A 70,639-nucleotide genomic window follows, 5' to 3' on the forward strand; every position below is an offset into this window, starting at 1 on the left:
GGACGGAATGCACCGTTATCTCAGGTACGAGGCTAACGCCCAACAAGTCCTTCGCGAGGGTGCTGGCGTCATCAGTCCGCTTGGGGTTGGCACGCAGCAGGGAAACGACACCCGTCGTTGTCTCAGGTGGGAGGACAACACCCGACATGTCCCCCGTAGGGGTGCCGGTGTCGTTGACTCGCTCTGGTCCGACAGCCGATGAGGTGCCGCCTCCTGCCTGGCCACGGTTGCCCCGTCTCCTTCTCCTCCGGCGTTGAGGATGGCGGGGCAAACCCGGGTGTTCCTCTTCTGCCACGATGGGAAGTCGTCGTTGAGTTCGTCGCCGCCGGGCGAGCCGACGACCGTTATTGCTGTCGCGCTGCGAGGGAAGGAGTACCATGTCGTAGCTGCCGTCAAGGGACATGAACTCGAGACTCCCGAAGCGGATCACCGTCCCCGGCTAAAGAGGATGCTGGAGGCTACCCATCTGGAACTCAACGGAAAGTGTTCGTTAACACGCAGTGAGCCCCTACCTGGCGCGCCAACTGTCGGCGTTTCAGACCCGCGAGGACCGTCAACCGACCAGTAAATTTGTTGATGCGTGTCCCTGCCCAGATGGGTTGATGCAAGATTGAACACAAGAGGGAAATGAGGCTTATGTTATCTTGCACCGGGGTGCTCGTAGTAGGGGTTACAAGCGTCGCGAGAGAGCGAGGGCGAGAGCGAGAGAGAGAGTCTCTGTGTTCCCCCTATGTCCATGTCCTGTGTCAACGTGAATGTATCTCAGCGTGAACCTAAACGTGAACCCCCTCAACGTCGTGTCGCCTCGCGTGTCGTCGCGTGGCTTAGGAAGGCCCTGGACATCCCCTTTTATAGATACAAGGAGATGCCCAGCTGTACAATGGGGTGTAGCTATGTGCTAACGTGGCTGGCGGAGAAGCGCCTTGAGCCCTGTACATGAGTTAACGTGGCCGTCGGAGAAGTGCCTTGAGCCCTGTAGAAGCACAATTGTCGGTGCGGCATGGATCCTGCTGACGTTTCCTTGCTTCCGTAGGGGGTTGAGAGCAATCCGATGTCATGGGCGCACGCGGGGAACCATCATTACCTATTGCCGGAGTAACCTTACATGGGACACCGGTCTTGTTCCTTCGTAGTCTGAGGCAGCTAGCTAGGAGTAGGGTAATGATGTATCCCTTGTAGCGTAGTCGGTCCGAGGCCCAGGTCGGGCGAGGCGGAGACTTCTCCTAAGGCCGAGGCTGAGGTCGGGCGAGGTTGTGACTCCTCCCGAGGCCGAGGCTAGGGCCGAGGCCTGGGGTCGGGCGAGGCGGAGACCTTCTCCCGAGGCCGAGGCCTAAGGTCAGGCGAGGCGGAGCTCCCTGTTGCGCTCGAGGCCGAACTCGTGGGAGATCGTGACTCAGTTTTACCCTGGTGGTTGGCACAGTAGCCAGAGCGGGGCGAACAACGTTGTTTTCTTGTCAGATCGGTCAGTAAAGGGGCGAAGTGACTGCGGTCACTTCGACCTTGCCGACTGAGGCACGCGTGTCAGGATAAGGTGTTAGGCGATCCCCGTATTAAATGCGCATGCGATATGGTCGGCTGGTAAGGCGATTTGGCCAAGGTCGCTGCACGATAAAGGCTGCCCGAGCTGGGCTGCGGGCGAGCCGAGGGTGCGTCTGCTGACTGAGGGGACCCTCAGGCAAGGCGTGAATCCGTCCAGTACTACTGTTCCTGCCCGAGGCTGGGCTCGGATGAGGTCGCGTCCCTCGGTAGACGTGGCCTTGATTTGAACCGCGCTTTATCAGCCGTGTATGGTTTGTTCTGAAGATGTTTTCGAGCCGGATTAAGGAGCATTGGGGGTACCTCTAATTACGGTGCCCGACAGCTCCCTGTTCCCAAATCTAGTTTACTAGTACCTAAATCTAGTTTACTAGTACGACCACTTCATAACCTCATAGGTCAAGACACTGATAACATGTCAGAATAAAGACTATCTACAGTGGAGTGTGGAAAATAAAGAACGTGGAACTATAGATGATATTGTTCGACAGTGTTGCAGAAAGAAGTTCGAAATAAATGATGAAATAAAAGATGTGATAACGTACCTTCTCGATATAGCCTAAGCGACGTTGCCCTCCTGTTGGGACAGGCCTTGTCACCGAGCACTTGCTCGCTTCCTGAGCCACAGCCGCTAGAGTTGCTATCATTATTACATGTATTAAATATAGTCTAATTATAGAACTTGTTACGCTAGATAAATACGAAAAAACGAGACGAATCAATTAAATATAATTAAGATTATATTTAATACTCATAACTAATTCAAATATTTAATGTGACACGAACTAAACTTTAGTCATAATAACCAAACACTTCTGAACACAATTTCATGCCTTTCACATGGTCGTAGTTCACGCAAACATTAGTCACATTTCAGAGTCAGAGCTACGGTCGCTACGGACCGAAAATACAGTTAGGATCGCACTTACACAAAAATTTACAAGTAAACCGTAACGATGATCAACCATCGTTATTTGATAAAGAACAGATAGTTTTCACAAACTAGTAAAAGAACCGTTGAAGCTAACTTTATTCGGGAGGGTCAACGTCGGGACAGCGACGTCATTAGAATATCCTAATTCGGTCAACAAACTTAGAACATTTTTCTTAGTCGTTGGGCCAAATAATAAATACTACCTCCGTTTCTAAATACTTGACGCCCAACAATTCAGCTTTGAATTAGGAAACGTCATGTATAAAAAAACAGAGGGAGTAGTAACGTAGGCTTGGAAGAAAGGCTAGGATAAAAAAGAGATAGAGTGGATCACAATTCAATGTATTATGTGTATTGGTCATCTCAATTGATGAGTGTGGCCCTAAAACGAGAGTGGCCTTATCTTTCGAGAGGTTGAAACCCCTTTCTAAACACATCAGAATGCAAGTTAGATTTGGATTGGGCCTTACAAACCATCATGACAGGTTCTAGTACACCCCAAACCGGTCCGATAGGTTTTACTCAACGTCCAGAGCAAAAACCTTTTCAAGAATCATAAGTAATTTATCCAGACTCTATGCGAGATGATCTATATATGTTATTTCAAAAAAAAAAACATATGTGGTTGGCCTCTTGCTAGCAACCTCAAAACATGCACCAAATTGGCAAAGAGATAGAGTAGATTAATTTTTAATTTATTGTGTGCATTGACCTCCTCAATCAGTTATGGCCCTTATGCTTGAAAGCTGAGGGTGGCCTTATTTGTCAAGAGGGCAAAACCTCTCCCAAAAGGCGAGTTAGATCTAGACCAGAGATAGTAGAAAACCGGTCTAATTGGTTCCCAAACTAGTCTGTCTAGTTCTACTCTATCCAAATTGGCATAACCATTTTTAGGTTAAAAAATCTTTTGAAATTCATTCGGACTCTAAACGAGACAATATGTATATATTTTTCGATCAGTTCAGTATGTTTTGGAAGTGTCGTCACCAGTTTCGATTTGATCAGCCCCCGAAAAGTTTAATTCATCTAGGCTCTAAATAAGATGACCTAATACCCCCATTTGGATGTAAATATTGGTGCATGGAATCGAGAACTAGAATCAACTTTCGTAATAACGTTGTTTGGTTGCACATGGAATCGAGATTTAGAATCAGAGACCCAATTATTAGTATTGGACTATAACTGGAAGCTCTCTCCCAATAGAGAACACCGCCCTCTGTATCGTGTGGAATTATACCACACAATTTCAAACTCCAATTCAATAACATCCAAACGATAGAAATTAAATATGCATCTAATTTTAATAACATGGCCGATTTGGTATTGAACGCATGTGCTGTTTGGTTCACATAGGGCGCGTTTGGTTGCCTGGTTTTGGCCCAGCCTGGCCCATGGGATCCAATGTCCGGCTGTTTGGTTGCCTGCACTGCATCCAGACGCTGCATCCGCTCGTGCAAAACCCCCTCCCCAGCCTGGCTCCAGCGGCACGCCAGGAGTTCCCGTTTCTTCTCGGCCTGGCTGGCCGCGCACGCGAGCGGGCGAGCGCGCGCTCCGAAAGCTGTCTCCCGCCATGCAGCCGCCTTCGCGCGGGAAGCTACTAGGGTTACCGCCTCCCTTTCGCGCCAATCTCTGGTATTTCTAGCCCGCTGTGGCGTCGCAGCCCTCTGTCGTCCCTTCTTCTTCCTCTCCTCCTTTCTTTCTCCCGGTGAGAGCAGGTGATGTTTTGTGCTATTTCCTCCTTCGTGTTCTGGATTTGCAAGATCTGTGGTGGCTACTAACATTTTTTGTGTTTCCCCTTTCCCTCGATCTATTGGAATCTGGTTAGGGTTCGTGGTCATCTCGGTTAGGGTTCTTGACAAAAAAGCGCAGGTAACCTCGAAGGCGCCCTAGATCTTGTGATTCCCTGTGGATTAGGGTTGAAACTTTGCATATGATTCATGTCCCTTCCTGATGTTTCATTTTGTTATCTGAGCACATGTCCTAGTCATTGATGTTTCAATTTGTTATCTGAGCACATGTCTTAGTCATTGATGTTTCATTTTTTATGTGAGCACATGTTCTGAGCCATGCAATTTCCAATCTTGCTATGTATTAGATGGCACCCGTGGATCAGAGAACAATGCTTGTCAATCCAGCGACTGCTTTTGTTGCTGTTATTTATGCATACTTCATGAGTAGGTTTAGGGTAGCACAAGCCGCACGTCCTCAAATCACATATGGCCCGTTAAGTGCTATGGATGAGGAAAGGCAAGCAAATCTGAACAAAATTTACAAGACCCAGGTGCAATTAGTGCTTGCATGTTGTATTTTTCATAATTGGATTCTTGATCATGGACAAGATGAGGTGTTCCCTGAGGAATCTACATGGGAACCCAATTCTAATAACAGTTCACAACTTGATGGTACTGATGTGGTTGACAATGTAGCTTGGGGTAATAAGAGGGATGAAATGGCCAACCAGATGTGGATCAATAGGGGCACCTCCCATGTTTAGTTGAGTGGTGCCAATTGGGATGAAGACTTATGCATGATAAGTCTGGAGGATGAGCACTACAATGGACACATTAAGGTCTGTGTTTATTTTTTTTTCATAAATAAACCATTGTACTCAGGTGTACAACATTCCTTTTTCCTCTTGCATTGTATTCCTAACTTCTCCTGAACATTATACTTAGGCCCACCCTAAGGATGCTGAGTTCTTAAACAAGCCTATAGAGAACTATAAGGAGATGATGACTATATTTGGGACAGGATTAGCAACTGGGAAGTATGCTATGGGTTCAAATGAAGCTTTAGGATCTCCGTGTGAGGGTGCTACTAGCTCTGTTAAGACTGATTCACTTGATGAGGACAAGAGTGGTAAGTCAGTTGATGATGGTGCCAAAATGTGGGGTGAGGCAACAAAGGATATGAAAGAAGGTAGTAGTGGTGTAGGCAATAAGAGGAAGAGGAGTGTTCTCAGTGATGAGGACACTCTGATGTTGTCTAAAATGACAGATGCTGTCAAGGATGTGGCAGGTGCTATTCGTGAGACCAAAGTGGAGGTGATTAATCCTGACCTCTATGTTGCAGTGATGTATATGCCTGGTTTTAATGAGGAAGCTTTAATTAGTGCTTTCTCTCATCTGGTGGACAACAAGGCATAGGGGGATGCTTTTGTCCACATGACTGACTCCCATCGTGTCCTGTGGCTAAGGACATGGCTAGCCAAGAACTACTACCTGTAGATGCAAATTATGCTAACTGACTGATCATTCTTTTGGGTAGCGAAACATATACCATGAGAGTTTTTGCTTTTGCTGTGATACAACTTGCTTGTCTGTAAGGTCACTAATTTCTGGGGGTCTTTAGGTCTGAGGGTGATCCTTTGCTGGGTTGTTGGAGTACTGAGAGGTTGAAGGCATATGTGATCAGTCAGATTGTTTCCTTTGCCTACGATCAGTCAGATTGTTGCCTGTAATGTATGTGATTTTCATGCTTGATCTGAGATGGTTTCCATTGCCTATGTTGATTGGCAAATTTTGATACCTTGATCTGAGATGATTTCCATTGCCTATGATGATTACAAAATTTACAGCTATGGCTTGGTACGTAGTACATGTTGGCCGTCAAACTGGTGTCTACTCTTCCTGGGAAGCTTGCCATGCTCAAGTAAATGGTTTCAAAGGAGCTTGCTACAAAAGATACAATTCAAGAGAAGAAGCGATGACAGCTTTCAATGGTCACGACAATGAGGACAAACAACAGGAAGTTCCAGTACTTCTTAGGAACAAAGCTAGTGCTATTACAATTAAAGATGTAATAATATTTGCAGGAGGTGTTGTAATATTAGTGCAAGCTTTAATCATTACAATTTTAGTTTCCAAATTGATGTAATAATGGTTACATTAGCTGTTTGATCCCCTCTTGGTCTGTGGGGGTAACCTTACCGATGTATGCAAGAGGTGACTTTAACAACATGCATGCAGCCAACCAAACGTCCATGTGCTTGCATCTGCAATTTGAATCCGCATCTCATACAAGCAACCAAACATAGACTCTGTGCAGCCAGAATCGACTTGACCAAGTAACCAAACACTGGGCTGCTGGACGAACTCAACCAGGCCAGCTGTAACCTGGCTGGTTTGGTGCGAGCCAGGCAGGCTTGGGAAACGATCCAAACGCGCCAATATTGTGTACGTGATGGGTAATTGATAACGCTAAACCATGTTTGTTTAAATCCAATCATAATCAGATATGCATCTATTCAAACTTGTTACAACCAATACTCGAGTGTGAATCGTTAACGTTGTCATTTACGTTCCATTTCGTGAACCATACAACAGCAGCACGATTCAAATCCGCACTCTCTAATATCCGCATCTAAACGGAATAGTATATTTTAATCATCTTGGTGACGGAAACATGAGCGTTTGTTTTCGTGACGACATTGCGTTTAAAAGCATGAAGAAGACAAAAAAAAAAACCTGCCAAACCCCGCGCATCGTCCGGCCGTCCACAACAGAAAATGAGCACAAATGAACTGCACAAGGGAAAATCGCGAACGCTGGGATTCACCCCTTCCCCTCTCGATCCAAAACATGGCTACTACACTGCCTTTTGCTGGTACCGAAGGTCCAAAGCCATGAAAGCGCGTAGCCGTACTCGCACGCTCGTTCTACGGCCTCAAAGGATTCGCTCGGCGGTGCGGACTGCGGAGTAGGACAGACAGTATCGGTCGGGCACCAGAATCTCACAGGACATGGTGCGCGCGGTTCAGACGCCCGCCCCACATGCGTGGTATTGACTTCTACCACCAGTATAAAAAAGGAACCGCTGCCACGTAATATAGTACCGTGACACACTGTTAATCCGTTGACCGGAAGAGAAAGCAAAGATAACTAGCCAAGCACCAGCAGCCCAGGCCACAAAAAGCTCTGAGCTCCCCGCTCACTGCTCTCCGTGCGGCGTGTAGCCATGGACAAGGAGGTCAAGCCAGAGCCAGTGAAGTTGGCAGCTCCATCCGTTCCAGGCAAGGCAATGATGCCCATCCGATCCGTCCAACCACAGGATCCATGCCAGGGTCACATGATCTCCATCGTACTCTCCGCTCTCCGGCGCGCGGTCGAGATGGCGAAGCGTATCGGGGTGGCGCGATAAAGGATCACGGGTTGCTTTGGGTTTTGGGAAGACCTTTTTGTTCCGAGTCCACGACACGGCGGCAGGGTACAGCAGACGACCTTACCTTACCGGCTCTCTGATGATCGCCCTTTTATGCCCCAGGCCCAGCCGAGAAATCGGCGCCTGTTTACTACCACGTCCATTGATTCTCCGTCCTGCTTACGGTTGGTGTTGGCGTGCGTACCTGCTGTAGCCACGCAATCTCTGTTGATTGCCATGGATTTAGCATGAGCTAGCACTACTCTTCTTGCGAAAACAACGCGGCACAGCCTTGAGATGCACTGGTCGCATCCTCCGGCCGTCCACAACAAAAAAAATGAGCACAGATGAACTGCACAATGGAGTAGCATTTTATCTCTCGAGGGGTCTATAAGGAATCGTGCGTCGGGGCTCGGGGGCATTTGTGAACAAATTAAAAGGGTCCATCGACCATCATGGCCTATAATTTCTCTTGTTTTATCTGGGAAGGACAGAGACTTGCCCGGCTTTCCCGCCACATAGGTTTCTTCAGTTGCAAGACTGCCTTTTGTCGGTCCACTGTACCTAAATCAATAAATTATTTTCCTTTTTTTTGGTTTAGATAAGATATTTTTCTCTCAATGATTCTTAATAGTCCTACCGAACTTCTTGTAAACCTGAGATCAACTCCAACAACGCCTAATTTATCAGCTTCAATATATTTAGATTGGGAGCTCCATACCAACGTTTTAGATAAAAAAAGACCATTATCTAATGGCAACGACTGCTATGCAAGCAGTCCTTCTTTGCAAACGTGCAAGTAAATCATCTGGTCCATTAGATTACGATCCAACCACAGATACAACCATTGGTTGTTAGGGTTTTTTTTAATAAAGATTATTGGGTTGGTGGTGGAAGGGTTTAAGTGTTAAATATGACCTACGGTTGGATCACAATCTAATGGACCAGATGGTTTACTTGCACGCTTGCAAAGAAAGACTGCTTACATAACAGTCGTTGCCTTATCTAATAACCTCCTAAGGGCTAGTTTGAGAACCTCATTTTTCCAAGGGATTTCTATTTTCTCATGTGAGAATGGACTAATTTCCCTTTGTAAAATGGAAATTCCTTGGAAAATTTGGGTTCCCAAACTAGCCCTACATATATCAAAAAAATGTTAGAAATGCTCCACCGCGTCCAGCATGACTTGGCCTTCTCAGGAGAGCGCCAAGGAGAGGCTCCTCATCCGCATATGATTTACCATCTTCCTTTAGATCGCGTTTATGGCCATACTTCTCTCTGTATCTTGCCAGACCGCTCTTGCGGTTGCAGCTCTAGGATGAATGGCGCGTCGAGCTGTGGGAGCCAGTGCTGGCCCTGGATGAAGCTCTCCACGGTGTACTTCTGTACTTCTGTAGCGTGTGCTGGTAGGTGATGTTCTTGGCACCCCTCCAGTTGATGTGGTTGCTCATGTCAGCGATGGCCCCATTGTTGTCCACCTCGGCGTAGTAGCAGGTGTTGAAGTTGAAGTCGCCGAGCCATGACATCCACCCTTGCAGGTCGATAAAGTCGTTGATCTCCGACTGGATGTAGAGCATGTGTGAGTGCTCCTTCCACGGTCGGACCAGGAAGGTCCTGAGTCGACCAGTGCTTTTCTCGAACTCTGGGTGCGCCACGATGGTGCATTGTGGAACACCGTGCCACCCACCAACCGCCTCTCCTTGCGGTTAGCGGGAACCTTGTCCAGCATGACTAGGCGCACGAGGCCAGCGGGAGCCGCGCCATGGTGGTGGAACATGTCATCGAGTCGCGCCATGGTAGCCAATAACTTGGCATCCATGCGTGGGCCCCGTGCACCTAGGCCACTGAGGCGTCGTCTTTGCTGGGCTCGGGCTGTGGATTGGGAGGGGAAAGTTGCTGCGAAGATTTACACGTGAGAGGATGTTTTTCCGCATGCGGAACGATACAGAGCGTTGATAAGAATGTGTTGGAGGGTTGTTTTTTTTGTTTTCCCTAAATTAAGGTTTGGGATTGTGGTTATTGGGATATGTGTATACCTTCATTTTGTTCCCCTTAGCCATCAGGCACTTATGGCCTACTTTGGGAAAGAGGGAGGACTTGTTGATGACGAGGGTGACGATGCCTTCATTGTTAGAGTCGGAGGAGCTTGCATCCGAATCCCACTCCTTACCAATATGGGTTCCCCTTCTTCTTAAATAATTTCTTCTTCTTCCTTTCTTGTCATCTTCCTTATCATCATTATTATATGAACAATTTGCAATAAAATAACCAGTTTTACCATATTTGAAACATGTCCTCTTGTTGCGGGGCTTGTAGTCCTTGTCCATCCAGTTCCTTAGGATTTCCTAGAAGCTCTTGATGATTAGAGTCATTTCTTCATCATCAAGGATGAAAACGTCGATGGTTTATTCCTTTCTTGGGATCCCCTTCTTCTCATTTGTTGCTTTGAAGGCAACGACTTGTGATTCGGTGGAGGAGACGTTTCCTTGCGCCAAATCTTCAATGTACTTGGAGTCCCTCACCATTATCTCATGGCTTAGGAACTTACCAAGCAACTCCTCATGAGACATCTTATTATACCTAAGATTTTTATGAATTAAAGGTACAAGTGTAGCATTACGAAAAGAAAAGGACCTTAGCATGAACTTGACAACTTCATAGTTCGTCCACTTCTTGCTCCCATGGTTGCAGGCTTGATTCACCAATGCTTTGAGTCGACTGTACATAGACCTAATCATGGACGACCCGACCCGACCAATACGACCCAACCCGAAAAAACCCGACCCGACGTGTCCATACGGGAGACACAGGCCAACCCGACTCGATCCAACGTTTGAGTAGGTCTAGTTGTACGTGTCTTGTGTTCCTTCTCCCTTGAGCATGGTGAATCTCTCGAGCTCCCTTCTAGGAGCTCCATTTTTGTGATATTGTCACTTTCATGCGCCGTCTTGAGAGTATCCCATATGTTCTTGGTGCTCTCCAAGTTGTTCACCTTACTGTATTCTTCACTGTAGAGAGAAGCAAGTAATATCATGGTGGCTTGGGATTGCGATGCTGAAAGTCGCCTAGAGGAGGAGTGAATAGGCGAAACCGGAAATTTACAAACTTTAAACGTGCATTAAGGTCGGGGTTAGCGTTAGAATTAAATCAGAGTTCGAAAGATAGTTCTTCTTGCTTAGAGTTGCTCAATCAATGCGGATAACGTTTGGGAGCACACCGTTGGGGTTTGGAGCGGTCGGACATTAAAACCCTTTGTCCTGTAGCTGTACCGAATAGTCCGGTGCCTGGTGTGTTCTGGCTTTCTGCTCTGACTTCTGACTTGCACTGTTCACCTTTTATAGTCGACCGTTGGGCACAGGTTACTGTTGCTATGTTGGCTCACCGGACAGTCCAATAAATTATAGCGGAGCGCGTCTGAAAAAACCCGAGAGTGACTAGTTGGGATGGTGCTCGGCCTGGGGCACCAGGCTTTCTCAAGCTCTCAACAAGACAAATCACAAGTGGGGTAATTTGTTACGCTATGACGGTCCGAACCACTCAAAACATTCATGTGTGTTCTTATTAGTCCATCTCACCAGACAAACGCTAGTCTGCCTCCTTGTTTTTAGTATTAGGCGGGTGTATTCCTTCAGCCGACTAGAGTTTTCTATCCGACGGTATTTCCTATATTACAAAGCCGGTTGGAAACGACGTTGATTAAGGTATCCACGTCACCTCATTTGATATCAGCCGTATGATCTAGATCTACTGGACGCGAGCCATCCTGCCGTCAGCCGCCTCCACATAAATATTTTTTTCCTGAATCTCCATACTACCGGAGTCTTCCAGTGGCTTCCTCCTCCCCAAATTCCTCTCCTCGTGTCCTCCCTCGCTACCACGCTTGGGTGAAATGCCCTCGCCGCCTCTCCCTGTGCTCGCCCAAATCGTCGCCTCTCCCTCCCTGTCGCCCCTGCGCCACGGTGCTTCACGCCGTTGAAGTCACTTCACTCATCCCGCCGATGCAGTCGCCCACACCGCCTCCTCCCCTCCTCCGCTCAAGCCGCACCGCGACAGCTACACGCCGCGATGTCAGCTGCCAGCAGCGCCCCCCTCTTAACAACGTCGCGACGTCCTCGTGGGCTAAACCCCCTCCATCACTTCTTCCCGTCGAGATGCACAACACCGCGAGATCCATCCACCTTCTCCAGCACCCCCACCCCCGCTCAAATGGTGTCGCGATGTCCGCCACCAACAGCGCCCCTTCCCCCCTCTCAAACAACGTCGCGACGTCTGCGAGTTCTGTAAGGAATGATGAATAACTCCCAGTCGTGATTATTCTTCTTCAGCCTTCTATCCTTCCGAGTTCTTTTTGGTGCAGGTGCATGTGGGGTCATCTTGGCACGATGTGCGACCATCGATGAAGTAGCAGCTGCCTTCCCACAACGTCACTATCCGCCTCCTGTGTGTGCCAGTAACCCCACCCCTCCTCAAACATCATACTAATGGTCATGATCAGGCATGTCGTCTAAAAAATTTTAGCAGACATTTTAATCCAAAAATCATAATTCAAAACACAAAGAAATGAGAAATTTAGAATTATGTCATTATAGAAACTGGACTTCATCCAAATGTCGTCATGTGAGAATGGTTTTCGCTAATACACCATTCTCAAACGTGATCTTCCCTACAAAATAAAATTTAGTAGTTATTTAGTAGTCATAATTATTTTACCCCTGCACCAAATCCTCGGTACTTCCATTTGGTTGAGTGTGTTCTAAATTTCCTTAAATCTCACATGTGTGCACCTGCCTAGATTGTGGCAGTCGGGTGATTGAGCTTTAACCTTGAAGTCCTAGGATAATGGTGGCAAACCTTTCTTCAAGTGTATTAGAAATGAATGAAAAACATGTAAGTATTGCATCTGTCAGCCTTCATGTTATATTTTTCCCAATAAGTGTCATTTCTTTAGCCCTATTTAATAGTACTTTATCTACGCTGTTGTCTGTCATTTTACGTACCTTTACTCATTACTGTTCTGAATTAATTTGTGTACATTCATTCCAAATACGTATTTACATACATGGACATCTACATGGTGTTCAATAGAACATGAGTGAATCGCTACAATTAGCCAAAGAACATGAAAAACAAGATACATGTTTTATTTTTTTATTGAGAGAGGCATACCTTCTACAATAATTACTCTTGAAGTTATAATATATACTCTTACAAAATCCATTGTAGTGAAAAATTTATCACCTATTTACATTTGCAGATTGAGTCTTCAGTGTTTGGGTAAGCCTTTCATATTCTGGTCGTTAAATGCATTGTTACTTTCAATTGTATAATTCACAACCAGTTTCATGTTTTTTAGTTGATGTTAGATTTGTATGATTCACAATCAGTTTCATAATTTTGAGGCAATGTTAGAGTCGGTTTTCTATGCGTGCGGGGGGCGCAACCAAGTACAACAATAAATTGTAACTGACATTGTTGAACACATTACACATGGCTGGTGCCTGGTGCTGAACCGTTGATGCACGGTTGTTAGCGGTGGCAGACAAAAGGAATTTAGAAGCAACTAAAATCTTATTGCTACCTTGCTTCTAGAAAATCAGATAGATTCTATAAATTGCGACCGCAAAGTCGGATTGCTACCTTGCATGAATGATGCAGCCTGCCTTAATCTGTTAACTTAAACTTTAATGTTACCAAACTCTGGAGGCTTAGCGCTAACCGGCACAGACTAGGCACTTACAATGATGCATGTTCGGGAGGGGTGATCATAGATGGAGTTGATCTTCACAAACCTAAAAAAACTTTGCAGAGTACCGGCTGACAGCGGCTGCGGCGAAGCTATCTGAGCGGTAGCGGAGTACTAAGGGGTGGAGAGAGGGAGCACTGTCTCATGCATGAAATAAAGTCTCCAAAACAAAAGATTTGGTCCAGAGGTAAAAATGTCTGACCAAAGGCTGGCATTCAGATAAATCAGTTTTATGTTTCAAATAACTCATAAATGGCATTTAAATTCTAGCAGTGCAAAGAACAAAATCAAACAAGATAATAATCAGTTTTGTCATAAATTATTTTTTAGAATAAAAAAATGTTTAAGAACTGTATAAGCACACCTACAATTAGCAACCTCTGAAGATTTGTATGAACTAATATTTATGTGTAACCATGACAACATCACACGTTAGACCCTTGAAAGAAGCCATATCATGTTTCCAAATATTAGGCTAAATGTCTGAATAAAAGAAGAAAAAACACTAGGTACAGTTTTTTGCCAAGATAGTGTCGACGAGGAAACAACAGACACATTGTAAGTGATTCTTGCAGTACCAATATTCCCATGAACTTATTACTAAAGAAGATGTCTTTGTGATGGTACATTTGTCCATATTTCTTAATCATATATGGCACACTGTACATTTTCCCTCCTAGTGTTTTGGAATCCTTATTTATGGTACTAATAAGTAGCATTCTAATCTGCATATGGTTGTTTTGTTACAAAGTCATATTCTATCACCATAATTTATTAAAGAGAAAAATGTTTGGTTGCACAATTACAAGCTTGCTTTGTTTGATTCTACTTGCAGCGCGGCCACACGGGCCCAACAATAGCAACGTCACATGGTGGTTGCCATTGTCACGTCGAGCTCTCCCTCTCCACCAACTAACAGTTCCTGACGGTGGAGCAGAAATTCATTAAGAGCATATAGGGATTCACAAGTGGTACATGTATTTTGTCTTTCTTTCTTTCTTAGTATTATATAAACTACATACTGTATTTGGACATGCATTGTTTATTCTCTGCAATCGGTTAACCCTGGACTGCTTGCAACTATCCCCAGTTACAAAATAGTGCTTCTTTTCTGTCATAACTTTTCAGGCGTCCATAGTAAATGAAATTGGTGCATATATTTGAGTTGACTAACAATGCTATAACTAACCTGCAATTTGTTGATTTCCTTTTTACTGCTAGATTTTGAGCCCAACAATCTTGCTGCCATCGATACTCCTGGTTCGTATATTTGGTTACTCAAAACATGAGATGATCCTCTGAAGTAGAAAGGGAAACACCGAATATGCTCTTGCTGAAATATTCTATAGAAAGACACAATTCCATTTTGGCAGATGCAAGTGGAGGATTTGGTGACATGTTTTGCTGTGAAGTTTGCGAACCATGGTAAACCAACACCTATTGCTTTGATATAATCATCTCGATCACTGGTTGATGTATTTGAACAGGTATCCGAAAGCCTCTGTCACCTTGTCAAAAAATTGTCTCTTTAGTATCTTTGTTGACCGTCTTGCTTTTGTTGTTTATAGGACATGAATGATGGCAAAGTTGTATGCGTCGTTGGATTTGCCTTTCTGTTTGCAGTTGATGTAAGGAAATGCTATGCTGCAACTTTTGCCACTTTTGTGTTATCATGATAAGCAGTGCTTCCCGGCTGGGAAATGAAAGTCTTGGATTGTCTTTGGTGGTAGGTGACATCAAATCCTTGTGTTTCTTGTGAGATTAATTTCTTTCACACGAAAAAATGGCGGGCTACATAGATTATTAGTTATGCACCAGATAGGAAATGCACAGACTTTGTAGGTGTGACAAAGAGGCAAGATAATATATTTTGTGGATGTATCTTAGATTTTACAATGCTGATGAGGTGGCGCCTTGCATTTTGCGACATGGTTAGTGGGTCTTTCTACGTGGATTGCATTATGCAGGGACGGCTAGTTCCTTACCCAAATGTGGTTAAAGTTAGGAACAGTCTTCTCCCTGAAATTGATTTAGTGATTTCAAACAGACTTATATGTGTGTTGCAGGTATGGTTATTCTACTCATGGAAGATCTACAGGGAAGGTATCTTTTGTTCTTATATTTTGGTTGCTTAACAAATACCTTATGTAGAAACTATAATCTTCTCTCTAACCATATCTTAGTGGAAAGTTTATTCTTCCATTGAACATCCCACTGAGTGTAATGCATATGCAGAAATGCATATGCAGAAATTGAGGTAGCATATAACTGCCGCAAGGGAAAATATGGTGTAGCAGATGAGGATATAATCTTATATGGTCAATGTGTTTGAATTGGTCCAACCATTGATATTTCTTCGCGGTTGCTAGACTTGAGAGTCGCAGTTTTGCATAGTCCTATATTCTATCTGCACTAAGAGTAATATATACAGCCAAGCGGACGTTTGGTTTAACATTTACAAGGTATGTTTGGTCCTTTTGTTTTTTGGAATTAATGGTTGTCCGATGCTTGTCATTCATATGAGTTCTAATATCATGCCCCCTTAAAGTACTCATCATCAAAAGTTTCCATGTGAATGTTTTAAATGTAGATTTAAAGGGTTGAAAGACATCAAACAGTTATTCAAACATGATCTTAAGTGTCGTGAAAGACTACAAGTGAGGTTCAACTTGGCAAATTGTTTTTCTAGTAACTAAGGAGCAACAATGCTATGTATTTTAGCTTGACTTATATATCTAAGTACTTACATTTTTGGAATCGGGCAAACAGTGATAGTTTGAATCACATGTTTTGCCAAAAGGAATTATTAGAACTGTTCAAAAGTTAGGAAAAAATACATATTTATGCTTTCTTATGCACGGGTAAATTGCTCTGTTCATATATAAAAAAAATAATTGTAGTATTATTGCTTATATTGATTTTAAATGATGACCTTATTAGATGTGCCATCGAGACCACATATATTAGCATTTTGTAACTAAATACAATGCATGAATATATATAGATAGCCTTTACATCGTGCTACATGCTTCCTAGAAATAAGGAACCATTACAACATATATATTTTTGATGATGTACAACTTCGTCATCGGATATACCGTTCCTTCTTTTTTACATACATTTTGATAAGAATGTCAAAATGTTAAAAAAATAGCGCGCGCATGGCGCGCGTTAGACACTAGTAGATTTCAGAACTATCATGAAGCGCGTGCTCGCTGGTTGTTAGTTGTTACAGAGCAACAGCCCAGGGAGGCCAAGATGCTACTTAGCTACTAAAACCAACTGACAACAAGTGCACAGCCCAGTGGGCCGCTAAGCTGCAAGAAAACCCTCGCCCCTCGTTCTGGATTGAGATTCTCTGCAGAGGCTGCGATGTTGGGCCGTCCTGCCCTGCCCGGTGGGTATATGTAAGCTCAGACCGCCACCGGAACCTTCTCGAGCCCGCGGCCGCACACCTCCGCCCGAAGCCGCCAGTCGGACTACGAACGGCGGCGGCGCCTCGGCTCCCCTGATCTCCCTCACCGGAATGGACGGCCAGGCTCCGCCGCTTCTCGACGCCGTCGTGCTCGAGCCCCTTGCAGTTGGCGACGAGCTCCATCCGCGGCGTCCTGTCGAGGTGGAGGACGCTCCGGCCGCCGCTCCGCCCTCCGGTATGGACGGCCAGGTTCCACCTCTCTACAACGTCACGCGGGATCCTCTGACCGTATCCGACGAGCTGCAGCCCACGGGCGAGGTGGTGGATGACGCCCTACTCGTCGCGCCCGATATCGTCAAGGGCGAGGTGATGGAGGACGACATCCTACCCGTCGCAACCGACATCATCAACGACGCCGCCTCGGAGTGCCCCGAGGCTGGCAGTGATGGCGTCGTGCTCACCGACGAGCTCCGCAATCGCATCGTCAAGCAGGTACGCTCTCTGTGGACATCCCCTCTGCAACTTCTCTTCCCATATGAGCTGGTTCTGCTCAATATGTTGACTCCTAAATTTCTACACGTAAAGTGCTTAATCTGATATACTTGCCTTCTGAAACATGAAACACTTTTAACTTGCAGGTGGAGTACTATTTCAGCGATGAGAACCTTCCTACGGACGAGTTCCTGCTGAATTATGTGAAGAAGAACAATAAGGGCTTTGGTAAGTATCTGTCGCCTGAGGTTGTAAATTTTAGCGTAAACACTGATAATGCGGTGCTGACTACCTCAGATATTCTAGTTACTTAGCTGTGTAGGGTGTCACTACCAGGCTGTAGTTGTAACGTATTGTCTGAAATTCTTTTGGTAACTGTTTAGTGTTCAGGTTGTGCTTTATTTTGTTCTACATCACAATTATTTTCTGCTAAGATGCTTGGATTGATATATTCTGTTCTTCAGCATTGATCAATGTGCAACTCTTCTTCTCTTGTAGTGTTTTTCCCTATTTTTAAAACACCAGTGATTTAATTTTCCCCAGCACTCGTACATGTGAAATGGAGATGAAAATGATGAAATGTGACAGGTACTTATGACGAGGCCTTTGCATTGGTACTCCTGGTGCAGCTTTCTTTAAGTTGTGCTGAGAAGCTTGTCTAGATCTCTGTGAATACCAAATTTATTGATTTTCTGATTCACTCCATTCCACTAAGAACATTATGGACTGGAACCTTCTGATGAGCCATCGCATAGACATAGTGCTTGCTAAGTATTTGTAGCCCTTTGATACTTTTTCATATGTGTTACTGAGACATACTATCTTGGTTGTGGGACCATGAGGATATGCAAATCTGATCCTGTAGCAAATGTTGCCTGGTTTTCTGCCATGGTAGCTTTGCCTTTTTGACATCGCCAGGAAATGATATGTACCTTACTCATCTGAGTTGTCCCTTACCCCCATCATATTTGATCAAACTGAATGTTTACTACATTTGAGGTGCGTGGCATGTGTGTCTCACATATAAAGAATGTTTTATATTCTCCAGAAGAATTTCTATAATTTATCTGTGATCACATGTAGGATGTGAATTTTATGATTATTATAGTGGTGTCAGGGACAATGTATTTGGTGTTCCTGTTCTTAGTTTTTTTAGCCGAGACTCAAATTTTACACAAGGTCATAATGCAGTCTGAACTAAAAAATGTCTTATTCTATTATCTAAAGCTGAAATTCTAAATGAGGCCTAACTTACGTGTCCTGGTGAGGACTCAAGTGAATAGTTTGCACAGAACTGATGTTTTTGTTGGTATTTATAATAGTATTTTTTTGGTTTCAGTTCAAGTTTCATGTTAATACCTTTCTCTTTTTTTATAGCTTATGCTTTTATTGTGTGTGTTTCTGCATTAGATATTGGTGCATGTAAGCTGTATTTCGTTAAAAAAATCACATGTTGGTTCTCTTCCATTGCACATTTGTGGCTTTTGGCTGCTTATTAAAATCAGAAGCATTAGCTAAAGAACAAGACTACTTGAGTTAATCACTGTTTATTATTTTAGTGCTCTATGTTATATATTGAATGAATATACATCGATATTTTCTACCACTGGATTTGTGCGAGCGCTCTTCTAATGGTTGTTTTTAATAATAGTTCCTATTGAGATCATCGCATCATTTAGGAGAATGAAGAAACTCGTTCAAGACCTCTCAGTAATTGAAGCTGCACTCAGGACATCATCAAAGCTGGTAGTATTTTGCAATTTCAATCTGTGCGGACACTTTGAATTACTTACCGTCTGTTAGTAATGCACACTCGATTGCCATGTCAGGTTTTAAATTTTGGGACATAATTGTCTGCACCTTCTATTTTAGGTTGTAAGTTCAAATGGGAAACGGGTCAGGAGGTTACATCCATTGCCACACAAAGAATTGAAAGATTCAAAGGTAAATAACTGATTCCATCCTTATTGGACTGCATTATACCTAGGGTATCTGAATTGCAACAACTTAAAGAGAATACATTGTATTTGCAGAAAAGCACTGTTTTGGTCGAAAATCTACCTCCAGATTTCTCAATGGAGAGTATTCAGGAAAAATTCGCAACAGTGGGCAAGTATGTTTTCTGTTCATTCGTAGTTGTATGTGCTTCCTATTGACTCGTTTTATAATATATTCTGATACTGTAATGTACCTTTTCATATCTCAGAGTTGTGAACATAACAATTAATGATCCAGAATCAGTGAAAGAATTTTCAACTGCTAAGAAGCCTGACTTCAATTTAAGTTTTAAGGTATGATCTCAACATTATGTAGTATTTCCATTATTGCTGACATTTTAATTGGAAACTCTTTTAATTGTGTTTCCTGCTCCTAAGTACAACAAACAGTAACATATTTATGTCTAGATTTCAGGGGAAAACACTGTTATACTCCGTTTGGATGTAGATATTGGAGCACATAATTGAGAATTAGAATCAGTTTTCCTAAATTCTATTGTTTGGTTGCACTTGGAATTGAGATTTGAAAAGAGGCTCAAATTCCCTGGAATTGGACTATAACTAGAAACCCTCTCCCAATACAAAGCCTCACCCCTCGGTATTGTGTGGAATTCACACAATTCCAAACTCCAATTCAGTGATATCCAAACAATAGAATTGGAATTACATCTCATTTCAATACCATGCCTGATTTGGTTTTCAACCCAATTCAATTCCATCATCTCCAATATTGACATCCAAATGGAGCATTAGATTGTGTTAGTTATATTATTTGTCAATCAAGTTAATGAAGCAGATTTTCACAGGCTCATGTACTTGTTGAATATGAAGCAGTGGAGGCTGCTGAGAAGGCTGTGAGTTTCTCATCTCCTATCTAATAATAATAGATTTGGTTTGTATGCCTAGAATAATCAACTTCTTATTCGATTATCTGTTCTGGCCATATTAGGTTACTGCCCTAAGTGATGAGAGCAACTGGAGAACTGGGATGAAAGTCAGGCTTCTGTCTAAACAAAGTGTAATGGGACCAGGAAAGTATAAAAAACCTTCTAAAGAAAATCAAGATGCAGTTTCCAAAATGATTGATCAGAATCAACATTCAAAAGAAGACCAGCTTAAAACCTTGGAAAAGATCTCCGGTGCTGATGCAGTGGGGATTACCAAGGACAGAGATAATTTGAAACCTGTTTTTATCACTGAGGTATAATTTTTTTCATACTTCTAACTGCCTTTGTCTGTTACTGTGTTTAGTGTGCATCACTTGCTGTTTTCACTTTTTTGCTGATAGTTTGGACCTTTCTTCTTGAACTATTCATATGCTGGGAGCTTGAGACTGAATAGTCGATTTGCATTATTTCCTAGGAGCTTGAGACTGAATAGCCGATTTGCATTATTTCCTAGCAGAATTTTTTCTAATAGACAGATTATGACTATTTGCACCCCAAAATTGCACTATATGTATTTTTGCTTATAGCCTGTTGGTTATACATCTAGACTGAGCACCAAGATCAGAAGCCAAATGCTAGAGGACGAAAAGGATGGTACAAAGGTCAAGGTCAGATGCAGCAAAATGCAAACAAACAAGGTATTCATACAATTAAATGTACTGAATTCATGAACACGATTTTTCTTCGTAGCGATACAACAATGGTATTTTCTTTTACATGTCATGAAGTTTATTTTTAGACTGTGTCCAGCAGTTTACCCATATGGTTATCCGAAACACTGTTTTGCACTGCAATGTTCGTAGAGTGGAGTTTGAATATAGGTATGGGTATATGAGTAAATTGCTGGAGATAGCCTTATATCTACTATGCCTAGGTATGCAAGTTCTAATTATTTTTGGTTATTGGGTTGACTCAAACTTGCTCACATGAACTATAATGACACTTTATGTAATTTGGGTGAGGAGGAAATGAACTAGAATGACCTTTAACCGTAATTAGTTAACTGACCCAAAGAAACACCATGGGGTACCCCACTTGCATCGTTATCTATACCATGAAGACTTGATCCTTAGTTAATTCTCGTATTCTTTCTGCAGTGCAGTGAAATGGTTTATGTTGCCGTTATTATTTGTCGAAACTACAGCTTGTTCTGTTTTTTGTCCAGAGTACCTGGAATTTGATATGTTATTTTTTTACAATGTCTTGTAGATGAATTTTAAGCATGGTTATCCTAAGAACACTTCCTGCCATCTGCACAGATCTTTTATTCTCCTGTGATTTTGACAAACATGTAAAACAGCTAGCTGCTTGAAATTTCAATAATTCATACCCATCCTTAACTTTTCCGAAACCAATTCGTCACATATATGTTTTGTATTTCTGCTAGTGTGGGATTGATATAATTTGTTTTCTTATTATTTGCATATCAGGCAGTTGTGGTTCCGAGTCATTAAACAAGCCTATTTCTGGACCGAGGATGCCAGATGGAACAAGGGGCTTCACACTGGGACGTGGTAGATCTCTTCCACTACAGAAGTCTGAGAAGGCTGAAGAGTAGAGCTACCAAAAAAGGCCTGTTAAGAACCTTATCCAAAGAAGCTGGGTAAAATCTAACAGAAAACCTTTGCTTTTTTTTTTTTGAAACTTAAGATCATCGAAGCCGTTCTTTGCATGGAATGGGACACAGAAGAAAGGGAATCTTGGAATGGCTTTCTCTCTGCAAGAAATGGAACACAAAAGGGAATCTGGGAATGACTTGTACAGAAACACAATTGTCTGGGGGTAGTTCCGAGTTCACTCGTATGGAACACAGTAGAACCTTTGCATGTTTCCTGACTTGCATTGTGTCATATACTCGTATCATGCTGCATGCAGCATTGCAGCCCTGTTTGCAATTTCAGCAGCCGGGGGCTGGGGCCGTGAGCCCGTGACCCTGCACCATCCGGGTCTACCACGAGCCCCCCTGTTCTGCGAGGCGTTTGGCCCCTCATCCCTATGGATCTGTACTCTGTAGGCTCTCCTTATAACGCATGATTGGGATTGAAAAACACATTGAATAGAAAATAAATGTAGGAATACATATGCAAAACAGAGTTATGAAAAACACAGAAGTTTCCTATGTTTTGTCCTGCGTAGACTACAGAGTGGGGTTTGGGGTTTTTAATATGAGGTGAGATAGGGAGTTTGATGAAGATGGGCTGTTACATAGGATAGGAATGAGAATCCTACGTTTTTTCCTCTCAGGAATGAGATCCTACGTCGTTAAGCTGGGGTCACCGGCGCACTGAGATCAACGTCAAGCACAGTAACTGCATGGACCACAATAACTGCACAACATGGACATAGTCGGCATAATTTATCGTCTCGGTCATGGTTTAATACCATGTCGTATCTTGATCGGGCACGCATGGTGGTAAAACTAAAAGAACGTCCACGTCTGATCGTTTCAACCACGATTGCATCACCCTAGCGTGAGGCACCCGCAGCAACGCTGACAGTCGGACCCGGACCAGCCAGCAGCTACGTAACCTCCTACACCTGCGTGCATGGCCGTCGGCGCTGCAAGCCTGCACTGCTGCGGTTGTCGGCAACTATTATGGCTCTATTTGGCAGACGTTCCAAACCTGGTTATCTACCGTACAGTTTTGTAGAGAGAAATAATTCTCTACTAATTCTGTGAAGTGATTCTCTGAAATAAACAAAGAGGAAGGACGCTGAAAAAAGTAACTTCTTCTAATTCTATGGAAAAAAATTTTTCTCCATCGTGATTTTGAAAGTCGCTTCTCTCAGAATCAGCTTCTACATAGAAATCAGAATCAGATAGAACTCTATCAAATCGGCCCTACGATGTTTGGTGTGCTCGAGTTGCAGTTTTTCTTCCTGTTGTTTGGTAAAACTGGTGAATTGTTTCTTTTTAACATGGAAGAGATCAATCTCCATCGCTCAATAACTGGGGCCAAATCGTTGGCCAACAGTTCATATAAACACAACATGGAATAACAGGGACGACAACAGTACCCGGACTCAACTTATTTAGTCCCTTAACGCCGCTAAACCATGGGCCACCCTATTACATAAACGCGATTTGTGACATACTACCCATGAACTGAAGTTGCATCTCAACAGCTCCTTCATTTCCCAGATAGGGCTCTAGCTAGGAGCACCAGCATGGTAACAGTAGTGTTGAACTATTGATGCCAGCGGAAACATTGGACAGTCACTGTTCTCAGATCTACCGTGCTGGGTTCTGGCTGCCGTTTTCACCATCTCCCGACATCATTCCCATCCCTCCTGTTTAACTAACCCCAGTCAAACACTATTATACGAAGCAGTAGCAGCCGTCACCGGCACTGCTGGATCAATTATCACGACGATTCAACACGAAATGGATCGGAGCAGTAGTGCCATTGCGCAAATGGATAAGGACTGAACTGACGGCGTCCTGAGCGGCTGAACCCGTACCCACGCACCAACACCATGGGCCATGACAATTGGCAGGCAGGCACGCCGACCCTTGGACCTGCTAGGCGCGTACTTGGACGGTGCACTGGTCCAGAGATGAATCTCGTACAGACAGACCACAGAGACGCAAAGCTCATTCAACCAGCTCCATCATCGACAAATTAACAGAAGCTTGGTTTGAACGTCTCAACAGTTCCGTGCTCTCCTGATCCTTAATCCATGCTTGCTCCCAGCAAAAGCAATAATCTCTCATCAGACGGACCTATGGACAGATGGCGGGCGCGATCGGGAACCATGACCATGAGCGCTGTCGAGTGGTGTCCGGCCCACATGCCGCGTTGGTACGAGACCGCCCGGTCACCTGGCCCTCAACCCCTCATGGTCATGGCCGACGCAGCTCCGTCCTTAGCTGGCAAGTCCCACCCTCGGAGGCTATAAGACACGAGCTCCCCGCTGCCTCAATCACATGCCCTGCCATGCATGGTCAGTGATCTCCTCCTCCTCCTTTTCCTCTCTCTCTCTCTCTCTTTCTCTCACTCCCGCGCGTACCTGTTGGGAAAAAAAAGTACCTACTACAGCTTGGCTACAGTTTTGATAAACTACACACACATGGACAGCAGTCAGCAGCAGCAGAAACAAGACGACGTCGACGTCGACGTAATGGAGGTCCCGGAGGTCCACGGCGACCTCCTCATGGAGCTCCTGGACGCGTCCCTCGCCGCCGAGAACGCTGCCCACCACCACCACCACCACCACCACCACCAACAGCTTGGTCTAGCGCCCGACGGCGACGGCGACGGCGACTGTTGGATCGACGACAACCAAGAGAACTACGACAATATGCACGCGCACCAGGGCTGCGAGGACTGCCGCGGCCTCCTCGACGGCATACTGTCCGACTTCGACGACTACGACGGGGGCCCATCACGGCCGAGGTCCCCGCCGGCGCCGTACCGCGTCGTCTTCGGCCACGACGACGACACCCTGCTGGAGCTGGAGTGGGCGGAGGAGGCCGCCATGGACCCGTTCGCCACCAGCGAGTCCGCGGGGGGCTGGTACATGGACGGCCTGGTCATGGCCATGGCGTGGGACGAGCAGCAGGACGGCGGCGGCTTCCCGTTCGAGCCCTGCTACGGATACGAAGGGGAGGCGGGCGCCGCCGGGCAGCTCTATGATGCCAGCCCGCTGTGGGAGTGAGAGTGAAGTAGTGTACCCGGTTACGTCGTCGATCACACGTGTCCGCGTCGTCTGGGCCGTGCCGCGCTGCCGCGCCGGCCTAACTACTCCTCCGTACTTTACTTTTGCGCCGCTTTTGCAAATTTTTTTGAGGATATGAATTTGCTGAAGAGAACTGGACTTGTGTGCCTCTTGTGCTCATTAGTGTTGTGTGGCTCAGATTATCAGAAGCATTCTAGTTTTTGTTCTTTGTTTTATTTTTTTTGTTTGAAAGCTTTGTGCTAAATGAAGTGCATTGTCTACATTCAGGTTTGCTTTACTGCCTGCAGGATGCGTTCGGATGGTTTATGCTCTCGAATCAAAAACAGAGGTCGTGGAGAATGTACTGCATATACGGTATCGCCAGTCTTTTTTAGACATTTTAGTTGCGCCTTGGTACAGTTGTACATGTGCGTTGAGCTTCAAAATTCTGGTTTCCATTATTGCAGAGCACTGTTGTTCCGTGTTTCAGGCGGAGAACAGCTAAAAACCGGGCATACAGAGAGCCTGCAAGAATAACAGTGACCCTCTTGGCCTTGGAGCATGCGGAGAATAGCTTGACCCCGGTCACTGGAAACTGCGCCGTCTGCCCCCACCGCGCGAATCATTGTACGTCGTCGTCCTGATTCCGTCGACAGGAACAGGCGGGTGATCGCGGGTGAATGTTGTTTCTGCTCTTGATGACATGGGTGCCGCTCGCTCTCTGCCGTGCGTGAGGGGAAGCTGCGACATAAGCCTAGTTATTACATTGTACATGTTCTGAATAAACATCTTAAAAGATTGGAGTCCTAATATAATATACGGCCATTTCTCTTTTGCTAGCTAGGTGATCTAACACTAAAAAATATATACTTTCTAATGATTACGAGATCTATTTAAAGATAAAACTTATCATATAATGGCAATATTTCTTCTCTTTTTTTCTACCCTAGGATTAGCAACATGTAACCATATCATTTCTTCTTTCCCTTTTCTACCTCAGTCTTTGCAACTTTTCAAAACTGAAAAAATTACGACGGGAACGGATGCTATATAAAGGGGGAAATTAAAGTTCAAGCTGACTAGTTAAATACGATATTTTTATTTTTATTAAACGATATGCCTTGTGAGTAATTTGAATATTGTGATAAACAATTGACGAAAAAGAGGTGAAATGAGTTTTATATGGATGAAACTATGTCTACAATATTACCTAAATATATTGTCTGTTTTATGTTATTTATAAAACTATGCCAATAAAATATGGCATCCTACAAACACAAATATATAACCTACAGTTAAGGATGGAATGTGCAACACAGTATGTCAAGATTAATTAACCATCATCACGTAAGTGAATTCAGATAGTGACGGTATCAAGGCCCAGCGACCCTAAGGAGTCTGGGCTCCCTTGGAGAACACCTTATATTAGGCCCAAGTGCCAATTAGGGCTCAAATATCCTGCAGTCAATAGTACAAAGGAAGGGGCTAGCTAGTCGTCGAGAGAGAACGACGCCCGGCCTTCAACTCTGAACTCAGACTCAGACACTAAAAAAGATTTAGATAATAACAGTAAGAGTTAGCATGTCCGTTGTCGACACACAACTTTAAACATAGCGGACCGATGGAACTGATTTAGACCTCGGTTAAGCCGACCTTGATCCTAGCCTTTGTCAGGTAGACTCTAAAATATCTTCCAGAAAGACCCTCCATAGAGGAGTACATGAAGGTCAAACTCGGATAAGTTTCCAATCTAGCAAAAGTCGAGTAGGCCGGATTTCACAGAGATGGCCTGGCAACAAGAAGTCGGTTTGGTCGGATTTGTAGTCTAGACGACTTCACACACCTAGTTTAGCTGAACTTGGTGGAAGACGTTGTAGACTTTGAAAACTCGGTCTAGTTGGGTTTAGTGGCTGAGCTTGGTGATCACATTATAAGGTCCCTCTAGCTTGGTAGCCGCTTGCCAAACTTGTTGCTCTTTGATCTAATTGCTAGTATGATTTTAGACACTAGATCTACATCTTGGAACGACTGTGTTTTGACTTTCTTATTGATGCATGAACCTTGTTTTCTCTGTATCCTTGAGAGCCTTTAATCGTTGTATGACACCTCATCGGTATTGTCCACCACCGAATTATGATACATAAACAATAGATAATTTATTTTATTAGCAAGACCAAATGCATCCAAATCTACCTTGTTAGGTAACACAACCTATTGCCCATATACCAACTTAAAAGGAGTAACTTTAGTAGCATCAATGTCTAGACACATGATGTGCCCATAGAGATTTAGATAAATTAGCATTCCATCTCCTTGGATTATCCTGAATCTTCTTTTTTGATAAGCTTGATCAAAGTATTATTACTGTACTAAACTTAGCTATTAGTTTGAGCATAGTAGGGAGATAAGTTTAGTGATTTGATCTCATATATATAATTCGGAAAAATCACGTACCTCTTTTAACGTCTCTTGATCTGTGGTTAACTATTTACCTCTTTTAACCACGTATGGTGTGCTCAGTAATGAAATCAAGCACCTCTTGGCATTTTTACTAATGTAAAAATCATGTACCTATTTTTTCTCCCTACGCTAATCATTTGAGGCATGCAGAGAGAGTATAACCAATAAAATGTTAGTATGTTAGAAAGGAGACAAAAAAAGAAAGATAGCTGCCCACATTGCTAATTCAATTACATCGAACCTGCCAAATATTGTGGTATATAATCACACTACTAAAGGGAAAAAAAGAAAGGCCGTACAAAAATCATGGGTAACCAGATTCCCAGGAATGTAATGCTTCAAAAAAGTGATTTACACAACAGATCAGTTTCCCTGATGACTTTACCACAATTTGCACAGTGAACCAAATCCCAAAATCAACATACAAAGAATTAACGCACACGTGTCAATGGAAGAAGAAAGAAAGAAAGAAGAAAACATCCACATAATCCGAAAAAAAGAGAAATCATGATGCAATGTTCCCTCCATGTTAATTAATGATAAGGCGGGCGGGCTGCACTGCACAGCGGGCACGCGTGGATCGACTGGGTAGCTAGCTCATGAGCTCTTTCTCCGCGCGCACCGGTGGCGGGCCATGGTCAGAGGCAGCAGCGCCGGCTGACATCTTGAGGTTCTGCTGCTCGTAGACCTGGCGCAGCCTCTCGATCTCCTTCTTCAACGCCTCTTGATGAGCTGAAGAACGAAAGATATATGTGTGTATATATACTCAGTGACGTTCGTACGGTTTAAGCAAGAAATTAACGCACACTTACCATCCTTGAAAATCTTGTCCTGAGCAAGAGCTGCGATCCGCTGCTTGAGGTGGCTGTTGCCGACGGTCAGTATGGTACGCTGCTGATCCAGAAATGCCACACGGGGAGACAGCGCGGACACCTCGTTCTGCACAGCAAACGACGCAAACGATCGGTTTTAATTATACAGCTTCTAGTTCTAGCTGAGAGCAAGCGAGCAACTCCGTCGACAAAGATCCGAAACTATTTCTATGTTCAATGTTCATGGACAGGATCCAGCACCAGCTAGCACACACATGTAAAGCTGAATCTGATAGTCTTCTGGAACAAGCTGAGCGTACGGCCATGCATGTGGCGAGTTAACAGAACCGGACCGGACAAGCTGAGCGCCGTACAGCAACGTAACGAATAAAAGAACGCTACTGTGCTTCGACCCCATTGCAGTATTTTGTACGTATAGTGTATACTCACCCAAGCATAAAAGCCACGCGAATTATTCCTGCTCCAACCAAACGGATCTTGCGCAAGGAGGCAAGGCTCGTGTTGTACCACCAGCTTGGTCGACCACCCAGGGACCACAGAGGCATGTGCACTTGGATCATGGCAGTACGCGTGGGGTTCGATTCCTACCGCGCGCGCGCTCCGGCCGGCCGGGGTAAAGGCATCGGCGTGCATGCATGCACGGCCGGGACGACGCGGGGGGAGAGAGCGCCCGCCCCGCCTAGTGTTGCTTTGCTTCCATTCCATGATCCATCCCGGCCGGACGGGTCTTCACACATCACATGCACATGGGCGCGTGTCACTTGCGACGACGCTGTTGCTATTGCGAGCCAGCCTGTGCTGCACGGCGCCGATCTATCACAGCCTACATCTACGACCTTTTGCTAGCTGTTGGCTATTACGCATCAACGCATGCATGTGCTGAAATGACAAGTTATTCGCCGCATCGTCCTCAGGCCTCAGCTCGCTCCAAAGTAAATGCATGTGTGTCCGTGAATTATATGGTATCGATCGTGACCACGCATGTCTGATGATGTCTGTAATTAACTTCAGTAAAATTAATGGCTTGAATCTATCAGAATTTCTTGGTATATATGCACACTATGCATCGGATTCCTATTTTTCTAAAGGAAAATGAACTAATTTTCCTTGATAAAACGGGATTCCTAAACTAGCCCTTGAAGAGGGAAATTTCAGGCCACTTTGCTCCACAGCATGAATGCAGATGCATCATGCTCATGCGTGTCTTTTTTATCGATCGAGTACTACGTTTGTCGGAGCTACTACCAATCGTGTTTACAAAATTGCACATATATATAATTTCTTACGCAAGTTTGTAGGTGTGGGGTGTGGGGTGGGGGGGGGGGGGGGGTTGCATGTGGAGTTGTTTTCCATGCATGTCTGTATCGATCGATCACATTTGAATGAGGTGCCAGATTTCTTCTGCATTTTTCAAGAGAGCTAGCGTTTACGCTCAAGCAGCTACAATTCTTATGCATTATGCGTGATAGCACTGGTTTATTTGTGTTGGAGCAAGAAACTTAGAAGTTTCATAGAATCATAGTATCGATATATCATATATAGTAATGCTGGTGCTTACCTGCAGTGTTGTGACGCTGCGCTCGAGCTCGGAGATGTACTGCAGCTTCCTCACCCGCGACCTCTGAGCTGACTGCCGGTTGGCAAGGATCCTGGAAGAAATTCGGCGCAAGCAAAGGCTCGTTTCAGTCTGCATTTTGCATGCACGCATGGCGGGCTAGCTCGATCGACCGGGCTCACCTCTTCACCCTCTTGGGGTCCCGGATCAGCTCCGTGGAGGCGGCGGCGGCGGCGGCAGCTTGCCCCGTCGCCTGCGCGTCCGCGGCTTCGTTGTGCTCGCCACCATCGAAGCCATTGCAGCTGGTGGTGGTGCTGGTGCCTCCCGCCGCAGGGCCACCGCCGCCGCGCCTATCGCCGTAACTGTCGCTGCTGCCGCCGTTGTTCTCGGACCCTGCCGCGGACGACCCGCCGCCGCCGCCGCCGGCGGCGGCCTCGTCGGGGAACATGGACATGAGCTGGTCGTCGTCGAGCCTGTCGAACTCGCCGGCCGCGGGCGCCACCTCGACGAAGGCGACCGAGTCGCTCAGGGACCTGCGGTGCGCGCCCCGCCGCGACGCAGCGAACTCGGCGAAGTCATCGGCCCACGCCGCCGCGCCGTGGTGGCCGCCCTCCGGCCAGCGGTGCACCGCGGTCGGGACCCTGGGCGGCAGCTGCGCCATATTATGTGCGCGTCCGCCCGATCCCCCGCCGCGCGGACAATGGACAATGTGCTGGCACGGCGGCTCTCTCGATCGTCGTAGCCTGGTGCCGCCAGCAGTGTGCGCGCTCGCTCGCTAGATCTCGCGATAGATGGGCGGCGCGGCGCCTGGAGCTTAGCTTTATAGTGATGCAGTGCAGTAGCTACGAGACCGCACGGCACCACCGTCCTGGCCCCCGGGTAGCTTGTGCCGGGGCGAGGGGATGGAGACGGACGGGAATTGGAATTGGAGGGGTCACATGGGACGAGACTTTTGGAACATGAGGACAGCCTGCGCCAGCTAGCTAGCTAGCTCCTTCCCTGCTCCGAGAGCGATCCAGTATTCCAGTGGAGTGCGCTACGTACGCGTAGCGCGGGTAGTTGTTGGTGGGGGCTCGGCGCGCGGCTGCGGGCTGCGGCTCGTTCGTTTCAAGTGGCAGCGAAAGCTGAAAAGGGGCACGCGAGGCGCCGACCACCCAGCCGAGACAGACAGGCAGTAGATTTACCGCCCGCGGCGCGGATCCACCGCTCGCTCGCTCGCTGGGGGCGCTTGGCTTGAAATGGATCAGCTAGCGGTCGTTGTCGCCCAAAATTGGCCGCGTCACTGTCACCAACGACCCGGTGCGTGGGTGTCGAAGCGATTAGGCAACTAGGGGGAGCGATTACATGTCGTTGCTGATCACATGCATGCCGAGCAGCTTCGTTTTCATGCAGGGCGTCACGAGGATATGATGCGCCCTGCTGGACTGGACCACCATGGCCGATCGGGTCACCACCGGCTTGATTTCTTTGATGGCGACTGGCGAGCGGTGAGCAGGCCGGTGGTGATTCTTCATGCATGCACAGGTGAATCGGAGCGGCGTCGTCGCGTCGATGTAGCTACAGGATAAACAAAGGACTCGGTGGTGGAAGCTTTGCGCCCAAAAGAAACCCATATGCACTGCGGTCGTATCGTTCCGTTCCGTCAGACAGCTGACAGCAGCATCCCCTCGGGATCAGAGATCTAACCGTGCCCGTCTTGTTCCTTGCCGCTCGGGCTCTGTACTGTGTATGATGCGCTTTAATCTACCCACGCCATCCTTAGCTTCTTGATTAATCAATCTGCGTCAGAGGAAAGCCTGTGTGCGGATGTTGGGCTGAATATAAAATTAGCTCAGTCTGATCTCTCCCGAGCAGGGCAACTATATGTAGTGTTTGGATGGATGGATGAAGAGAGATGGAGTGTGATCATTCTAACTTGATCCATATTTGGTTTGGAGGTCAAGAGTCAAGGTCAAAAAATATTCTTTAAAAATAGTGGATGAAGCTATCCCTCAAAAAATAAGGGACAGGGTCAACCTAAGTTTGATCTCGTCCCATCCCTCGTTGACACCGAACCAAACACATCGTAAGTTACTACTTCCGTTCACAAATATATGACATCGTTAACTTTTTTCGAAAACTTTGACCACTTATCTTATTCGAAATATTTATTTAAAAATATAAAATTTTAAGTCAAACACTAACCACCTTAAGTGATAAAACAAATCATAAAAAATAAATAATAATTTATTATTTTCTGGATAAGACGAGTGATAAAAGTTTTTAAAAAAACAACAACAATGTCATATATTTATGAACAGAGAATGAGTATAGTACTTTGGTTTTAGCTTTGGCGCTTCACTTGAGCAGATAGAAACGTGGGAAGTTGAAGGAATAATGGCTGAACATGGTTGTATATTCTTCCTCCATTCTAAATTATTAGTTCGCTTTAGTTTTACTTATTATAAATTAAGATTTACTGTTTCTAATTTGTTTTACATAAAACTGCACCAAAACTAGTCGCTTCTTGTAGTTATTAAACATCAAGTCAGTCCATTAAATTCTTTAAGAAGTAAGACTTGATATTGCATATATTTAAAATATATCGATGTTTATATACTTTTCTAAAACTTAGCTAGAAATCACATATATTTTTTTATTTAAAACAACACCATAGTGTTGTCAATAATATATACTAGGGTACCCAAATCAAGCTTGTCGACGTTTCGAGCCTTGCTCCGACAAGTAAATTTATTGTGCGCGTTCCGGACTTCGGACGGTGTGCGCAACTGTAAATCATCTAGGCCCCTTAGTGGTGTTTTGGTAATTCATGACAACTGCTTGTGAACTAACGATTCTTGCAGAAATAAGAATGCAGGATTCAACCACAGGAAACAGGAAAGTCTTGGAGACTTATAACTGTTGGGGACTTGTTCTCAAATGCTATGAGTTAAGAACAAGACAACACAAAATTTTAAATGTTAATGTCCTTCGTCCTTCGAAGCATTATTTCCCTTAGGATATAATGATCTTTAGACGAAGGTTACGAAGGACATACCTTCATCAACGCGATATATGTTAATAAAAGAAGAAGTATATGAAATATAAGAGGCAAGATAAACAATCACATAACATTATTAATTCATTCTCATTGTATTATCCTGAAAAGACAAAAATAATATTGAATTACAAATGTACCTTCGGCTTGATAGAAGGCAAAAGTACAAGTGTGACGCAAAAGCGAGTACAAGTCAGCGTGAACAGTACGGGGTACTGTTCATCTATTTATAGGCACAGGACACAGCCTGTGAGAAATTACATTCATGCCCTTTATATTTACCATTAACTTATAGACAAATCTATGAGGACTAGATAGCCTTTTCCCCTTTAAGTCGGTTCCTTTTTTCACTATTTAGCCGAAGCTCTCTTGTGCGTAGCTTCGGAGCAACTTCAACCTTCGTCACGATCATGCTTTTTACATCGTACATGCTTTTAACCCGAGTCCGAAGGTACCTGTTCATATGTCACACTTGGAAGATATTGTTAAATCACGTTTTTGAGGACCTTCGGAGGACGAAGGTCCCCAACAGTAGCCCCTCGCAGTATTAATTTGTTTAAGATAACGAATTCAGACTGCGACATGGACGAAGGCCTTAAGCTGAAGGTCCGAAAAAACACCTTCCCTTTGCTAGAATAGCAACAGTCAATGACGGATGGGACCCCCAATGTAGAGCGTGCTGAGCATATAAATAAGAACTCACACCAGCTATATTTGATACGCTGCTTGTGCCATTTGCTTTACTTTCTCAATTCCATAGCTCTTGCTCACTAACGCTTGCTAGCTAGTTTTCAAGCTTTCTGAGCTTCGGTTAAAAAGACGCATTTTCGTCATTTCTGAAGGAGAAATGTCTCAAGACAAGAAGGTTGCTGCTGAGACGAAGCTGATTGAAGAGGAGAAGCTTTTTGAGGAGAAGAAGGTTGTGAATCATTACATTGCTGGATTTATCGAATCAATGGCAAAAACAAATACAGAGAAGATTACTAAGGAGATACTGGAGGGCCTGTCTGAAGATACTGGTGACAGTGACAGTTATGATGCGGAAAGTGGGGGCGAGGATTCTAAAGATCGACCCTGGAGACCAAGTCATTCGATTTTCGGAAAATCAACCATCAAACAAAGTCATCTTGAAAGTCATCTTGAGAACATGAGAGGAAGATACTTTTGGGATATGTCTATTGTAAGGGCTGGCGGAGACAACAACGTCCCTACCCCCGAGGAAAACGAAGTTGTGATTTACCGAAGCTTCTTCAAAGCTGGACTTCGGTTCCCTTTGAGCAAGTTTGTAGTTGAGGTGCTGAAAACCTACCAAATATTTCTTCATCAGATGACCCCTGAAGCCATATTAAGGATGGGAGTCTTCGTTTGGGCAGCAAGAAGCCAAGGGCTAGAGCCAAGTGCGAAGTGCTTCTGCAGCATGCACGAACTTCTGTATGAGACGAAGGCCATGGGTAAGGAACAATACCACAACAACTTCGGTTGTTATGGATTTATCGCCCGCCCCAACGCAAGCCACCCAGTGCCAACATTTCGGAAGAGATGGCCTGGAGCTTGGATGGAAGAATGGTTTTATGTGAAGAACGACTTGTCAGCGAGGTAGGACATCAAGGAGATTATCATGCGCCCCATATGGTCCCGCTTCGGTCTCCGAAAGCCGAAGGTCGAAATTGATGACGCCGCCGAAGCGTGTCAGAAGGCATTCGGTACTATCTGCTCCTTCATTGGTACAAGAGATTTAATTCAAGAGCATATAGCATTTAGAGTATGGCCGCTTGTAGAGAGCTGGGAAATGCCGAAGGAGACCATCACCAAGTCTAGCGAAGGTGATCTGGTCTGGCTGAAGTATACATTCAGGTATGGGGATAAGTTCGATGAACCAAACGATGACTGGCCGAAATGCATCGAAGCTACAAGTGATGAGCTGCTTGGAGCTTATTCCAAGGCAGAAGATAATGCGCTATCTGCAGCCTTTGGAGGTCGGGGAAAAAAGAGAATGAACAGAGTTTTTGACGCCATCGGCTTCGTCTACCCCGACTACCGCTACCCGCTGCGGGGACAGGGGAAGAAGAGAAAAGCTGATGCTTTGGCCACCCTAGATGAGCCTGTGCCAAAGGCTACGGGCAAAAAGATGAAGGTACTTACCCACCGGCCGCGTTACATTGAACCGGTTGTGGTGCCTGAGTTTCTCGGGGAGGCTTCTTCAGCTGCTGAATCAAGAGAAATTGTTCCTCCCATGCAGAGGACTGAAGAGCCGGCTATAATGCTGAAGGCACCTTCGGTTGAGCTAGTTGAAACGAAGGTTGACAAAGATAAGGCTGAAAGGTCAAAAACTGAAGAAGTAGCAAAGATAACAGGGATTTTAAGCCCTTCAACAGAAGCAACCGCGCTAAAGGCACAAAAGAGTTCTGCCACAACGCCTAAGAGAAGGAGGATGGTAAATGTGCTAGAAACAGCGAAAACCTTGAATCCTGCTCCTGCTAGAAAAATTGCCGAAGCTTCTAAGGTGCAACCCAAAGCTGAAACGAAATAGGCAGAAGTCGAAGCTACAATAATTCAAACTGAAACCAAAGTTGGGCCTTCAGAGCCCGCTGAGACAAAGCCTGCCGAAGTTGAAGAAAATGCAACAGAAGAAAAGGCCACAGAGCAAATTTCGTCTGAAAAGGTTGCAACTCCTGCTCCTGAAGCTTTAAAAGAGAGCATTGATTACATCATTCGCCATGCTTCGGGAAAGGGACTTTCTCAAGAAGAAAAACGAGAAGCACAACATTATGCCCCAAAATTAAAATACCCGAAGGGGGCATTAGTGTTTAATGGTAGTGGGGAAGAAGATTTTCTGTACTGTCTCCCGGATAATAAAGAGATATCTGTTTGTCGGGAGATAGGTAGAAGCATCGGATTTCCGAAGCTAGAAGATGGCTTTTCAATATTATCAAAGGATGAGCTCGCTGACAGTTTGGCGTATAATAGCATAAAGGTATAGAAGCTAATTTTGTATTTTGAAAACAAAAATATTTTATTTACTATACTTAATTATGTCTTCCTTTTGTAGGGCTTAATTCTTAGCAATGCGCTGAGAGCTCAGAAAAACATTGAAGACGAAGGATACACGATGGCTCTGAACAACCTTCGTTCAGAGGTAATTGAACTAAGAAACGAAGGTCTTGAAAAAGTCAAAATACCGATTTCATTGGTTAACAAAGTAAAAGAAGATGAGGCTAGTTTCAAGACTCAAGCCGAAATCCAGAAGAATGAAATCGAAGACCTTCGGAAACAATTGGCCGAAGCCAAAGAAAAATGCGGTCTTGTAGAAGCTAACCGAGATATCAGTGAATATTGGAAAAACCATTTGGAGAAAACAGTTGAAGAACTTCGCGCATCCAAAGAAAGATGTTTTGAAAAATCCTTGGGCTGCGTGGAAAAAATAAAGGCTAGCTTCGCCAACGTCGGCGCCTATTCCAACGAAGGCAACTTCATACGAGGTGACCCTGAAGGTGTTATCGAATGGATAAGTGGAGAGGCCGAAGCTTTTGAAGAAATTTTAAGCGATCACGGGGATGTCTGCGCGTTCTCTGGTGCGAGAGGAATTTCGTCCATCCTGGAGAAGGCGGGGTGCGACCATGTCAAGACCCTGGCTCAGGCCGAAGCTGCCTTCTCCCTGGATGACACAAAGGATCCCTCAGCTGAAGCAAGTTTAATGGGCAAAAACTTTTACACTGACACCTGGGAAAATGGTGGCCGAGAAATAGCTCACGAGATTATGAAGAAGAGTGAAAAAGATATTCATGACGCCCGAGAGGAAGTGAAACAAGCTGAAGAAGATGCAAAACGTGAAAGACGTATATGTATTGTTTCACAGTACCTAGCTTCGGCTTTTGTTTTTGAGGCTTCAGACTGACTAATTTTTTTGTGTGTTGTAGCTGAATTATCTCCGCTCCCGGAACCATTCGATCCACTAGCTGATCCAGCAACGAAGGAATCACTAGAAGTCACAAATTGCTGAATGAAGTTGCGGAGAAGGTCCTGAGGGAAGACTAGTGCTTATTGTAAAAACATTTAGAGGTAACGGCAGAGTTATGACAGACTCTGTCGGCGTTTTAGAGGTAACAGCCGAGTGGTGCTTGATGACGTCGGCGTTTTTAGAGGTAACGACCGAGTTACGCTTGGCCCCGTCGGTGTTTTAGAGATAACAACCGAGTTATGGCAAACACTGTCGCCGTTTTAGAGGTAACTGCCGAGTTAGGACAGACACTGTCGGTGTTTTAGAGGTAACAACCGAGTGGTGCTTGACGCTGTCGGTGTTTGAGGTAACAGCCGAGCTATGTCGTAAATCTCGTTTTCCTGAGTGATGACTTGGCACTTTTTAGAAATGGTGCCCAACCCGGGAAAACCCCATTTATATCACGTCGCCACACGCTTCTGAGTTCTGAGCCCTAACTTCACATTTCTGCCTCAAACCATTCCTCTGTTTCCCTCTGATTTCGCCCTTGTTCAACCCGCTGGTGAGATTCTGATGGCGCCCAAGCGGAAGAACTAGAATTCTGCTGCGGTGGTCATTCCTCCCCCTCGATCCCAACAGCCAGTTGCCGTTTGCAGGTAACCACAAGTCTGTTGTTTCAGAATCGGATCTCCTCCACCTTGTTGATATTGGAGTTCTTCCTCCAAAAGAGCTCTGCTCTTGGCGGATTTGCCGTGGGGTCACTGTTCCGACAGAAGATACCCAAGAATCTGTTGTCTACATTCCTTTTCTCATCTGCGGTCTTGCTCTTCCCATTTCTCCCTTCTTCTGCGGCATCCTTGATTTTTACAATCTAAACCTGACTCACCCGAATCCCAATTCCATCTTGCAAATTTCCATCTTTGTACATCTGTGTGAGGCCTACCTCGGAATTCTTCCTCATTTCGTATTATGGAAGTATTTGTATCACTATCGGCCTAGGCTGGCTAGGGGCAGCACCAGCTCGTTGGTGGTGCAAGTCTGGAGATGTGCCACGGGAGGAAGACAGAATACCTTGACATTCCTCTCAAGGACAACATTAAAGGGTGGCGCCTTGAATGGTTTATTGTGGAGAACCACAGCAAGTCTCTCCCCCCTCGGTCGGGGAGACAGCCAGATGTACGCACTCCGAGTTGGGTTGAGTCTCCTACTGCCTTGGAGGTGACGGAAGCTAGGATTCTGCTTGCTGAGATCTGTCTGCTAAAGGAAAGAGGTCTGACTACCGAAGCTGTGGTTGCTGACTTCGTTTTCAAGAATATTCAGCCTTTGAAAGACAGGGCGTATCCAGCTTACTTGTACAGTGGTATTACTGATTCAACTCGGGTTACCGACAGGAAAATTCCTACTGAGGATCTAGTGAGCCAACTAGACATGATCCTGAGGGGCAAGGTATCAAATGTTGGTGCTCCTGTTGCTTATTCTGCTTGGAATCTGCCACCTCCTAGGTCATTTTTCAATTTCGTGTCCAACCCTCCTGCCAGTGATAGTGGTCTAGGTCTTAGAGTGCGACCCTCTCCTGAAGACATTGAGGCTCTGGTTGCTCCTCTTCGTGATCTTCCCAATGATGAGAGGCAAGTTCACTTTGAGATGCTGCCAAGTCCGGATGATGTAGAAATAGATGATGTACTCAATATGTTGGCTGGAGAATCTTCTGACTCGGCCCCTGCTGAACCGATGGCTGTTACGGTTGGACAAGGGGTTAACAAAATAGTGGACACCCGAAATCCTAAGGGTACTTGCCCAAAACATCCTCGTCAGGTTAGCCGTCCAACTGCGCCTGTTGAGAAGAAGAAGCGGCTTCGGCGACTATCATGCTTGGACCAGGATGTTGGCCCTTCTATTCTTGTTTGTGAAGAAGTATCAGAAGAGGTTCTTCCTGAGGTTGATCCCAATGGTGGTGTACGCGTTGAAGCTGACCCCAATGGGTGTGACCATGCACCAACTGTCCCCAATGGGTGTGACCTTGTTGAAGCTGAGCCCAATGGGTGTAACCGTGCAGAAGCTGAACCCAATGGGTGTGGCTGTGCAGAAGTTGAACCCAATGGGTGTGACCGTGCAGAAGCTAAACCCAATGGGTGTGTCCGTGCACCGGCTATTGTCCGTATTTTTTATGAGGACGAAGAAGAGGAAGAAGAAGTTCCGCTAATTCGTAAGAATAACCGGCGTTACAGAGGTAGTAGGGGGGATACTGATATTCCTTCTCCAGCTCTATCTGCTCTTGTCAGCCTTCAAGAGTTGTCCATAGCAGTTTTTGATCGGGCCCTTGAGGATGTCGTTCCTGAAGATATGCTGTCGGAGCCGACTGTTGGCGATATGATGGATGTTTGCTCTGAAATTCCAGACATGGGATTAGAGGTATCCCGAGCAGTGTCTCGCGCATCGTCTACTTTGGAAGGCAGTCTTCGATATCAAGAAGTTGGTCAGGATTGCCCGACTCCCATGGAGGTGACTGAGGATCCTTCAGCCTTAGAGGTGGATGTTGCAGAAAACCCAGCCCCCGAGGGTGGTGCTGGCAGTTACCCAGCCCCCGAGGGTGTCGTCAGTAGTGATCCGGCTCTGGTGGGTAGCGAGAGCTGCAACCCAGCCCTCAAGGGTATTGCCGGTAATGATCCGGCTCTGGTGGGTGGCGCAAGCTACAACCCAGCCCCCGAGGGTGTCCAAGTGAGCTCTCCTTCCCACACCTCCATGGATGTCCATGTCGGGTCGTTGAAAGGGAAATGTGCCCTTGGGCCATTTCTAAGTATTTTGGTGATTGAGTGTCAACACAAGTGCTTAAACGTGAATCAATGCCCATGGATGAACAAAGTGCAAATCTAGAGCAAAGGTATGTTTCTAAGTCTTAGTACATTGGTTTTGTGTACTAATATACTTGTCTAAGTATTAGAAACAGGAAGAAGAAGAAAAGGAGAGAGTTGGCTGTGTACAGCCAAGAGGCTGTTCCAGTCTGGGGCACCGGACTGTCCGGTGGTGCACCGGACAGTGTCCGGTGCGCCAGGCTGCCTCGACCTGAAGACGCTGCTCTCGGGAATTTGCCGACGGCGTACGGCTAAAATTCACCGGACTGTCCGGTGTGCACCGGACTGTCCGGTGAGTCAACGGTCGGCCGAGCCAACGGTCGGCCGCAGAATCTGCGCGCGACACGTGGTCTGGCCAACGGTCGGAAGTAGGCACCGGACTGTCCGGTGTGCACCGGACTGTCCGGTGCGCCAGATCTGCAACGGTCGGCAACGGTCGGCTGCGCTGTTTATGGAAATAAATCGGGCACCAGACAGCGTCCGGTGCGCCCGACGACATAAGGCAAGATTGGCCTTCTGGATTTGTTCTCAACGGCTCCTAGCTGCCTTGGGGCTATAAAAGGGACCCCTAGGCGCATGGAGGAGTACACCAAGCATTCCTACAACATCCCTAAGCACCAGGACATCGATTCCACGCATTTGGTTCATTGTGATAGCATCTAGAGCTCTTGTTGAGTTGTGAACTCATTGAGTTGTGTTGCGAGCTCTTGTTGCGACTTGTGTGCGTGGTGTTGCTCTGATTTTGAGTCTTGTGTGCATTGCTAGTTCTCCCTTACTTCGTATTTCTTTGTGAATCTTAAGTGTAAGGGCGAGAGGCTCCAAGTTGTGGAGATTCCTCGCAACCGGGATATTGAAAGGCAAAGCAAAACACCGTGGTATTCAAGTTGGTCTTTGGACCGCTTGAGAGGGGTTGATTGCAACCCTCGTCCGTTGGGACGCCACAACGTGGAGTAGGCAAGCGTTGGTCTTGGCCGAACCACGGGATAAACCACTGTGTCATCGCTGTGTTTGATCTCTTGTGGTATTGTGTTTTGTTGTGACTCCTCTCTAGCCACTTGGCAATTATTGTGCTAACACTTAACAAGTTTTTGTGGCTATAAGTTTAAGTTTTCACAGGATCACCTATTCACCCCCCCCCCTCTAGGTGCTATCAATTGGTATCGGAGCCGTTCTCTTCAAGAAAGGGACTAATCGCCCGAAGAAATGGATCCTAAGGGGAAGGGAATCGTGATCAACGACAAGGAAAAGGAGTTCTTCGTCAACGAGCCAAAAGATGACAAATCCAACGACTCTGGCTCGGGCCACAAGCGCAAAGATGGGAAGAAGAAGAAGACAAGGCGCATCAAGGAGATCGTCTACTACGACAGCGACGAATCCTCTTCTTCTCAAAAGGACGACGACAACAACTACAGGAAGACGGTCAATTCAAACTTTTCATTTGATTATTCTCGTATTCCACATAGTTCGAATTCGCATTTGCTTTCCATTCCTCTTGGCAAACCTCCACACTTTGATGGGGAGGACTACGGATTTTGGAGTCACAAAATGCATAGTCATTTATTCTCTCTCCATCCAAGCATATGGGAGATCGTAGAGAATGGAATGAAATTTGATAGCTCGGATAGCCCTATGTTTATTAATGAACAAATTCACAAAAATGCACAAGCTACTACTGTGTTGCTAGCCTCTTTGTGCAGGGACGGGTACAATAAGGTGAGCGGCTTGGACAATGCCAAGCAAATATGGGACACCCTCAAGATTTCTCACGAGGGGAACGACATCACCATGCTCACTAAAATGGAATTGGTGGAGGGCGAGCTTGGAAGATTTGCAATGATCAGGGGCGAGGAGCCAACCCAAACCTACAACCGGCTCAAGACCCTTATCAACAAAATAAGGAGTTATGGAAGCACACGATGGACGGACCATGACGTCGTCCGACTATTACTAAGGTCCTTTACCATTCTTGATCCTCATTTGGTGAATAATATTCGTGAGAATCCCAGGTACACCAAAATGTCGCCCGAAGAAGTCCTAGGAAAATTCGTCAGCGGGCGAATGATGATTAAGGAAGCAAGGTACGTGGACGATGCCTTGAATGGACCAATCAACGAGCCGCAACCTCTTGCTCTCAAAGCAACAAGAAGCAAGGAGGCGCTACCTAGCAAGGTGGCACAAATTGAGGCGGCCGGACTTAATGATGAAGAGATGGCTCTCATCATCAAACGCTTCAAGACGGTGCTAAGAGGTCACAAGGGGCAGCCAAGCAAGACCAAGACAAAGGGGAAGCGCTCATGCTTCAAGTGCGGTAAGATTGGTCATTTTATCGCTAACTGCCCCGATAACGATAGTGACCAGGAACAGGGGAACAAGAGGGAAAAGAAGAAGAACTACAAGAAGGCCAAGGGCGAGGCACACATTGGAAAGGAGTGGGATTCGGATTGCTCCTCCGACTCCGACAATGAAGGACTCGCCGCCACCGCCTTCAACAAGTCATTCCTCTTCCCGAACGAGCGTCACACATGCCTTATGGCAAGGGAGAAGAAGGTGAGTACTCGAAACTCCACTTATGCTTCTTCTAGTGATAATGAGTCTAGTGATGATGATGACATAGACTATTCATGCTTATTCAAGGGTTTAGATAGATCTAAAATAGACAAAATAAATGAATTGATTGATGCCTTGAATGATAAGAATGTGCTTTTAGAAAAGCAAGAAGATTTGTTGTATGAAGAACATGACAAGTTTGTAGAAGCACAAAAATCACTTGCATTAGAGATTAAGAGAAATGAAATGCTTTCTTGTGAGTTGTCTACATGTCATGATTCAATTGCTAGTTTAAAGAGCATAAATGATGATTTAAATGCTAAACTAGAAAAATATAGTAAATCAACATCTTGTGTAGAACATGTTAAGATTTGCACTAGGTGTAAAGATTTCGATGTTGATGCCTGTAGTGATCATTTAGTTTCAATTTCCAAACTAACTGAGGAATTGGCTAGTCTTAATGCCCAACTTAAGACTAGCAAGAATGACTTCGATAAACTAAAATTTGCAAGGGATGCCTACACGATTGGTAGACACCCCTCAATTAAGGATGGACTTGGCTTCAAAAGGGAAGCCAAGAACTTAACAAGCCATAAGGCTCCCATTCCCGCTAAGGAGAAAGGGAAGGCCCCTATGGCTACTAGTGCTAAAAAGAACCATGCCTTTTTGTATTATGATAGGAAAAATTCTAGAAATGCTTTTAGAAGTTATGATGCTTTTGATTCACATGCTTATGATTCTTATGCCATGACTGCTTCTAGTTCTTCCTATATGCATGGTAGAAGTATGACTAGGAGAAATGCTATTCATCACGTGCCTAGAAAGAATACTATTCATGCTCCTAGGAAAGTAGTAAATGAACCTTCTACAATTTATCGTGCTTTAAATGCTTCCTTTGCTATTTGTAGAAAGGATAGGAAGATAGTTGCTAGGAAGTTAGGGGCAAAATGCAAGGGAGACAAAACTTGCATTTGGGTCCCTAAGGAAATTGTGACTAACCTTGTAGGACCCAACAAGAGTTGGGTACCTAAGTCCCAAGCCTAAATTTGCCTTGCAGGTTTATGCATCCGGGGGTTCAAGCTGGATTATTGATAGCGGATGCACAAACCATATGACGGGGGAGAAGAAGATGTTCACCTCCTACGTCAAGAATAAGGATTCCCAAGATTCAATTATATTCGATGATGGGAATCAAGGCAAGGTAAAAGGATTAGGTAAAATTGCAATCTCAAATGAGCACTCAATTTCTAATGTGTTTTTAGTTGAGTCCTTGGGATATAATTTGCTATCTGTTAGTCAATTATGCAACATGGGATATAACTGTCTATTTACAAATGTAGATGTGTCTGTCTTTAGAAGAAGTGATGGTTCACTAGCTTTTAAGGGTGTATTAGACGGCAAACTTTATTTAGTTGATTTTGCAAAAGAAGAGGCCGGTCTAGATGCATGCTTAATAGCTAAGACTAGCATGGGCTGGCTGTGGCATCACCGCTTAGCACATGTGGGGATGAAGAACCTTCACAAGCTTCTAAAGGGAGAACACGTGATAGGTTTGACTAACGTGCAATTCGAAAAAGATAGACCTTGTGCAGCTTGTCAAGCAGGTAAACAAGTGGGAGGAGCACATCACAGCAAGAATGTGATGACCACTTCAAGACCCCTGGAGCTGCTGCATATGGACCTCTTCGGACCCGTCGCCTATCTGAGCATAGGAGGGAGTAAGTATGGTCTAGTTATTGTTGATGACTTTTCCCGCTTCACTTGGGTGTTCTTTTTGCAGGATAAGTCTGAAACCCAAAGGACCCTCAAGCGCTTCCTCAGGAGAGCTCAAAATGAGTTTGAGCTCAAAGTGAAGAAGATAAGGAGCGACAACGGGTCCGAGTTCAAGAACCTTCAAGTGGAGGAGTTCCTTGAGGAGGAAGGGATCAAGCATGAGTTCTCCGCTCCCTACACACCACAGCAAAATGGTGTGGTAGAGAGGAAGAACAGGACGCTAATCGACATGGCGAGGACTATGCTTGGAGAGTTCAAGACCCCCGAGCGTTTTTGGTCGGAAGCCGTGAACACAGCTTGCCACGCCATCAACAGGGTCTACCTTCACCGCCTCCTCAAGAAGACGTCGTATGAGCTTCTAACCGGTAACAAACCCAATGTATCGTACTTTCGTGTATTTGGGAGCAAGTGCTACATTCTAGTGAAGAGGGGTAGAAATTCTAAGTTTGCTCCCAAAGCAGTAGAAGGGTTTTTGTTAGGTTATGACTCAAATACAAAGGCGTATAGAGTCTTCAACAAATCATCGATTTTGGTTGAAGTCTCTAGCGACGTTGTATTTGATGAGACTAATGGCTCTCCAAGAGAGCAAGTTGTTGATTGTGATGATGTAGATGAAGAAGATGTTCCGACAGCCGCTATAAGAACCATGGCGATTGGAGAAGTGCGGCCACAGGAACAAGATGAACGAGATCAACCTTCTTCCTCAACAACGGTGCATCCCCCAACTCAAGACGATGAACAGGTTCATCAAAAGGAGACGTGTGATCAAGGGGGAGCACAAGATGATCATGTGATGGAGGAAGAAGCGCAACCGGCACCTCCAACCCAAGTTCGAGCAATGATTCAAAGGGATCATCCCGTCGACCAAATTCTGGGTGACATTAGCAAGGGAGTAACTACTCGATCTCGATTAGTTAATTTTTGTGAGCATTACTCCTTTGTCTCTTCTATTGAGCCTTTCAGGGTAGAGGAGGCCTTGCTAGATCCGGACTGGGTGTTGGCCATGCAGGAGGAGCTCAACAACTTCAAGCGCAATGAAGTTTGGACACTGGTGCCTCGTCCGAAGCAAAATGTTGTGGGAACCAAGTGGGTGTTCCGCAACAAACAGGACGAGCACGGGGTGGTGACGAGGAACAAGGCTCGACTTGTGGCAAAAGGTTATGCCCAAGTCGCAGGTTTGGACTTTGAGGAGACGTTTGCTCCTGTGGCTAGACTAGAATCAATTCGTATCTTGTTAGCATATGCCGCTCACCATTCTTTCAGGTTGTACCAAATGGATGTGAAGAGCGCTTTCCTCAACGGGCCAATCAAGGAGGAGGTGTATGTGGAGCAACCCCCTGGCTTCGAGGATGAACGATACCCCGACCACGTGTGTAAGCTCTCTAAGGCGCTCTATGGACTTAAGCAAGCCCCAAGAGCATGGTATGAATGCCTTAGAGACTTCTTAATTGCTAATGCTTTCAAGGTTGGGAAAGCCGATCCAACTCTTTTTACAAAGACATGTGATGGTGACTTATTTGTGTGCCAAATTTATGTCGATGACATAATATTTGGTTCTACTAACCAAAAGTCTTGTGAAGAGTTTAGCAGGGTGATGACGCAGAAATTCGAGATGTCGATGATGGGCGAGTTGAACTACTTCCTTGGGTTCCAAGTGAAGCAACTCAAGGACGACACCTTCATCTCCCAAACGAAGTACACGCAAGATCTGCTAAAGCGGTTTGGGATGAAGGACGCCAAGCCCGCAAAGACTCCGATGGGGACCGACGGACACACCGACCTCAACAAAGGAGGTAAGTCTGTTGATCAAAAAGCATACCGGTCAATGATAGGTTCTTTGCTTTACTTATGTGCTAGTAGACCGGATATTATGCTTAGTGTATGCATGTGTGCTAGATTTCAATCCGATCCTAAGGAGTGTCACTTAGTGGCGGTGAAGCGAATTCTTAGATATTTGGTTGCTACGCCTTGCTTCGGGCTCTGGTATCCAAAGGGGTCTACCTTTGACTTAGTTGGATACTCAGACTCCGACTATGCTGGATGTAAGGTCGATAGGAAGAGTACATCGGGGACGTGCCAATTCTTAGGAAGGTCCCTGGTGTCATGGAACTCTAAGAAACAAACCTCCGTTGCCCTATCCACCACTGAGGCCGAGTACGTTGCCGCAGGTCAGTGTTGCGCGCAACTACTTTGGATGAGGCAAACCCTCCGGGACTTTGGCTACAATCTGAGCAAAGTCCCACTCCTATGTGACAATGAGAGTGCTATCCGCATGGCGGAGAATCCTGTTGAGCACAGCCGCACAAAGCACATAGACATCCGGCATCACTTTTTGAGAGACCACCAGCAAAAGGGAGATATCGAAGTGTTTCATGTTAGCACCGAGAACCAGCTAGCCGATATCTTCACTAAGCCTCTAGATGAGAAGACCTTTTGCAGGTTGCGTAGCGAGCTAAATGTCTTAGATTCACGGAACCTGGATTGAATTGTAGCATACATGTATTTATGCTTTTTGATCATGTTCCTTTTTGCATTTTGTTGCTTGTTATGGTGCTCAAGTTGTACAAACACTCCCTGGACCTCACAAGTCTGTTGCAAAGTGATGCACATGTTTAGGGGGAGATGTGTTACAACTTGACCCTTTGAGACTAACCATGTGCTTGAGTTTGATGATTTAGTCTCGAAGGAGGATTGAAAGGGAAAAGGTGGACTTGGACCATGAATGACTTCCACTGCACTCCGATGAGAGGGTACCTTATTCCAAGTTCATCTTTGGACTCTTATTGCCTTTGTATTCTTATTGAAGATTTTGGTGAGGCAATGGGGTTAAATGGGCCAAGATTGATCCCGTTTTGGTGCTTGATGCCAAAGGGGGAGAAAATAAAGGCCAAAGCGATAAATGGATCAGCTACCACTTGAGAAATTTTGAAAATAGTAGAATAGAGTTTTTGTTTTGTTAAACTCTTTTGTTGTCTCTTATTGTCTCTCTTGTCAAAGTTGGCTTCTTGTGGGGAGAAGTGTTAATTATGGGAAATAGGGGGAGTTTTTGAAATCTTTGATCAATCTCTTTTGGAATGACTCTCTTTATGCTTCAACATGTGTGTTTGACTTAGAGATAGAGATTTGAGTTTGATTTGCAAAAACAAACCAAGTGGTGGCAAAGGATGATCCATATATGCCAAAATTGGATCAAAATCAATTTGAGTTTTATTTGAAGTGATTTTGCACTTGGTCTAGTTGCTTTATGTTGTGTTGGCATAAATCACCAAAAAGGGGGAGATTGAAAGGGAAATGTGCCCTTGGGCCATTTCTAAGTATTTTGGTGATTGAGTGTCAACACAAGTGCTTAAACGTGAATCAATGCCCATGGATGAACAAAGTGCAAATCTAGAGCAAAGGTATGTTTCTAAGTCTTAGTACATTGGTTTTGTGTACTAATATACTTGTCTAAGTATTAGAAACAGGAAGAAGAAGAAAAGAAGAGAGTTGGTTGTGTACAGCCAAGAGGCTGTTCCAGTCTGGGGCACCGGACTGTCCGGTGGTGCACCGGACAGTGTCCGGTGCGCCAGGCTGCCTCGACCTGAAGACGCTGCTCTCGGGAATTTGCCGACGGCGTACGGCTAAAATTCACCGGACTGTCCGGTGTGCACCGGACTGTCCGGTGAGTCAACGGTCGGCCGAGCCAACGGTCGGCCGCAGAATCTGCGCGCGACACGTGGTCTGGCCAACGGTTGGAAGTAGGCACCGGACTGTCCGGTGTGCACCGGACTGTCCGGTGCGCCAGATCTGCAACGGTCGGCAACGGTCGGCTGCGCTGTTTATGGAAATAAATCGGGCACCGGACAGTGTCCGGTGTGCACCGGACTGTCCGGTGCGCCCGACGACAGAAGGCAAGATTGGCCTTCTGGATTTGTTCTCAACGGCTCCTAGCTGCCTTGGGGCTATAAAAGGGACCCCTAGGCGCATGGAGGAGTACACCAAGCATTCCTACAACATCCCTAAGCACCAGGACATCGATTCCACGCATTTGGTTCATTGTGATAGCATCTAGAGCTCTTGTTGAGTTGTGAACTCATTGAGTTGTGTTGTGAGCTCTTGTTGCGACTTGTGTGCGTGGTGTTGCTCTGATTTTGAGTCTTGTGTGCGTTGCTAGTTCTCCCTTACTTCGTATTTCTTTGTGAATCTTAAGTGTAAGGGCGAGAGGCTCCAAGTTGTGGAGATTCCTCGCAACCGGGATATTGAAAGGCAAAGCAAAACACCGTGGTATTCAAGTTGGTCTTTGGACCGCTTGAGAGGGGTTGATTGCAACCCTCGTCCGTTGGGACGCCACAACGTGGAGTAGGCAAGCGTTGGTCTTGGCCGAACCACGGGATAAACCACTGTGTCATCGCTGTGTTTGATCTTTTGTGATATTGTGTTTTGTTGTGACTCCTCTCTAGCCACTTGGCAATTATTGTGCTAACACTTAACAAGTTTTTGTGGCTATAAGTTTAAGTTTTCACAGGATCACCTATTCACCCCCCCTCTAGGTGCTATCAGTCGTCTCCACCATGATCTGATGAAGTGATGGTGATGCATGCTTCTTTAACTTCGAGCGAGCGAGTCGCCTTGGAGGTCGGCGAGCCAGATGCAAGAATTCTGATATCTGCTAGTGGGCCTGAGTCAACCCCTGACAATGTTCTTCAAATTGTTCCGGTTGATCTTCCTTCGTCGAGCTACAACGCAGCTTCTCATGACTTGGGATTACCCTCATTCTTCTCCAATCTTCAGGTAACTCCGCTCTTTTCGTTTTACTGTTCCTCCTGGCAAATCATCTTCCCTATACTCATTTGCCTTTGATCACATGCTTTGGTCGACGGAATGTCCGCTCAGTTGAGATCACATGGTGTCAGTATCCCAGAAGGGGCTCTGTCTCTAACGCAATGGAATCCATTGCTGCTTCAGAAACAGATAGCTGATTTGAAGGCGTCAAATGTTGGTTGGTAACTTTGTTTCCTCCTTGGCTGGTTGATCAACTTTTGTTTTTAACCATGTATCCCTCCTCGACTGCTTTGTCAGACATGGCCCGGCGGTGCTCTGAGCTTGAGTAAAAACGTCTTCAACATCAAGCCGACTCAACCCGACGGTACTCTGATCTTGAAGAGAAGTATTCTCAAGGTCAGATCGACCTGGCTCGGGTTTCTGCTTCTTTGGACGACGCACATTCTTTGAATTCTTCTCTTAATGCTCAGCTTGACTCTGAAAGGACAGCTCACGAGGTAAACTTACTTATTTGGCTCTGTCGTGCTTACTGTTTACTGGATGTTTGAAAGTTGATTCTTGTTTATAGGAGGAGAGACGAGCACTTGCAGCTTCTTGTGACAATATGGATAGGTTGTATCATGATGCCAACAATTCCTTAACCATCTTGGAGAGAAGCCATCGCTTTACTATGTCAGATCTAGATCATCATCGTCGCGAACTTCAAGTGTCCCAAGATGAGGTCCTGCGGCTTAGACAGTTAGTGTTAAGCAAGGATTCCATCATCAAAGATCTGCGTGCCTCCAAGAAGTTAGTCGCCTAGGAGCTAGAGGCCGCTCGACTGGCTACCAAAGTTGTAGAGGACCACTGCGCCATTCTGAAGGCTCAGCGCGACAAGGCTATGGACAAAGCCATTCGCGTGGGGCGGATCTTGATGAGAAGGCCCGGTGTAGTTGTTCCTGATGACATTGTTGCCGACGTGAAAGCTGCGCCTGATGCCTCGAGTCGCCCTTCTTCCTCAATTGCCCCTGCGAAAGACATTGACAAATAGAGATGTTTCGCCGTAGTGACGTGTTTAGAAGATATTGAATGTATTTGTGAATTATATGTGTGTGTGTGTGATCATTGTGCTCGAATATTCGATGGATAGGGCACTAGAATGTGCCCTTGGTGCTGACAACTATAACATTTGTTTCTGTTGTCCGGATGCAACAGTCATCTTTGAGCGATTGCGGAAGTAAACGCGGCGTGCTGGTTTTGGAGTTTTTTTCTAACTTATGTCAATCGCTTGGCTAGTAAGGCATAGTGGTTGCCCTAAGATGAGTAGACGTGAGCATGTTGCACCGTCTTAAGTCATCGCTGACTTAAGCCAATTGCTCTGTTAGTAGGGTATAGTGGTCACCCTAAGTCGAATAAGCGCGAGCATGTTGCACCGTCTTAAGACATTGCCGACTTAAGATGATTGCTCTGTTAGTAGGGTATAGTGGTCACCCTAAGTTGAGTAAGCGCGAGCATGTTGCACCGTCTTAAGTCATTGCCGACTTAAGCCGATTTCTCCGTTAGTAGGGTATAGTGGCCACCCTAAGTCGAGTAAGCGCGAGCATGTTGCACCGTCTTAAGTCATTGTCGACTTAAGACGATTGATCTGTTAATAGGGTATAGTGGTCACCCTAAGTCGAGTAAGTGTGATCATGTTGCACCGTCTTAAGTCATTGCCGACTTAAGTCGATTGCTCCGTTAGTAGGGTATAGTGGTCACCCTAAGTCGAGTAAGCGCGAGCATGTTGCACCGTCTTAAGTCATTGTCGACTTAAGCCGATTGCTCCGTTAGTAGGGTATAGTGGTGAGAGCACCTAGAGGGGGGGGGTGAATAGGTGATCCTGTAAAACTTAAAACTTAAGCCACAAAACTTGGTTAAGTGTTAGCACAATAATCACCAAGTGGCTAGAGAGAAGAACTTGCACAATACGACAACTACAAAGAGATCAACACAGAGATGACACAGTGGTTTATCCCGTGGTTCGGCCAAGTACAAAACTTGCCTACTCCACGTTGTGGCGTCCCAACGGACGAGAGTTGCACTCAACTCCTCTCAAGTGATCCAATGATCAACTTGAATACCACGGTGTTTTGCTTTTCTTTTCTTATCCCGTTCGCGAGGAATCTCCACAACTTGGAGCCTCTCGCCCTTACACTTTTGATGTTCACAAAGAATCACGGAGTAAGGGAGGGATGAGCAACTCACACAAGACACAAAGATCACAGCAACTACGCACACACACGACCAAGACTTGAGCTCAAAAAGACTAGCACACTAGAACAGGGCTCAAATTACTAGAATGTCGAACAAGTGCGCAAGAGTGGAGTGTGAGTGATCAAGAATGCTCAAAGGATGCTTGGTGTACTCCTCCATGCGCCTAGGGGTCCATTTTATAGCCCTAAGGCAGCTAGGAGCCGTTGAGAGCAATCTGGGAAGGCAATTCTTGCCTTCTGTCGCGTGGCGCACCGGACAGTCCGGTGCACACCGGACACTGTCCGGTGCCCGATTTCCTTCCTTAAATGGCGCAGCCGACCGTTGGCAGCCAGAGAGTCGTTGGCGCACCGGACATGTCCGGTGCACACCGGACAGTCCGGTGCCCCCTTCTAGCCGTTGGCTCGGCCACGTGTCCCGCGCAGATCGCGCGGCCGACCGTTGGCCCGGCCGACCGATGGCTCACCGGACAGTCCGGTGCACACCGGACAGTCCGGTGAATTATAGCCGTACGTCGCCGGTTAATTCCCGAGAGCGGCCAGTTTGCTCGATCTAGCCTGGCGCACCGGACACTGTCCGGTGCACCACCAGACAGTCTGGTGCTCCCAGACTAAGCAGACTTGGCTGAACAAAGCCATCTCATTTCCAATTTGATTTTTCCTATTTCCAGCACTTAGACACAACACATTAGTCCATAAAATAATGTACTAAGTCTAGAAACATACCTTTTGACATGATTTGCACTTTGTCCACCATATTGCATAGATCAACACAAAAACACTTGTATTGGCACTCAATCACCAAAATACTTAGAAATGGCCCAAGGGCACATTTCCCTTTCAATCTCCCCCTTTTTGGTGATTTATGCCAACATAACATAAAGCAAGTAGAACAAGTGCAAAATCACTCAAATAAAACTCAAATTTGTTTTGTATCAGATTTGGCATATATGGATCATTCTTTGCCACCACTTGGTTTGTTTTTGCAAATCAACTTTAAATTCCTATCTCTAAGTCAAACACACTTGTAAAGACATAAAGAGAGGTATTCCAAAAGAAATTGATCAAGGATTTCAAAAACTCCCCCTTTTTCCCATAATCAACACTTCTCCCCACAAGAGGCCAACTTTTGAGAGTAAGAGACAAACAAGAACAAGAGTACTTTGACAAACAAAACTCTAACTCTACTTTTTCAAAATTCCTCAAGTGGTAGCTGATCCATTTATTGCTTTGGCCTTTATCTTCTCCCCCTTTGGCATCAAACACCAAAACGGGATTAATCTTGGCCCTTGAACCCCATTGCCTCACCAAAATCTTCAATAAGAATGCAAAGGCAATAAGAGTACATGAGATGAACTTGGATTAAGTTACCCTCTCATCGGAGTGCAGTGGAAGTCTTTCATGGTCCAAGTCCACCTTTTCCCTTTCAAACCTCCTTCGAGACTAAATCATCAAACTCAAGCACATGGTTAGTCTCAAAGGGTCAAGTTGTAACACATCTCCCCTAAACATGTGCATCACTTTGCAACGGACTTGTGAGGTCCAGGGAGTGTTTGTACAACTTGAGCACCATTATTAAGCAACAATATGCAAAAGGAACATGATCAAAGGCATAAACACATGTATGCTATAAATCAATCCAAGTTCCGCGAATCTAAGACATTTAGCTCACTACGCAACCTGCAAAAGGTCTTCTCATCTAGAGGCTTGGTAAAGATATCGGCTAGCTGGTTCTCGGTGCTAACATGAAACACTTCGATATCTCCCTTTTGTTGGTGATCTCTCAAAAAGTGATGCCGGATGTCTATGTGCTTTGTGCGGCTGTGTTCAACAGGATTTTCCGCCATGCGGATAGCACTCTCATTATCACATAGGAGTGGGACTTTGCTCAGATTGTAGCCAAAGTCCCTGAGGGTTTGCCTCATCCAAAGTAGTTGCGCGCAACACTGTCCTGCGGCAACATACTCGGCCTCAGCGGTGGATAGGGCAACGGAAGTTTGTTTCTTAGAGTTCCATGACACCAGGGACCTTCCTAAGAATTGGCACGTCCCCGATGTACTCTTTCTATCGACCTTACATCCAGCATAGTCGGAATCTGAATATCCAATTAGGTCAAAGGTAGACCCCTTTGGATACCAGAGCCCGAGGCAAGGCGTAGCAACTAAATATCTAAGGATTCGCTTCACTGCCACTAAGTGACACTCCTTAGGATCGGATTGAAATCTGGCACACATGCATACGCTAAGCATAATATCCGGTCTACTAGCACATAAATAAAGTAAAGACCCTATCATTGACCGGTATGCTTTTTGATCAACGGACTTACCTCCTTTGTTGAGGTCGGTGTGTCCGTCGGTTCCCATTGGAGTCTTTGCGGGCTTGGCGTCCTTCATCCCAAACCGCTTTAGCAAGTCTTGCGTGTACTTCGTTTGGGAGATGAAGGTGTCGTCCTTGAGTTGCTTCACTTGGAACCCAAGGAAGTAGTTCAACTCGCCCATCATCGACATCTCGAATTTCTGCGTCATCACCCTGCTAAACTCTTCACAAGACTTTTTATTAGTAGAACCAAATATTATGTCATCGACATAAATTTGGCACACAAAAAGATCACCGTCACAAGTCTTAGTGAAAAGAGTTGGATCGGCTTTCCCAACCTTGAAAGCATTAGCAATTAGAAAGTATCTAAGGCATTCATACCATGCTCTTGGGGCTTGCTTAAGTCCATAGAGCACCTTAGAGAGCTTACACACATGGTCGGGGTATCGTTCATCCTCGAAGCCAGGGGGTTGCTCCACGTACACCTCCTCCTTGATTGGCCCGTTGAGGAAAGCGCTCTTCACATCCATTTGGAATAACCTGAAAGAATGGTGAGCGTAATATGCTAGCAAAATACGAATGGACTCTAGCCTAGCCACAGGAGCAAAAGTTTCCTCAAAGTCCAAACCTGCGAATTGGGCATAACCTTTTGCCACAAGTTGAGCCTTGTTCCTTGTCACCACTCCGTGCTCGTCTTGTTTGTTGCGGAACACCCACTTGGTTCCCACAACATTTTGCTTAGGACGAGGCACCAGTGTCTAAACCTCATTCCTCTTGAAGTTGTTGAGCTCCTCTTGCATGGCCAACACCCAGTCCGGATCTAGCAAGGCCTCCTCTACCCTGAAAGGCTCAATAGAAGAGACAAAGGAGTAATGCTCACAAAAATTAACTAATCGAGACCGAGTAGTTACTCCCTTGCTTATGTCACCCAAAATCTGGTCGACGGGATGATCCCTTTGAATCATCGCTCAAACTTGGGTTGGAGGTGCCGGTTGAGTTTCTTCCTCCATCACATGATCATTTTGTGCTCCCCCTTGATCACACGCCTTCTGTTGATGAATCTGTTCATCGTCTTGAGTTGGGGGATGCACCATAGTTGAGGAAGAAGGTTGATCTTGCTCCTTTTGTTCCTGTGGTCGTACATCACCAATCACCATGGTTCGTATAGCGGCCGTCGGAACATCTTCTTCATCTACATCATCAAGATCAACAACTTGCTCTCTTGGAGAGCCATTAGTCTCATCAAATACAACGTCGCTAGAGACTTCAACCAAACCCGATGATTTGTTGAAGACCCTATACGCCTTTGTATTTGAGTCATAACCTAACAAAAACCCTTCTACAGCTTTGGGAGCAAACTTAGAATTTCTACCCTTCTTCACTAGAATGTAGCATTTGCTCCCAAATACACGAAAGTAAGATACATTGGGTTTGTTACCGGTTAGAAGCTCATACGACGTCTTCTTGAGGAGGCGGTGAAGGTAGACCCTGTTGATGGCGTGGCAAGCTGTATTCACAGCTTCCGACCAAAAACGCTCGGGGGTCATGAATTCTCCAAGCATCGTCCTCGCCATATCGATTAGCGTCCTGTTCTTTCTCTCTACCACACCATTTTGCTGTGGTGTGTAGGGAGCGGAGAACTCGTGCTTGATCCCTTCCTCCTCAAGGTACTCCTCCACTTGAAGGTTCTTGAACTCGGACCCGTTGTCGCTCCTTATCTTCTTCACCTTGAGCTCAAACTCGTTTTGAGCTCTCCTTAGGAAGCGCTTGAGGGATCCTTGGGTCTCAGACTTATCCTGCAAAAAGAATACCCAAGTGAAGCGGGAAAAGTCATCCACAATAACTAAACCATACTTACTTCCCCCTATGCTTAGATAGGCGACGGGTTCGAAGAGGTCCATATGTAGCAGCTCCAGGGGTCTTGATGTGGTCATCACATTCTTGCTGTGATGTGCTCCTCCCACTTGTTTACCTACCTGACAAGCTGCACAAGGTCTATCTTTTTCGAATTGCACATTAGTTAATCCTATCACGTGTTCTCCCTTTAGAAGCTTGTGAAGGTTCTTCATCCCTACATGTGCTAAGTGGCGATGCCATAGCTAGCCCATGCTAGTCTTAGCAATTAAGCATGCATCTAGACCGGCCTCTTCTTTTGCAAAATCAACTAAGTAAAGTTTGTCGTCTAATACACCCTTAAAAGCTAGTGAACCATCACTTCTCCTAAAGACAGACACATCTATGTTTGTGAATAAACAATTGTATCCCATATTGCATAATTGACTAACAGATAGTAAATTATATCCCAGAGACTCAACTAAAAACACATTAGAAATAGAGTGCTCATTTGAGATTGCAATTTTACCTAACCCTTTTACCTTGCCTTGGTTCCCATCACCGAAAATTATTGAATCTTGGGAATCCTTATTCTTGACGTAGGAGGTGAACATCTTCTTCTCCCCCGTCATATGGTTTGTGCATCCGCTGTCAATAATCCAGCTTGAACCCCCGGATGCATAAACCTGCAAGGCAAATTTAGGCTTGGGACTTAGGTACCCAACTCTTGTTGGGTCCTACAAGGTTAGTCACAATTGTCTTAGGGACCCAAATGCAAGTTTTATCACCTTTGCATTTTGCCCCTAATTTCCTAGCAACTATCTTCCTATCCTTTCTACAAATAGCAAAGGAAGCATTTAAAGCATGATATATTGTAGAAGGTCCATTCATAACTTTCCTAGGAACATGAACAATATTCTTTCTAGGTACATGATGAATATTTTTCCTAGGCATACCTCTACCATGCATATAGGAAGAACTGGAAGCAAACATAGCATAAGAATCATAGGCATGTGAATCAAAAGCATTACAACTCCTATCATCATGAACATTTCTAGAAAATTTTCTATCATGGTACATGAAGGCATGGTTCCTTTTATCATTACTCGCCATAGGGGCCTTCCCTTTCTCCTTTGTGGAGATGGAAGCCTTATGGCTTGTTAAGTTCTTGGCTTCCCTCTTGAAGCCAAGCCCATCCTTAATTGAGGGATGTCTACCAACCGTGTAGGCATCCCTAGCAAATTTTAGTTTATCAAACTCACTTTTGCTAGCCTTAAGTTGGGCATTAAGACTAGCCATTTCATCATTTAACTTTGCAATAGTAGCTATGTGTTCATTACAAGCATCAATATCAAAATCTTTACATCTATTGCAAACAACATTTTCTACACAAGTTGTTGATTTACTAGCTATTTCTAACTTAGCATTCAAATCATCATTAATGCTCCTTAAGCTAGAAATTGTCTCATAGCAAGAAGATAATTCACAAGAAAGCATTTCATTTCTCTTAACTTCTAAGGCATGAGATTTTTGTGCTTCTACAAATTTGTCATGTTCTTCATACAACAAGTCATCTTGTTTTTCTAAAAGCCTATTCTTATCATTCAAGGCATCAATCAATTCATTAATTTTATCTACCTTGGTTCTATCTAGACCCTTAAATAAACATGAATAATCTATTTCATCCTCATCACTAGATTCGTCCTCACTTGAAGAAGCATAAGTAGAGTTTCGAGTACATACCTTCTTCTCCCTTGCCATAAGGCATGTGTGACGCTCGTTGGGGAAGAGGGATGACTTGTTGAAGGCAGTGGCAGCGAGTCCTTCATTGTCGGAGTCGGAAGAGGAGCAATCCGAATCCCACTCCTTGCCTAGATGCGCCTCACCCTTTGCCTTCTTATAGTTCTTCTTCTTCTCCCTCTTGTTCCCTTGATCCTGATCACTATCATTGTCGGGACAGTTAGCAATGAAATGACCAAGCTTACCACATTTGAAGCATGAGCGTTTCCCCTTTGTCTTGGTCTTGCTTGGCTGCCCCTTGCGACCTTTTAGCGCCGTCTTGAATCTCTTGATGATGAGAGCCATCTCTTCATCATTAAGATCGGCCGCCTCAATTTGTGCCACCTTGCTCGGTAGCGTCTCCTTGCTTCTTGTTGCCTTGAGAGCAAGAGGTTGAGGCTCATTGATTGGACCATTCAATGCGTCGTCCACGAATCTTGCTTCCTTGATCATCATTCGCCCGCTCACGAACTTTCCAAGTATCTCCTCGGGCGTCATCTTGGTGTACCTAGGATTCTCACGAATATTGTTTACAAGATGAGGATCAAGGACAGTAAAAGACCTTAGCATTAGGCGGACGACGTCGTGGTCCGTCCATCGTGTGCTTCCATAGCTTCTTATCTTGTTGACAAGGGTCTTTAGCCGGTTGTACGTTTGAGTTGGCTCTTCTCCCCTTATCATAGCGAATCTCCCGAGTTTGCCTTCCACCAACTCCATCTTGGTGAGCATTGTGACATCATTCCCCTCATGAGAGATCTTGAGGGTGTCCCAGATTTGCTTGGCGTTATCCAAGCCGCTCACTTTGTGGTATTCATCCCTGCACAAAGAAGCTAGAAGAACAGTAGTAGCTTGTGCATTTTTATGAATTTGCTCATTGATAAACATGGGACTATCACTACTATCAAAATGCATTCCATTCTCAACTATCTCCCATATGCTTGGATGGAGAGAGAACAAATGACTACGCATTTTGTGACTCCAAAATCCGTAGTCCTCTCCATCAAAGTGAGGAGGTTTACCAAGTGGAATGGATAATAAATGAGCATTTGTACTTTGCGGAATACGAGAGTAGTCAAAAGAAAAGTTTGAATTAACCGGTTTCCTTCTCTCGCAGTCGTTGTCGTCGTTGTCCTTTTGGGAAGAAGTGGACTCATCACTGTCGTCGTAGTAGACGATCTCCTTGATGCGTCTTGTCTTCTTCTTCTTCCCATCTTTGCGTCTGTGGCCCGAGCCCGAGTCGGTAGGCTTGTCATCCTTCGGCTCATTGACGAAGGACTCCTCCTTGTCGTTGATCACGATTCCCTTCCCTTTAGGATCCATCTCTTCGGGCGGTTAGTCCCTTTCTTGAAGAGAACGACTCGGATACCAATTGAGAGCACCTAGAGGGGGGGTGAATAGGTGATCCTATAAAACTTAAAACTTAAGCCACAAAACTTGGTTAAGTGTTAGCACAATAATCACCAAGTGGCTAGAGAGAAGAACTTGCACAATACGACAACTACAAAGAGATCAACACAGAGATGACACAGTGGTTTATCCCGTGGTTCGGCCAAGTACAAAACTTGCCTACTCCACGTTGTGGCGTCCCAACGGACGAGAGTTGCACTCAACTCCTCTCAAGTGATCCAATGATCAACTTGAATACCACGGTGTTTTGCTTTTCTTTTCTTATCCCGTTCGCGAGGAATATCCACAACTTGGAGCCTCTCGCCCTTACACTTTTGATGTTCACAAAGAATCACGGAGTAAGGGAGGGATGAGCAACTCACACAAGACACAAAGATCACAGCTACTACGCACACACAAGACCAAGACTTGAGCTCAAAAAGACTAGCACACTAGAACATGGCTCAAATCACTAGAATGTCGAACAAGTGCGCAAGAGTGGAGTGTGAGTGATCAAGAATGCTCAAAGGATGCTTGGTGTACTCCTCCATGCGCCTAGGGGTCCATTTTATAGCCCTAAGGCAGCTAGGAGCCGTTGAGAGCAATCTGGGAAGGCAATTCTTGCCTTCTGTCGCGTGGCGCACCGGACAGTCCGGTGCACACCGGACAGTCCGGTGCACACCGGACACTGTCCGGTGCCCGATTTCCTTCCTTAAATGGCGCAGCCGACCGTTGGCAGCCAGAGAGCCGTTGGCGCACCGGACATGTACGGTGCACACCGGACAGTCCGGTGCCCCCTTCTAGCCGTTGGCTCGGCCACTTGTCCCGCGCAGATCGCGCGGCCGACCGTTGGGCTGGCCGACCGATGGCTCACCGGACAGTCCGGTGCACACCGGACAGTCCGGTGAATTATAGCCGTACGTCGCCGGTTAATTCCCGAGAGCGGCCAGTTTGCTCGATCCAGCCTGGCGCACCGGACACTGTCCGGTGCACCACCGGACAGTCCGGTGCTCCCAGACTAAGCAGACTTGGCTGAACAAAGCCATCTCATTTCCAATTTGATTTTTCCTGTTTCCAGCACTTAGACACAACACATTAGTCCATAAAATAATGTACTAAGTCTAGAAACATACCTTTTGACATGATTTGCACTTTGTCCACCATATTGCATAGATCAACACAAAAACACTTGTGTTGGCACTCAATCACCAAAATACTTAGAAATGGCCCAAGGGCACATTTCCCTTTCAAGTGGTCACCCTAAATCGAGTAAGTGTGTTGATTCCAAGTCTAATAAAGTCGAAGTCGATTGATAACCAATAGTTTGAATGCCTTTGAGAATGAAATCTTTTATTGATGACGTATTTTCCAATTACAGAGTACAACGTTGCTCTTATAGCTCTTGCTAAGGGTAAAACTTCCTGAGATGCTCTATATTCCATGAATTCCCCACTTTTGTGCCATCCATTTGAGTAAGCCGATATGATCCTGGCCGAGTGACCTCCGATACCATGAATGGCCCTTCCCATAGCGGTGACAATTTGTGCCGTCCTTCTCCCGCTAGAATTCGACGAAGGACCAAGTCTCCCACTACAAAGGATCGATGTCGTATAGCCTTATCATGATAGCGCCTTAGGGTCTGTTGGTATCTGGCTGACTGAATTACTGTATTCAATCGCTCTTCCACCAGCACGTCAATATCTTCTAGCCTGGTAGCTTCTGCTTCAGCTATGCTTTTGAAGACCAGCCTTGGTGCTCCAAACCTGAGGTCGGCAAGTAGCACTGCCTTCGAACCTTAGACCATGAAGAAGGGGGTGTTTGCATGCAGAGCTCGACTGGGTTGAGTTCTTAGGCTCCAAACCACGTAAGGCAACTCTCTGATCCATTTTCCTGTGAACTTTTCATTCTTGTTGAAGACTTTCTTCTTGAGTGCTTCCAGTATCGTTCCATTAGCCCTTTCCACCTGACCATTAGCTCTTGGGTGTGCTACTGATGCATATTTGATCTGGATGCTTCGTTGCTCGCAGAAGTCAAAGAATTCAGAGCGAGTGAAGTTGGATCCCAGGTCGGTTATGATGCTATTTGGTATCCCAAACCTGAATATTATATCTTGTATGAATTCCACTACCTTGGCTGAAGTTAGAGAAGCAATAGGTTTGTACTCTATCCATTTGGTGAATTTATCGATGGCGACCAGCACATGAGTATAACCTCCCTGAGCTTTCTTGAAGGGTCCAATCATGTCTAATCCCCAGCACGCAAATAGCCATGTTATAGGTATGGTCTGCAGCTGCTGTGCTGGTAAATATTGTTGCTTTAACAAGAATTGGCAAGCTTCACATCTCTGGACTAACTCGGCTGCATCACTCTTTGATGTTGGCCAATAGAAACCGAACCTGAAGACTTTCCCAACCAGAGTTCTGGATGCTGCGTGTATTCCACACTGTCCGGCATGAATCTCTTCCAATAGTTGTCTCCCAGTAATCGAGGAAATGCACTTCATGAGGACACCTGTTGCACCCTTCTGTACAGTGCGCCCCCTATGAGGGTGTAGTGGGCCGACTGTCTTGCGATGTGTTCTGTTGCAGCCTTATCATCCGGTTCTTCATCATTCTTTATATACCTGATGATAGGCTCTCTCCAGTCATCAGAGTCTGACTCTGGCTGGCTCAAAGTGTTGCACTCTTCCGCCTGATCTGTGGGAATGCTTGGGCATGACACTTCTTGGACGAAAACTCCGGGTGGGACCTGAGCTCGACTGGATCCTAGCTTCGACAGCACGTCTGCTGCTGCGTTGCGATCTCTTTCCACGTGATGGAATTCCAGCCCTTCAAATTTGTCTTCTACTTTTCGGATGGCTGTACAGTACTTGCCCATAGAATAAGTCGAGCAATCCCAGTCTTTATTTGTCTGACTTATGACCACCAGTGAATCTCGGTATATCATCAACCTCTTAATGCCCAGTGATACAGCAATGTTCAATCCATGGATCAGAGCCTCATATTCTGCTGCATTATTTGATGCTGGGAATGATAACTACAGCGCATATTTAAGTTGTTCACCTCCAGGGGCAATGAAGAGGATTCCTCTGCCTGCTCCCTGCAGCTTCAGCGAGCCATCGAAATACATTTGCCATACTTTTGTAGCCTCTGGGTTGTCTGGTACTTGTTGCTCGGTCCATTCCGATACGAAGTCAACTAGTGCTTGAGTCTTTATTGTTGTGTGAGGCCAAAACTCAATGTTGTGAGCTCCCAGCTCGCAGGCCCACTTGGCTATTCTTCCAATGACTTCTTTGTTGTGAAGAATATCCCCTATTGGAAACCCGGTGACTACTATGACTTTGTGGTCGTCAAAGTAGTGACAGAGCATACGAGCAGTTAGAAGTACTGCGTACAATAGTTTTTGAACTTGAGGATACTTCTTTTTAGAGGGTCCCAGAACTTCACTGATGATGTAGACCAGATGTTGTACTGGATATGCGTGCCCTTCCTCTGCTCGCTCGACTACTAACGCGGTGCTCACCACGTGAGTCGTGCAGGAGATGTATAACAACAGATCTTCTGCCGGCTGATCTGGCATGGCTCGGCGTGGCGGCTTTAGCACTGGTGGTGTGGTCAATAACTTCTTTAGTGAATCGAGAGCTTCCTGTGCTTCTGTGGTCCACTGGAACTTGTCCACCTTCTTGAGCAATTTGTAGAATGGTAAGCATTTTTCTCCTAGCCTTGATATGAACCTGCTTAAAGCTGCCATGCATCCAGTAAGCCTTTGCACTTTCTTTTGTGATCGTGGTGCTTCCATTCTCATGATAGCCTCGATTTTTTCTGGGTTAGCTTCAATTCCTCGGTGGCTGATAATAAATCCGAGCAACTTTCCTGCTGGTACTCCAAAGACACATTTTTCTGGATTGAGCCTCCACCGGTACCGCCTCAGGCTGTTGAAGACCAGCTGCAAATCCTCAATGAAGTTTTCTGAGTTTTCTGTTTTAATCACCACATCATCAACATAAGCTTCTACCCGCTTGCCCTAGTGATCGGCTAAGCATGTTTGAATAGCTCTCTGGTAAGTCGCTCCAGCATTCTTGAGGCCGAACGACATGGAGGTATAGCAGAAAGCTCCAAACGGGGTAATGAATACTGTTTTTTCCTCATCCTCTTTTGCCAGACTGGTCTGATGGTATCCAGAGTAGCAGTCCAGAAAGGACAACATAGAACATCCGGCGGTCGAATCTACCACCTGATCTATTATAGAAAGTCCAAAGGGATCCTTCGGATAGTGTTTGTTCAAATCTGTATAGTCGACGCACATGCGCCAATCCACTTTATTCTTTTTGAGTACAAGAACAGGATTTGCTAACCACTCAGGATGCAGTACTTCTCTAATGAACCCTACTACAACTAAGCGAGCTAGCTCAGCGCGAATAGCTTCTCTCTTGTCAGGCGTGAAACGACACAACTTTTGTCGGATCGGCCTTGCCTGGGGATAGACCTTTAGTTTGTGCTCGGCCAGTTCTCTCGGGACTCCCAGCATATCCGCAGGCTGCCATGCGAATACATCTCGATTATCTTGCAGAAACTGGACGAGCGTGCCTTCCTATTTGTCGTCCAGGCTGGAGCTGATGATGGCAGTCTTGCGTTCATCAGCGAACCCGATGTTGATTCTCTTCGTCTCCTCAGTCGGCCGCATAGAGGTCACGACTTGAGCTTCATTCACAAGTATTGCGAGGTCTTCCTTAGGGTTTGAGTTCGCCTGTGCGGAGGAAGTCGTCGGTGGTTTGGTGGTGAGGGCCGCCTGAATGGCCACTCGGAAACATTCCGCAGCGCCTTGGAAGTCAGCGCGCACGGTGATGATTCCTTGTGGTCCCGACATCTTCAATATCATGTACGAATAGTGTGGAATGGCAATGAATTTTGCCAACCCTGGCCTACCGATGATGGCGTTGTATCCGCAGTCGAAGCTTGCTACCTCGAACCTCAAGAACTTGGTTATGTAGTTTTCCAGAGTTCCAAAGGTGACAGACATGTAAATGTGCCCAAGCGGGTATTCTCCTTCGGTCGGCACAATGCCAAAAAAAGGAGTGTCTGACTTGTGGAGATCTTTGAGTGCGACTCCCAAGCCTAAGAGTGTCCGGGGGAAGGTAACGTTGATGCTGCTTCCCCCGTCCACCAACACCTTCTTTACCCTGCTCTCTCGGATCACCGGATCGACGAGGAGTGGGTACTTGCCCGGATGATCGAAGTTGAGCCATTGATCCACCAGAGTAAAGGTGATCGGGTGTTCTGACCATCGATATGGGGCGGGAGCACTGGTGGTCGCCACTAGTATCTGTCGATCGTTGAGCTTTTGCTGCCTTTTGTTCTCTTGTGAATTGTGACCGTGTCCGCCGAAGATGACGTTGACTTCTCCATCGACGCGCGGGAACGCTCTGCCTCCTCCCCCTTCCTGCTGTTGAGGTTGTCGAGGTTCTCTGGGTCCTCCTCATGGTGGGGGAGGTGGTAGAGGTTGGAAGGGTCGGCCATTCCCAACGGAGTGCTTGAAGTCTCTGCAGTTCCAGAGGGTATGACGCATATCCTTGTGGTACGGGCACTGGGCGTTGAGGATGTCGTCCAATGTTCGTTCGCCTCTGCGGGGTGGCCCTCGGGCACGAGAGACGGGTGGTCCAACGACATGGACTTCTTCACGAGGCCTCTTCTCCCAGCGCTTGTCGGTTTGCTGGTTCGCGTCGCGCCGTGGTGCAGATGGAGCGGGCTTCGTTCGCCGATGAGGTCCTGGGCACGCTCATCGGCGGTGATGTAGAGGTACGCCTCCCTAAACAGCTGTTCAGAAGTGCTCGACACCTTTTGTAGTATGGCTCGGATGAAGGCCGAGTCATTAGATCCTCGGTAGAAGTCCTCGATCACTTCTGCTTCAGCAACCTCGGGAATATGATTTCTCATGGTCTGAAACCTTTTGAGGTACGACCGAAGAGTCCCATCCTCTCGGCGCCTGATGGATTTGAGGTCCCATGGCTGCGCTAGCTTGTCGGAGAGGATATGAAGTTGGTGATAAAACGCCGACTGAAGTTGCTCCAATCGTCGATGCAGTGTCGGGGTAGGTGGTGTAGCCATTGCATTGCATCTTGCCCGAGGACGATGGGCAAGTACGCAGTCATCACATCTTCAGTTGCCCCAGCGGCCCGGGCAGCGGTGGTATAGACAGCCAACCAGCATCCCGAGGTTAGGCTCGTACTTGTCGACATTGGAGACTTTGAAGTTTGGGGGCCACTGAATGGCCCTAAGACGCGGAGTCAGCGCATATACTCCACACGTGTCCTCCTGTCGACAATTGTGGTGTCGATCCTGGGGAGGGGAGTTGCCGATGTGCTGCCTCGACCGTCCCCGGGTTGTGCCGCCAGTTGAAGCCGTTGCCGACTCAACCCTAGTGGCTTGACTTCGTGCAGGGATGCCATGATATCGATCATACTCTTATCGGCGCCGGATCTCGTTTTCATGTCGTCGTTCACGCGAAGCATTGATGGAGCACCGCGCGTCCCGCCGACTATTGATGGCGTGTTGTAGATCGCTCGGAGGATGAGCGAGAGGCAGAAGATGATTAGCTGCCCGAGTGAGCAGCCACCGATAGCCCTCTGCGTCTGGAGTCCGGGGGAGGCCATCAGCTATTCGGGCCGACACTCCACCGACCTCGCTCGGTGTGTTCATGGCTCGGGCAAAGTCGGGGTTCAAGTTTCGTCCGAAGAGAGAGTTCGCTCGGCGTTGTCTCGCCTCTTGCTCAGCTTGCTCTTGGGCCTACCGACGATCACGTCGGCGGGAATTCCTCCTTTCCCTGAAGACTCGTTCATCAGGAGTTTCTCCCACCTCCGAGATCTCATCTCGTGATACAGGCCGTGTCGGGTCTTGTTCTCCGGCTTCATGATGTCGCCGAGCATTCCGGCGTCGGTTCCTTCGTCGGCGAGCTTCTCGCTGAGGAGGTTCTTACCCAGGAACGGTTGGCTCATCTTCGGAGATGGGGGATGATTCCACTCTTCCCCCGATGAAGAGGATATCGGGGTAGAATGGAGTTGTTGTGACGACAAGCTTCTCTCTATTCTCCTTTGAGGGCAAAGGTGCCAGAAGAGCAGCTTGACGGGTCTTTATTTCGTTTGCTTCTTTTCTCCTTGCAATCCACGTCCATTTTTTCGTGGATGAGGTGGACAACGGGGTTCTCCGAGTAGCCGAATTCTCTATTCCTGGCTTGCAGGAGGTAGCCTTCGCCCGGTGCACTGGAGGTTGCGCTATTTCCTGCTTCGTTCCGGCTTCTTCGGAGATTTTCGAGGAAAGCTTCTTCTCCGGTGGATCAGCTATACGATGTAGAATTCCTTCTTCGTCTGCTATGGATGAGATGGTTCTGAAGCAGAACATGGATCCAGGTCGGAGAGCGATCTTGTGCTGGAAAATGATGGCCATTGAGCTAGCTTGGATCAGTGACACACCCCCTACCTGGCGCGCTAGCTGTCGGTGTTTGGGACCCGACCGCGCACCCGGGGTTACCCCTCGAGGTGCTTTTGGGTAGGACGGTGTTACCGACTGTAGCTCGATGGTTCGTGCTGGACGCACGAGAGACGATAGACAATTTTATACAGGTTCGGGCCGCTTAGAGAGGCGTAACACCCTACTTCCTGGTATGGATCTTTATGTGGTGGGTTACAGGGGAACTCTCTAGTATGGAGGATGCTAGAGAATTGAGTAGATGGCTAATGAGTGACCCGTCTTTTGATGGGATGCCCCCTAGGCCTTATATACTCTACCGTGGGGCGTAACATGCGGATATGATAACAACGTGCACCTAAATAATAGTGAACTGACTGAACTTATCTTCCTGTAATCATGTCAATTTATCCTCATTTAGTTCCAACGTCTGAGGCCGCTGCACGGGAGAATCAGATCAATGTTGCGGATAATGCTTAAACCCAATGAGCCGTCTGGGCTCGAGTCTATCCAGTCTTGCATCAATCCATTCCTCCAGCGGTTCCTCCCCTGGCCCACGAAGGGATGGCCTTGCGAAATAATGGGCCCAAAGTCTTTCGCGAGGCCTTCTAACCTTCTAGTGGACCCGGGGGATATCTGTCCCCCACAGACCCCTCTTGATATTACGGCTATCTAGCCTACTAACCCAGTCAATTATCAATCTCTAAGCACCTTTTGACCGGTAAAACAAAAACCTATTGTTATACCTTTGCCTTGAGCATTCAATTCCATCTCCTTAAATGATAAACAATGGGCATCCATAAGTGTATCCAACCATGATACCTTTTACCATTTGTCCATAGCATGAAGTTCCTCCACCATCATCATCAAGCCACTTCATCAATAGCCCAGATCAACACATGGCTTGATAAGTCTATAATGATATGATCCACTCCATGTTATCACATGACCTTTTTGGTTTATCAATCTCGACATAGCTTGCTCTTCACCGTTGCTTATGTCCATCGGTGCTAAGTCCTTGCTCTTGCTTCACCGCCACGCGGTCCCTCACACATGAGACTTTGACTTGCCCTTCACACTAGCCACTTGGTCCATCGAAGCCAAGCCATATCTCTTGATCTTCTCCATATAGCCACATGACACCATGTCATGTCTTCATATGCAATGAGCTCCTTTATCACACTAGTTGAGCATCTCAATATCAGCAAGCCACATCACCACCATGGCTTAAATAACTCAAACTAGTGTACCTGTGGACTAATCACCTGTGTATCTCAACATAAACACTTATTAGTCCATATAAGTTGTCAATCAATTACCAAAACCAAACAGGGTCTCACATCCGTCCACGTGTGCGTAGAATGTGTGATAGTTGCACATAACGGCTAACATTGTGTTAGGGGCTAAAATAGAAGTGGAGCTCATGTGTGAGGGCTCTCTTGGCCATTCCTAACACACATTGAGCTCATTTGTGATCCTCTAACTCAAACTCTCACACTCGTTGCTTGAGATTGCATTCTTGTGAGTGATTGAGAGCTTCTAGTGCGTTTGCATCCATTGTGATATTTTGAGGCACTAGGTGTACACCGGGCAAGCGTCATTGTCTTATTACTCTTGGAGGTTGCCATCTCCTTGACAGCTCGTGTGTTGTCTCCATCGAGCTCTCCATGAAGATTGTGGAGGAGTTGCGGTGTTGATTGTGAGGGGTTCGCGCCTACCTCATCGGAGCGGCAAAGGCGATGATAGTGGAATCGAGGTATTGAGTGAATTCTTGTCCACTTGGCTCAAAGATCAAGCCGAGTTTTGATAGAAAAGCAAGTGAGAGCTTGAATTCCACCTCAACGTCGATTAGGGGTGATCGACAAATCACCGATACCACGGAATAAATTTTGGCATCATTCTCTCAATCTTATTACTTTGCAAGTGTTTAGTAATTTGTGTGTTGTCTATCATTTGTAATATTGTCATAAATACCTTCTAGCATCAATACCTTCTAGCGTCAAGTATGGGTCGATATCCTAGTGGTCAGCATTTAGGGAAGGGCGTACTTCTAGTTTCTACTAAGATGCGCTCAAGGATCATAATGTAGGAGACTGCCTTCTAGGCTCACATAAGAGGGACCACTACTCTCCAGGCCCCATGGCCAAGGGACCAGCCTTGCTCTTGGCCAGAGAAGAGCCCCAACACTAAGTAGGTTTGTAAAAGGGTAATCTCTAAGGTAAGTCTTTAGAACCACATACTCCCTTTGTCCCATAATATGAGGCATAACCACTTTTTATTCATGTCCCATAATATAAGGCGTGCTCTCTCTATACATATGTACATTGATGCACTAGTACTAGTGTTGATAGAGAGAATTAAATACATTTCATGTATTTGAACCAAAGGCAGTTATGCCATATATACTAGGATAGAGGGAGTACCATGTTGTACAAACATAAGCCCTCATGGCCCCTCATGCCTAGGGATGGCAATTCTTCTCGTGGACATGGGTATCTGTGGGTTTTGTACCTGATGGGCACGAATATGCGTATAGAATCCCACCCGCGGGGTAAGGATACATGTAAGAGTTCTCGCCCACGGGTATTGGTTGGGCATAACCTTTCGCCCACCGGTAAAACCCGCTACCCGTTTAATTTGGCAACTGGTGTCCATCCATACACATACTACCTTCCGTAAACTCCTAGGCAGCACACTTGACCTAAGTCCCCAAGACCACAACCCTGTTACCCCATCAGTCACTGGTAACCTGTGTGGCCGTGTCACTATGTGTTACAATGTGTATCAGTGTGTGGAGTTGGCGTGTGGACGTGTGGATTGCGGTATTTATATTTATCTGTGATTGTGTCAAATGGTGTTTGTTGTTGGGTAACGGGTTGCCCGATATCCGTGGATATCTGGCGGATACGGGCACAAGCGAGGAATTTTACCCGCAACCTCTCGCGGGTACGAATACGAAGTAGAGGCACAAATATCATGCTAGACGGGTAATTGACCTACCCACATCGTACTCGTCCCGCTGCCATCCCTACTCATGCCCTAAGGCACCTAACAACATAAACCTCGAGTAGGGCTAGGCATAAAAATGAAAACCAAACCCTGGAAACAAAAAACTAGAACCAGAACAAAAAACACTAAACTGAAAAAATCAAAGTATTCTTTGGTTACCATTCTTCAAAAACCAAACTAGATTTTAGTTTTCAATTTTTAGTTCGGTTTACACCCAACTAACTGAACTTCAGCTATTATTTGTTTTGAATAAAGTGTGTGTTCTTTACTTTGAACATTTGTGGCATTTATTGCTTGTAAGTTGAGCCTTAATATGGCATTGAACTTATTTTTCTTGAATTATGTGTAATTATTGCTGGTATATTTTTTGTAATGTTGGACATGAGTCATATAAAAATAGATATTACTCTTTTGTTCTGCAGTAATGTGGGCACATGAGTCATGTTTTGTTTTTTCGGTTAAATCGAAAACCGAACCGAACTTTTTGGTTAACCGAGGGGTTGGTTTTTCATTTTCTACACAATATTTTGTTTGCCATTATTCAAAAACTAAACTTGAAAAACAAAAAATCGGTTAAACAAATGCTCAGGCCTACCCTCGAGGCCCTCACACTTGAAGCTCCTAAAGGTAAAATCCCCAGAGGCCTTCATGTTTCGAAGCACATAATAGTATAAGCCCCCATGCCCCTCATTTTCTAGGGCACCAGATAGTATAAGCCTCAGGCTCCCTCACACCTTGAGGCACCTAACGATATAAGCCTATAGGATTCCCCGCACCCAAGGCACCTAACATTTTAAAGTCATTGGCCTCCCCTGTGTCCAGGGCACCTAATAGTGTAAGCCCATGGAGCCCCTCGTGTCCTTGGGCATCTGACAATTTAAGCCCATGACCCATCATGACTTGGTGCACTTAACAGTGTAAGGCCTCAGGTGTTTCTCATGCCCTAGGTACCTAACGATATAAGCCCTCAGAATCCCACATGCCATAGGGTAGTGTGGAGCGTGCTTAGTGCAGGATCGTCCCCCAAACACATGCTACATGTGGTTTCTTAGGGACCCGTAGAGGAGTTAAGGATAGGCTGACATCCCAGCCCCATCTTAGGGATAAATTATGTGGCGAGCCCACCGGGGATAGTACGACCCAGGTCATGGGCCCTACATCTAAAAGACCTAAAAGTGGTCCCATAACTATATCTTAATGGATAATTCTCGAGTACAACACATTAAATTTTTAGTGGGCAATATTAAGGGACTAACTCAGCGTGTAGACATGCAACGTAGGTCCTAGGACACTTGAGACCACTACATGGTGCATGTGTAAGTCCTGTAACCACACAAACACGTGTATGATGTACAGAGAAATATAATAAACTACAAGGAACTATACTGGCAACCAATCACCCCAAATTAGTTGGCTAGGACCCCGCTATTCAGTGGTGTAGGTTATCATACCTACCCCGAAAGAAGGTGTGGACATCGCTTTGGGAAGGAACAACTATAATAGAATTTCAAATCAAATATGAGCACAATATTACAGGCACACCTCCGCATGTGCATGGGGGCATGTATACCCAAAGCTATTGTACAAGCATAGTTTAGTGTTTACAACCATATATGATTAGGTAATCTTGCGTACTACTAGACTGGAAAATCCTCATGGTTGTCATTAAATAGTACAAAGGTTCTGACATATGATAAAGGGTACTAGAAACATTACTAGGATTCATTAAGACCCCATCCTTATTTTGGGTAGAACTATGACTACATGACTCCATAGGAATGATTACGCCAATGCATGCCTGTTGTAGGTCTCATGGTTGCAAGCCTAAGGCAGGACAAAGGCTATTGACCCAACGACAAGTAGAGACCATATATGGTATACACATATAAAACTATCGCTCTTTTAGACTATAAAAGGGGGTGGTAGAGCAACATTCAATTGAAGCTCAACTGGAGGCTGAACATTCCACAAGTAATTACACCAAGATCCACCAAACCCAAGCCAAGGGAGT

The 70,639-nt window shown here is 45.8% G+C and overlaps 4 protein-coding genes and 1 pseudogene across 6 annotated transcripts; 4 read left to right on the forward strand and 1 right to left on the reverse strand.

Annotated features, from left to right (window-relative positions):
* Nucleotides 1-4,800: 4,800 nt before the first annotated feature.
* On the forward strand, nt 4,801-6,447 carry LOC109945185 (uncharacterized). Its single transcript, XM_020551012.1, has 4 exons — nt 4,801-4,872; nt 4,965-5,039; nt 5,146-5,514; nt 6,048-6,447. Exons 1-4 carry the CDS (start codon nt 4,801-4,803, stop codon nt 6,063-6,065), a joined length of 534 nt encoding a protein of 177 aa, XP_020406601.1. The 3' UTR covers nt 6,066-6,447.
* A 4,987-nt stretch (nt 6,448-11,434) lies between these two features.
* Nucleotides 11,435-15,252, forward strand: LOC100193734 (ATPase ASNA1 pseudogene; annotated as a pseudogene). Its single transcript, NR_159676.1, has 7 exons — nt 11,435-12,104; nt 12,412-12,496; nt 13,416-13,539; nt 14,188-14,323; nt 14,574-14,612; nt 14,726-14,839; nt 14,921-15,252. The product of NR_159676.1 is annotated as an ATPase ASNA1 pseudogene (transcript).
* A 1,552-nt stretch (nt 15,253-16,804) lies between these two features.
* LOC100216671 (La-related protein 6A) lies at nt 16,805-22,086 on the forward strand. Its single transcript, NM_001143080.1, has 11 exons — nt 16,805-17,259; nt 17,406-17,487; nt 18,911-19,005; nt 19,132-19,203; nt 19,293-19,372; nt 19,466-19,550; nt 20,063-20,110; nt 20,206-20,457; nt 20,751-20,841; nt 21,634-21,806; nt 21,891-22,086. Exons 1-10 carry the CDS (start codon nt 16,879-16,881, stop codon nt 21,759-21,761), a joined length of 1,314 nt encoding a protein of 437 aa, NP_001136552.1. The 5' UTR covers nt 16,805-16,878; the 3' UTR covers nt 21,762-21,806; nt 21,891-22,086.
* Nucleotides 22,087-24,129: 2,043 nt separating this feature from the next.
* Nucleotides 24,130-25,675, forward strand: LOC100272690 (uncharacterized). Of its 2 annotated transcripts, NM_001353543.1 has the most exons (2): nt 24,130-25,237; nt 25,330-25,675. In NM_001353543.1, the coding sequence occupies exon 1, from the start codon at nt 24,146-24,148 to the stop codon at nt 24,860-24,862; it is 717 nt and encodes a 238-aa protein (NP_001340472.1). In that variant the 5' UTR covers nt 24,130-24,145; the 3' UTR covers nt 24,863-25,237; nt 25,330-25,675. The 2 variants fall into 2 exon arrangements, with proteins under 2 accessions (NP_001340472.1, NP_001140617.1); NM_001147145.2 differs by having other exon boundaries at nt 24,130-25,673.
* A 1,854-nt stretch (nt 25,676-27,529) lies between these two features.
* On the reverse strand, nt 27,530-30,729 carry LOC100272663 (uncharacterized). Its single transcript, NM_001147121.1, has 4 exons — nt 29,893-30,729; nt 29,714-29,804; nt 28,135-28,261; nt 27,530-28,054 (listed from the first exon to the last, which is right to left on the reverse strand). The coding sequence occupies exons 1-4, from the start codon at nt 30,369-30,371 to the stop codon at nt 27,915-27,917; spliced, it is 837 nt and encodes a 278-aa protein (NP_001140593.1). The 5' UTR covers nt 30,372-30,729; the 3' UTR covers nt 27,530-27,914.
* Nucleotides 30,730-70,639: the final 39,910 nt, after the last annotated feature.

This window comes from Zea mays, chromosome 3 (genome assembly GCF_902167145.1).
Source record: "Zea mays cultivar B73 chromosome 3, Zm-B73-REFERENCE-NAM-5.0, whole genome shotgun sequence".
Taxonomy (NCBI): Eukaryota; Viridiplantae; Streptophyta; class Magnoliopsida; order Poales; family Poaceae; genus Zea; species Zea mays.

What these genes read in the sequence shown, in the direction of transcription:
- LOC109945185 (XM_020551012.1), top strand. Translation starts at nt 4,801, where the DNA reads ATGGACAAGATGAGGTGTTCCCTGAGGAATCTACATGGGAACCCAATT. An exon ending in TAACAGTTCACAACTTGATG is followed by an intron (nt 4,873 to 4,964) that starts GTACTGATGTGG and finishes TCCCATGTTTAG; the next exon opens with TTGAGTGGTGCCAATTGGGA. An exon ending in ACTACAATGGACACATTAAG is followed by an intron (nt 5,040 to 5,145) that starts GTCTGTGTTTAT and finishes CATTATACTTAG; the next exon opens with GCCCACCCTAAGGATGCTGA.
- LOC100216671 (NM_001143080.1), top strand. Translation starts at nt 16,879, where the DNA reads ATGGACGGCCAGGCTCCGCCGCTTCTCGACGCCGTCGTGCTCGAGCCC. An exon ending in AAGAATTGAAAGATTCAAAG is followed by an intron (nt 19,204 to 19,292) that starts GTAAATAACTGA and finishes TTGTATTTGCAG; the next exon opens with AAAAGCACTGTTTTGGTCGA. An exon ending in AACCTGTTTTTATCACTGAG is followed by an intron (nt 20,458 to 20,750) that starts GTATAATTTTTT and finishes TTATACATCTAG; the next exon opens with ACTGAGCACCAAGATCAGAA.
- LOC100272690 (NM_001353543.1), top strand. Translation starts at nt 24,146, where the DNA reads ATGGTCAGTGATCTCCTCCTCCTCCTTTTCCTCTCTCTCTCTCTCTCT.
- LOC100272663 (NM_001147121.1), bottom strand. Translation starts at nt 30,371, where the DNA reads ATGGCGCAGCTGCCGCCCAGGGTCCCGACCGCGGTGCACCGCTGGCCG. An exon ending in GCAGCGTCACAACACTGCAG is followed by an intron (nt 28,262 to 29,713) that starts GTAAGCACCAGC and finishes TTTGCTGTGCAG; the next exon opens with AACGAGGTGTCCGCGCTGTC. An exon ending in GGACAAGATTTTCAAGGATG is followed by an intron (nt 28,055 to 28,134) that starts GTAAGTGTGCGT and finishes TTCGTTCTTCAG; the next exon opens with CTCATCAAGAGGCGTTGAAG.